At 40.9% G+C, this 52806-nt stretch overlaps 2 protein-coding genes and 1 long non-coding RNA gene across 3 annotated transcripts; 1 reads left to right on the top strand and 2 right to left on the bottom strand.

The window, feature by feature from the left end:
- Window positions 1–1959: 1959 nt before the first annotated feature.
- ANKRD1 (ankyrin repeat domain 1) lies at window positions 1960–10716 on the bottom strand. The gene is made up of 9 exons (XM_082054474.1): window positions 10587–10716; window positions 8810–8989; window positions 6826–6963; window positions 6628–6735; window positions 5869–5967; window positions 4650–4748; window positions 4407–4505; window positions 4143–4241; window positions 1960–2875 (listed from the first exon to the last, which is right to left on the bottom strand). The coding sequence occupies exons 1-9, from the start codon at window positions 10611–10613 to the stop codon at window positions 2765–2767; spliced, it is 960 nt and encodes a 319-aa protein (XP_081910600.1). The 5' UTR covers window positions 10614–10716; the 3' UTR covers window positions 1960–2764.
- Window positions 10717–12576: 1860 nt separating this feature from the next.
- Window positions 12577–27184, top strand: LOC309440043. The gene is made up of 3 exons (XR_014184107.1): window positions 12577–12650; window positions 13506–13607; window positions 26380–27184. It is a non-coding gene; the product is annotated as an uncharacterized lncRNA (long non-coding RNA).
- Window positions 27185–33462: 6278 nt separating this feature from the next.
- Window positions 33463–41116, bottom strand: LOC309440070 (uncharacterized protein). Its single transcript, XM_082053376.1, has 4 exons — window positions 40829–41116; window positions 34017–34181; window positions 33790–33885; window positions 33463–33705 (listed from the first exon to the last, which is right to left on the bottom strand). Exons 1-4 carry the CDS (start codon window positions 40888–40890, stop codon window positions 33660–33662), a joined length of 369 nt encoding a protein of 122 aa, XP_081909502.1. The 5' UTR covers window positions 40891–41116; the 3' UTR covers window positions 33463–33659.
- Between the last annotated feature and the right edge of the window lie 11690 nt (window positions 41117–52806).

Raw genomic sequence — 52806 nt, 5'->3', positions numbered from 1 at the left:
CACCTTGGCCTGGGCAGTCTCCACGTCACATCATTTTTACTGCATCATTTCCTTCTTTATGTCCTGGTATGGCAGTGTTGTCTATGAGAGTGTTCATTTTGCTGCCTCCTGCTTTTCTGTTTTCCTTCCTGTTGATGCCTCAGTAAATCTAATCTGGCTGCCAAAAAACCAATCATAACAGATTTATAATCGGCAGAGCATTTTCAGAACTCTTCCAAATGTTGACTGAAGTTTTGCTTTTGATTAGACCAATATAAAAATTATGTAAGCTGCTGTACTTGAGATACTCTTGAGGCAGCTTTACTGTGAATACTCCAGTTCTCTATTTGTGTCTGACAACAAGTTGAGAAGTGGAAGTGATAGCATGTAAAATATTGCAGAAATCTTGCAGTGGGTCATCTCTGAGCTCTGAGTAATCAGACTGAGCAGAATGGAGGAAGTTCTCAGTAGACTGATGGTTCTGTATAGTGCTGTTGTAATTCACGACAACATTCAACAAATAATGAAATTTTTCCTTTATGTTATTATTTTATTTGTTCACTTAGTGATTTGAGTCTGTTTTATTATAGATATTGGGATATTATACAGTAGTTTGTCATTTATGCACTTAGCTCCAAAGTAATGCTGTAACTAGAGAAGAAGCAGAAATGTGTTTGTCTGGTGCAATTTTCTGAATGACACATTATGTTGCCTTGGCCAGAGAATAACCTACCTTGAACAAGAGAGAAGTTGTTTGGTAGCTTGCACATGGAAAGCATATGGAGGCTTTTGAATGCTAGAGATCCTTCTTGTGACTTGTTTGACTTGATTTTAAAAATTTAATGTCTGCATCTCTGCCCTTTAAGTTGATGCAGTGCTTCAGAACTGATTGAAAAGTTTCTTCTGCCCTGATTTCCTGAGGCGCGTTGTTCTGGCCACTTTGGTGCCCGAACAATTGGGCTGCTTCTCGGTTAGGATGATAAACAAACTGAGTTATCCAGCACTGATGTCATTTCTGTTTCCTGCAAGGCATGCTCCCAGTGTCCAGGTAATTGTGCAGAAACAAGTAGTGAAGCAGTGGCTTGCAGAGAAGGGCAGCAAGCAGAACTGTCTCATAATTCTTATGGAGAAGAGTGTCCACAAATAAAGCTTATGGCTGGCAAGGTGACACTCGTGAATTACAGTGCTTGTGTGAGAAAAGACTAATCTGTCTAACGCTGTTGGCCTCAATCTAGGATAGCTGGCTGCAGCCAGCATAGACGTTTCTTCGGCTTGCTCCTCTGGTGTTTCTGTAAATTCACTTAGTCTCCAAATTTGGCACTCCAGTAACAACTAGTCATTGCTGCCCACTTCTGACCCTGCCTCGTTGCCCAGGACATTATTTTGGTCAGACAGCAAAGCCTGCTGGCTAGAAGCCAGCTGACACGGGTTGGTGAGGGTGTGTGAGAGCCTGTGGTGCATTTTGCAGGGAGGCCACACTGTGGGGAATTAGGATTTTAACTGAATGCAGCCTGTAACATCCCAGTGAAACTGGACACTGGTGTCCCTGCTGGCAGCGCTGTTAAGAGTGGTCTGATTCTGCTAAAGCAAAGAGAGAGGTGTCTGCCTTTCCTAGCAGGACTCAGTATCTTCATTGGCTTAGACAACTGAAGCTGTTTGATGTGCTCAACATAGTAAGTACTGCCTTGCTGAGAAACAGATTTTTAAATCAAACTCAGTAATGAAACTGTAACTTTGTTTTACTAGCTACCTAAGTTCTGTCTTTCTGCTTTTGTATATGTGTCTCCATTTAACACTATAAGTAAGAGATGGCATTTATCTAACAGGGGCAGGGAGGTCACTGAAGGGCTGGCTGCTCTAGGCAGTTGAGACTTTTTTTGGGTTTTTAAGAATTTTACAGAGGCCAAGATGTGAACTTTCTTTAGAGAGAGACAGAAGCACCCTGTGCATGCTCACTACTCCATAATCCACTCCACCAAGTAAAAAGAACCAGTCTGTTTATTTAATCTGAAATAGATCAGTACAAAATGTACAGAAAAAGCAGTACAAATTTACAAATATACATAATTTGCTTCAATTATCAGACTTCACAGTAGTCCATCTTAAAAAAATTCACATTCCTGATAGTCTCCTCTCACCTTCATAACATTGCACCTGAATCCCACAGTCCAAACAGCTACGTGGTGGTTGGAGCTCTGTCCTTGAGCTCTTTGTCAACCACAATTGCCAAACCCCATGTAAACCCCATTACTCAACTACTTCTTCAAATCCACTTGGCACCTCAGTACACTTTCATTGCTCTTCACGTATCACCACTCATTTAACATATTCTTTTAATAGTGAGAATTTGGCTGAGATGAGGCAACAGTTGCAAGTATTTGCTATTTAGAGCTATTAGAAGGCTTGAGGGAAGTTGCTAATGTAGTTGGAAACACTGCCATTTAAGACAAAAAGATTTATGTTGCTGGCAGAGATTGCATTAGGATGTAAAGCTCTATCAAAAAAGCTATGATAATACTGAGAATAATTAAAAATTACTTTTTAAATAAATAAATAATAAATAGTAATAAATAAAGTCATCTTAGGACCAGTGGAACTTTAACACTCAATCTGCCTTTTAAGGTAATTTCTTTGCATGTTTGTTTTGCAGTTTTCAGTGAAGGTACTTCAAATAATCCAGTACCATAAATATTTTCACTAAAAATACTATGTTCAGGACTATATTCCTCCAGATTCACTTGAAGCATTTAAAAGCAGCAAAAAGATAGCAGTCTGGTTTCTCGCTTCAGAGCTTGCCTAGATGGACACTCTTATAGGATTTGTCTTTCAGGCTGTTGAATATCTCTTTGGTGCCATTCTGCCACTGAAGAACAAGATCCATAGGGGTTTTCCCTTGCTGGTTAAAAAAGCAGAGGAAGCAAGAGTTAATTTCAGCCAGTGATTTCTGAGTCCTTTGTTCTTCCCTAGATATTTATACAGTGTATCTGTCTGTCTGATGTGAGACCCTTCTGCAGGCACAAGGTCAGACTCTCTTCTCCCTGACATCTGAGTCCTTTTGCTCTACAGGTCTAGTCCCAGTGCTGTTCAGACTCATGATGAAATCTCCCTGTGTTTCAGTGGTTCTAAGCCATATTAGCAAATAGTGTGACTAGCAGACCATGCAGGTGTTTCTTTTGATCTAGTTTAAACTGACGAGGAATACTTTTAGATGAAACCTCAATAAGGCACTCTTCTGTTTGATGGTGAATTCAGATAAGAGTTTGTACTGGTTTAATTAGGTTATAAACCACATGTAAATTAAACAGAAGCAACTTCTGTGTGCAGACAAAGCCTGAGAGAGTAAGTCTTTGGCCTTCAGGGCTGTGCTTTTCATAGTTTCCTTACCCTGGTGAGGGGTGATGCTGGGAGTGCCCTGCTTTGGAGAGTGTGGGCAGGGAGTAGGGAGTGCAAAGTCCTGCAGTGACTGGTTTCTTCCTTGCCCCCTTAAGTTTTGATTGATTGCCAATCAAAAGCATTGACTGGCATTGGTAAAGCCCACTGTCCATTCCACTGCTACTTGGTTTGGGAGAAAGGGTCTGCAATGTGCTGTGTTTTAACAAGTGGCTGCAGAGCTCCAGCAATGCATCTGCTGCTGCTGCAGTGGCTATGAGCAAAGAGTCAGGTGTGGGGCTTCTTAAATTGGAACTCCACTGAGCCAAGGGGATTTATTGCCCAACAGTCTGGTTAACAGCCAGTCATCCAGATGTAGTGCTTGGGCTCGCCCTCAGCTGCAGGCTTACCAGAAAGGAGATTTCTCTGACAAGTGAATGTCTTTGTTGTCTCAGTGGTGGTTGAATCCCAGGCATTGTGCAGAGAGCAAGTGTCTGTATGTTTTATCTTTTCAATAAATAGTATGTGTAATTAAAATAAACTGCAAAAAGATGTGATGTTTTAAGTTCCAGCTGATAGGTTCCGATTTTAGAAGAGGCATGGGTTTGTCCTCCCTGACCTCCCCCAAGTTACACTTTTGCTGTGTCAGCTCTGCGTTAATTAACTAAGAAGTCATCTAATTAAGTCTGTTCACAATAGCCTCTCCTGGCCTTGAAACCCATGAAACTGCTCTGAAGGGAAACATATTCTAAAATGTTTTGAATTACTGCTTTTTTGGTTTTGCTATTACTTACGCAGTTCTTCATAGTTAGATCAGCTCCATACAGAATCAGCAGCCTGATCATTTTGTAGCGGTTCAGCCTGACAGCATCATGCAGCGGTGTGTCGCCTTCCTGGGGGCAGGAGACATGGACCACAGTGTCAGTCCCACTGGCCCAGCGCCGCAGTGCAGACTCAACCGCGTAGCCAGGGATCATTACAGGTAAGTGGAACTGTCAAGGCAGAGAGCAGCTTGATGTTCCCTGATAGCTCACAGATAAGAAGTTGTTGGTACTCACTCTGTCTCTGGCATTGAGATCTGCTTCACAGGCGATGAGGTGCTCCCCACAGTCGTACTGACCCGTCCTCACAGCCACGTGCAAAGGGGTGCTGAGCAGCTGAGGGGCAGGAGGAGCAGGCAGTCAGTGGAATGGAACAGGTAGAGACCGCTTGAAGAACGGCCAACAAAAATTATCTACTTGGAGTAAGGGTCAGCTTTGCATCTACAATTTAAAAAGCTGCAAAGTCCCAGAAGAACATACCTTGTCTCTTGCATTTCTGTTTATTCCTTTGTCCAGTAGGAATTTCACAACATCCAGGTTCCCCCCTCGACAAGCCCAGTGCAGGGCTGTAGATTCAAGCTGCAGCAGGAGAAACAAAAGGAAAGTAATTTAATTCATCATTATATTTTTTTAAAGTTAAATCATTCTGATCAAATTTCTAAATTAATCCAAAATAATTTTCATGCAATTTAACCTAAAGCACTTCACTGTGATCACTGAGTTGCTTCTAGTAACAGCTTTTCTTATTTTGCCCTAATTTCTTTAGTACTGTGAGTTTCTCACTCTTCACACTCACTGCATATTTCTCTTAAAGACTGAGATCTTGGCAACACCGCTGTGAGAGAGGATGTGTTTTGTCTATTCTGTGAACATAGAAGTTATCATTAGCTGGGTATGTTGTTGTTTGTTTTTTTTTTTTTTTCTGGCTTGTATGTGCTAGTTAATATTTTTTATTTGATGCCTTTTGGCTTGTAAAATGCATAGAACATGGAGTTCAAGGGAAAGAACAGTTCTCTTTTTAAAAAATAAAAACTTATGTAGGTCCACAAAGTGAATTAGAATCCTTCTTCCCTCCAGGATTCACTTTCTCTCCACTCAGCTCTGCCAGGAGGGGTGGAATGCTCTACCTGTTGTTCCTCCTGTTTCTTACACTAGCCATGAGCACTGCTGGGTTAAGCAAGGGGGAGCAAGGCTGGCTGTTTCCAGCTGTTTAGCAGAGGGATAAATAGCTGGGAGTGGAGAAGCAACAAAACCAGCTGTAGAAGCAGTTGAACCTCAGCTACCTGTGTAGCCGGCATTCCAGAGGAGCCAGGGGTCTCTTCTGAGAGCAGCCTTGAAATCCTGGTGGAGAATGTACGCGTTATCCTGCGCCCTGGATACAGGCATGGGACAGTGGTATCTCCAACACCTGCCAGCAGGTTGGAGCAGCAGCCTGACCTCAGCTCCCTTTCCCTATGCTAGGAGATGTTTGTGGTAGTCTGCTGGCCAACATGTTCCTCCCTTTCCTGCATTTTCCACTTTGGCAAAAGGAGGCAGACACCCCCTCCTGAAACCTCTCCTCAAAAATGTCATTTTAAGGGTAAACTTACAAGACGTTGCAAGAGTCCTCTTCTATAAGAAGCACTTCTACAAGTGCTTCTCTTGGCATTTATGAAACAATGAGCAATTATTTTAAAGAAGTGTAAGTTGTTGTACATACCATGTCTTTCTGTTCAAGCTGGGCTCCAGCTTCCACCAACTTTTTCACCACCTCTAGATGTCCTTCAGAGCACGCCCTGTGCAATGCAGTGCGTTTGTACTGCAAATTGCAACAGTATGAAGTCAGATATTAAATGTGGCACAAAAAAAATTCTTTAAATCTTTTCTCCCCTCCTCCCTAGGATGATGGCAAATACATACTTTATGCTGGTTCATTTTCAAGAGCTAATACGATTGAGACCTGAAATCTGCTAAGTTTTAATAGCATCCTGTGAGATGAGAGCTGCCTACCCAGCATTTTAAAGGGTGTGAGAAATATCTGCAGTATGGCATTCAAATTTAAAATTATGCCTGTTGATTTCCACCATCCAACATGCTAGCTGCATTTTGTAAATGCTTATGCATTATGGAGGGGAGGGCAGGCAGCATTACTTTCTTTGTCGTTCTGCAGACAAATTTCTTGCCTGTTCATCTGTAGTGTTGGAAGACCACCTGCTACAGAAAATCAGGGTCTCCTGGTGACCAACAGTTTGCTTTTAAATATAAAGCTTCTTTCAAAGTAATATTACTTTGAAAAGTCCCAATGGCCCCATTATGACTGGAAAACTTAGTATACAAAACTTATGGTGTTTATTTACTCCCCCTACCCTTTTTTCTCCTCAAAAGTGTGGAAGCTACAAAACCTAGTAGTAAATGTTATTTTTGCTCTGTAATAACCTCTCATCTGTAGCAGGCCTTGTAGTAAGAAGGAAGATTGTACCTGATCACAGACATTTGGATCCCCTTTGTCTGACAGGTATTTTTCAATTACTTGCAGCTTATTCTCCAGTGCAGCTCTAAAGAATGTGGGTATATCCACTGGTCCTGTCTGATGGAAAGAAATACACAGAGCATAAATATGTGTGGCACAAAACCCCATCGATATTTTCCAAGAAGAAGGTACTTTGAAGTGACTTACAATAACTTCTGGTTCAGGTTCCTTTACAATGGGAGCTTTCACTTTCTTGCATTTTTTCTTCTTCTTCAACTGAATTATTTTTTCAAGATCCTCCAAGTTTTCAAGTTTTGACCTCTGCTCTAATTTCTTTTTCTTCAGCTGAAACAAATCAGGGAAGCCAGCAAGTTGAGCTGAGTGTGACCACCTCTCCCCTTTGGAGTGACAGGAGAGTGTGTGCTATTATTCAGCCAAACTCAGTTAAGACCAGATGAAATTTGAAGTAAGTTGTCTTCTTTTGAAAAAAAAAACAAAACAGCCTAGGGCTAATTGGCCATTAGAATAAGTTATTAAGTGTGTGAGAAATTCTACATCACTCATAGTTTTTCATACGCCATTGAACCTCTTCTTAGCTGCTGCTTCAGCTGTATGTTTTGGGATATATAGCATGAATTTTTGGTCTGTGTTAGGCCACAGGCCAGAACAGCACTGCAATCCTTTCTGGCCCAACAATTTAAGAAATCTCATGTGTATATTATAGGAGCTGGGAAGCCCCTGCACTTTTACTTGACTTCCACCAAATGTTTTTTCTTCAACCAGTTTTATGATGTAGCCCCTGATTTATTGCAACTTAATCCTCTTTGATGAAAAATATACCCTAAAGTGAAAAGCAAGTTTTATACCACTCTTAGCATTTCAGTCAGCAAAGGTTACGTTTTGGTAAGCTACAAAGAATGTCCCCAGTATCCTTGGAGGGGCAGTTCAATAAATGTTTAACACTTCTTGAAGCCTGCTTGTAAAAAGCATCCTTGCATGAAGTCAGCATGGGGCACTGGTAACATGAAGAGCAAATGTGTTGCCTGAACTGAGATCCCAGGTACCATGAGATGTCCTTGACTTCAGACAGGGGATTCACAAACAAGGGGTAACTCAGGGTGAATACAGATGTCAGATTATGTCCCACGGTATCATTAAGGGTAAATACATTAGTGAGACCCTGCCATATGGTATGCATTTTTTTTCAACTGAATTCTTAATCAGGTTATTTCCACATCTTCTTTTTATCATTCTCTGCATTTAGGGTTTGATCAATAGATCATTGACCTAATGGAAAATAATTATGTTGGCCAGGTGGACTGTGGATCAACTGGAAGCCCAACAAGCTTTTAGGACCCTGTTTTGGAGGAACTCAGAAAACTTCCATAGTGAGTAATGATGTCTCTGTTGAAGGTGAAGGTCAGTAGTGTTTATTTTAATACTTCTGAGGCTCACTTTCCCACCCTTCTTTTTTTCAGAACAAAGTCTTATGCCTCCTGCTAGTTAAACTTTTTCATTCCCCAAATGCTTTAAACTTTTAGGCCAGATGGTTGCTTATTCACCAAAGAATTTAAGATGTTACAGCTACTGTATTTTAGGGGGTGAAAAAAAAAAAAGTCGGTTCTTAGGGACAGTGAGAGTATTGTCATGCTCCAGGAATACAAAATGGTTCTTTTCTGTAGACCAGTATTACTTTCATTTGTAACTGTTTTTCTCAAATGTGCTAGTAAGTATAATGTATTGTTTTCATAAAAAGAGCACTTTCATGGTAGCTAAGGCTTCTGGCTTCAGAAATGCACTCTTACATCTTCCTTGGGGTAGTTATATTTGGTGGCAGTCATTAGCTGTGCAAGCTGAAGGAGACTTACTGGTTCTGATTGCTGCCCCCTTACCATCAGCTAACAGCAGGTGACTTTGGGCAGGAAGGAGCCCCTGGGGATTCGGTCAAACATTATGGGGGGAGTTTTGGGTTCTGCTTCACAGCATTACTGCCTGCACCCATAGGCTACAGGAGCCAGCAGATCTCCATGGCCTTCAATGGACTTTAGACCAACTTCCTCTGGTGGTAATCTCCCAAGAGTTTATCTAGCTCACCACGCATGTATTTCTAACTTAGGCAAAACTTCGGGGGCTGCAGCAGAAAGTGCACACAGGACGATAAAAAAACCAAGCACAAACCCCAAGAGCCTACCTCTGCTTCTATTTTTTTCTCCTTCTCGTAAGCCAGTTCACCTCGATTCAGTGAGTGTTCAGGGACGGTCTTTAGGTCCTCCTGCTTCTCTAATCTTACAGCAGCTTCATACTCTCCATTTTTGAAGTCCTCAGGGAGAAAACTGCTAGTCTCTTTATCATCCACCTTCTTCCCAGTCACCTGTAAAAGCAAACATGATATAATATAGGCAGCAGCAGCCAACCCTGGGAATATGGATTACCCAGGGGCTAATTACATGTCATTCCTGTCCTGCCCCAGGAGTGTGTGACAGACAGAGTGCAGACCTCATGCAGCCTGTGTCTGAATTAACTATGTATGCGAATGCCTAGAGCCATCTCACAGGCGGATCCTCTGCATCCACACAGCAACCCCCCTTGGATTCTCCAGGTCTTGGGTCAAGATCCTTGAAGCCAACTCATGATCTGACTCTCTCCTTGAGGCTAAGGTTCTGCTGTACTGACAAAAGTCAGTGAGTTGGGAAGAGCATATCTTTTCTTCGCTTGGGATTTTGTTGTTTGTTCACTCGCCTGCATGTGTGAGACCCATGGGAAGGCTGTAAAAGGTGGTGGTGGAAAGTCACCCTGACCAGCCACCAGCACCCTGCAAGTGTTGAGCAAGGGAACAGAGCAGGTAGAGTGGGAGGAGAGGCTTTCTCCCTTGAGACCTTACAGTTTTATTGAAACACATCCAAGGCAGTTAAATCAGGTTGCTGAGTAATTTCAAGGCTGGTTTTACTCATCATTGTCAGTACCAAAGTCCCCATTTATAGCATTCAGCAAAATAGCGTAAGGTAGTTCCTGTGCAGAAGCTGCATGATGCTGTGCAGTAGCAGAACTTTCAATAGCTTTTGGAAACATTTCTGAAGTTGGATTAAGTGTGTACAAAGAGAAAATATGTCAAATTTAGTAGAGGCTGTTGTGTATTTTGAGAGTGGTTCAGTAAATTAAAGTGTCCTAGACTGCCTTTCCATTCAATCACCTTGTAAAATTGTGTTTGTTATAGAGTTTAACACTAGAGAAACTGTCAGGGCCTTGCCAAATAATTTAAGGCAGCATTAACTAGTTAGGCTGTATGGCATTTGCATCTTAACAAAGCCATCAGGGAAGAAAAGTGGTTTCTGTATGATGTTCTAGTGTTTTACTGGATCATTCCCATTTTCCCAGTTTATTGATGAAATCAGGCATTCGTAGTCTGAACCCTACAGTGGAATGTTCCATGACTTGTGGTCTGGTTTAGACATTAATTTTCAGTGACTTGTTATGTCATGTACAGCAGGACATGTAGGAACTGTTAGTTTATTATTAGAAAAGAATACTTATTACTAAACTGTTAGTTTAGATTTGGAAAATGCTTAGGTTTCTCTGTATTGATACCTCCTCCCAGTTCCTTACTGGATTGGAATTACTCAGTGTGATCATGAAATTAATAGCTTCTAAAAAAAACCAACTAAAATCAAGGTCAAAGGAAAATACATAGCTAAATTTTGGTCAGTATCTTCTTCCTCATGAACTATGTTCTGATGCAAACTCCAAACAGCTATGTAGTTATATCAGTGGTGAGCCCACTTTCCAAGGAAAAGTTAAAGTGAGAATATAATAGGATAACATACAGTACATGTTTTACACCTAGAGCACAGCAGGGCTGGTAACCTGCTAAATCATCTTGATGGTCCACAAAGGTTTTCTCTCTCTGCCTGGTATAATGACAGTCTAGAAAGAAAAGTAATTTTGAATAAATTAAAGAAGGTTGTACCTACCAGGTCTTCTACTTTCATCATCATCATATTTGCTGGTGTTTGAAGGCTGCACTCCTGTATGGCTGAAACTCCCAAGTGCTGAAGCCAGCTCTGCAGGGACCACCACGCTGGCTTTGCTTATATATCTGTGGGAGAACTGTGCTTGAATGAGATAATCTTCCAACCTGGGAATCCAAGTATGGCCCCTGGCCCTGCCAGCTGAGAGGTGGGCTCACGCTCATTCCAGACATGTTAACAAGCCAGATCTGGTGTCGGGGCCGGGAGGAGGGCGTCAGCGGGGCGCGGAAGGGTGAGCCTCACAGTCTCACCACAGTATGTGAATCAGAATGAAATGTGAGCTCATCATTCCTTCAGCAATGACTGCAGGGCTCAGCAATGCGAGTCATTCGGTGTTCCCAGTGCCCACTAGGACAGCTGTGTGTTGATATAGCATTATAACTTCATCTTCTTTTTTTATTTATTTTTTTTTAACTGACATTCAGATGACTGTAAGACACTGGAAAGGGTAAGTGGCTTATGTATGATACTTGTACTAATATCTTCCTGATAAATGGATGGTGATCCCTTAAATCTCGGAAAGCCATTCTTTTCTTTGCTATTTATTCTTGGATGATAAGCAGTTTTAGGGGAAAGGATCTTCCTCATCATGATGACAGTCTTCTATATTTGTTGGAAGGAATTTTCTGAAGGGATTACTAAACCAGAATGATGTCTCTGGTGCTAAAAGGGCCTATGACATAGTAAGTTACAATCAGTGTAAGATCTCAAAATGGCAAGCTTTGCATTTTTCTGTGACTTTGTTAGTGATTATAAACAGAAAAATAAATTATGTCCTATAATGCCAAAAAAAAAGAGTAAAACTAACACTGTTTTCTCAGATAATATTTTCCTTTTGGGTCTGAAAGAACAGGGGCACGGAAGTGATTTGTTCCATTTTGGAGATAAGATGGGATACAGACAGATATATACAGATGATGCGTGTGTTTTGGCTAAAAGGTGTTAAGGGTCCTTTGGAAAAGCTTTTCTTATGCTGTGATTCAGAGTAGCCCGGAAGCAGGAGAATGAACACCAGCAGAAGACAATTTTGTGAAAGGAAGATGCACTCATCGTTACATTTATAGTGTGGATAAATGCCAAGAAAAATCATTTCTGTCAATCTGTGATGCTTGGGGCTCCTGTCTGGTGAGGTATAAGCCTGGATATAGGCAGCCAGGTCACCTGGCTGAAGTGAATACAACTGCTCAGGTGCTTCAAGTACAGCATGTACATAAATGCTTCACCAAATCAAGACCTAACTATCTTGAGTGTTGTTTATATCATTAGCATCATTAGCATGCTGCGTTCCTGTCACTGACCTTTCAAGGTGTCTCTGTTCTGAACTCTCTCCCAGTAATCTGAGTACATCCAAACTTGTTTTCTAGTGCCCATCATACCTATGCCCTCCCTTTCCCTGAAATGAAGCTGGACATCAGGTGGTTCCTTTACTACTCAGAATATATATGACATTACAGGATGAGCCCCAGAACTAAAATAGAGTATGTGGCAGCAAGAGAACCTTTCAGAACATTTTTTTCCAAACCTAAGTACAGCCAGGCTATCATTCCTCCAGAGTGGAATGTCCTGAATCACACTGCTCACCTTTTTTTCGCAGCAGTTTTGTACTCCTGCTATATGTCTCTTTGAGAGACATACAAGACTTAGGAGAGGCAGCTCAGTTTGGCTTTTTCTTGCTTAGAAATGTGCTAAAACAGCTTATCTTGTCTGTTTCATTCTGTGATACTTGTTTGGGAGATTGTCTTGAAATGCACAGTCCTAACAGTCCTAACCGCTGGTTTACTGGAAACAGATCACGGTGGAGAACTGGTGCGGGAAGAGAAATTTAGGGCTTGTTAGCAGTTTGCTTTAAGAACAAAAGGTTTTGCTTTAAGAACTGCAAACTACCTCCAGCCCCATTGTATTTGAAGCTTACTTTTGTTTTTTCTTTTCAGTCTGAAATATGAAACTGGCTCAGCAAAACCTAAAGTGAATGGTTTAAGTGGATAGATCTTTCTTTGCAAATTGCATGTAAGTCCAGAGCCCAGAGTATCTTTACAGTAAACCTCAGTGTTCTACGGGGAAGCACAAACCCACTTCTCTCATCATGAGTGCTACCAGAAACCCCCAGCTGCAGTCATTAATTATCTTTAAAATATCCTGTCCCTGATGACTCGAAGAATAATAAAGAACAGAAAAAAATCTTCCTTGATTATTCCAAGTTTCTGTGTAAAAATGGTGGCACACAGAAACCCACTTTAATCAAAGACTGGAGTCTAAATTAACCTCATAATAAATGTTTTTAAGCTAAAAGTCATGTAAACTAAGGTAGCACTATTGAAATAGTAGAAATGCACTGATTGGTATCAGGTAAGACTCTGAGCCGGATGCTTATTGCTATTGCTTAATATTGAAGGAGGAAGTAGTATAATGAGCTTGCAACCTTGTGCTGGACTGTAACCACTTAATCACCTTTCAACAAGTGATTTCTCGTTAAGGTGGAAATAGCAGATGGTCAGTGGGAGATGTGTAACTGGAATCTGAAAAACTCTTGCCGCTCCACAAAGGATAAGGGCAGAGCAATGATCTGCAAGGTGTAAGGCAATCAGATATTGTCACAAAAAAAACTTTACAGACAAAACCACAAAAAGGCAGTAGACTCAGCATGACAAAGAGAAAACTATATGGCACACCCTGTTCCCTGCTATCGGAAGAGAATTTGTCTGAGTAGTGTAAAGAATTTTTGTAATTAATATTTTAGAGAGGTTAATGGTAGAGTGAAAGCATTATGTGTGATACAGATTATATTGCCACCTCCTGTCAAGCGTATTACCATCATGTTTTCAATGCCGTCATTGCTGTACATGGCTATCTTACATTTTCCAGCATTCTGCCCTTGGCTGTGTCCTTGCATCTGAAGATGTTGCCCTTTGGAATGCCGCTGTGCCTGGCTGTCTCTGTCCATCTCCTGCTGCTAAATAAGCAAAGGTATGGAAAAAATCAGTTGCTGGGGAGTGGGTTTGCACCAAAAATGGTATTAATCCAGCAAACTATGTTCCATGTGTATGCAGTCAAGGAGAACTTCATACCCAAGGTACACCTCAGAAGCAGAAACCCATAGTTTACTCCAGCTGGATTAGTGAGCTGTTGGTGTGTTTAGCTTGTTTATTTCTCAGTATGTATGAGCATCCACCATGCTTTTTTAGGTGTTTGTTTTCCATAAAAGGCAGGAAACACTTTCATTTGTCTACCATACACTCCGTTATTATCCAAAAGCAGTTTGGATATAAGTTAACATTAATATGCAAATTATACCACTCACGCTCTGACTTTTTCAACATAGTGATACATATGTCTAGCTGCTTTTTCTAAAGTGATTGGGGAATTGCTACATCATCTGTTTAAAACAACTTGGAGACTTCTTATCATTGTATATTTTTGTGTACAAAGCTACTAAAGAGAGATGTATTCTTTCCTTAGGAAAGCAAATGAACAAACCTGAGAATCTAAAGTTAGTTTTAAGTACAAAATAAGAAGATGAAAAATTATTAAATTAAAGCATGGGGCTATAAATTCTGCTTCTTCAGATCTGTCGTTATGAAAGAAACAAGCGAGAGTCTAGCAGGTTGCTGGCCTGGCCAGCACAGTCAGTCCTCTGATGTCAAAAGCCAAGCCAGCAATGAGTCTATGGTTGCACCATGTACTGCAGGGCTTAAAAAACCCCTCCTCAAATGATGTTAGGGTTGGGGATTTCGAAAGGAAAGGAAAGGAAAGGAAAGGAAAGGAAAGGAAAGGAAAGGAAAGGAAAGGAAAGGAAAGGAAAGGAAAGGAAAGGAAAGGAAAGGAAAGGAAAGGAAAGGAAAGGAAAGGAAAGGAAAGGAAAGGAAAGGAAAGGAAAATTAAAAGACAAATTAAAAATAAATAATAATAAAATAACCCCCTGTGATTTTTTTTAATTTTTTTTTTTTAAACAAGGGATTTGAATTCATCTGAGGCCTTGAGCTTTATCATGATGGCATTTATATGACATGTGAATCTGGCTAATTCATCTTAGTGGGTTTCAGTCAACAAGCAAATGCAACAAAACACGCCAGAAGGGTTGTTATCTATGGTCAAATGTGTTTATCTACTGACTGCTTGGCTTTCCTAGTCAGCAATGCGGGTAAAGGTTCTGCTGCTCCAGCACACCTGTGTTGATGCTCTGTTCATGTAACCTTTGACTACATTTTTGTGTGGTCAAGGAAGTACGATATTCCCTCAGCTGCTGCAAAAAGGCTTTTCTGTATCAATATGGAGTTGTCTAAAAGGTTTCTGCCATTCATAAATACTTCAGAACACCTCCAAGTCAATCAAGAAAGGAAAAGTGCTTAAAGTAGAGAACTGCAGAAGTTATTATCCTTACAATAAGAGCATGCCTACAAATCTTGGTCACTTAAGTCATGATCCAACAGGTGCCTACGTCAGCCAGCTGCTCTGCAGTAAAGCGTAGCCAGTGCTTTTGATTGGCAGCAAGGGAGAATTCAGCTTCCCTCCAGAGAAGCTGTGACATTTTAAAACTTAATTCTTATTTTTAATTTCACACTGTCTAACTTAAAACCTTCAGTTATTGAATCTTGCTTTATCTTTTTCTGAAAGCTTCTAGGTGCTCCCTATCACCAGAGTACTGCAGTACCTTTTTGCTGTGTACTTGTAAGTGGATGCTATAGTTTTGGGAGATACAAACACCCCTCTGAAATGCTGCATAGCATGTGCAGGACTTTTCCTTGTTTATGCAGAAAAAATTCAGGTCCTAGCTGTCCTTGTCTCCATTTACATCGGAAAAGTAGCAGTTCAGGTGACACATGAGGACTCCACTGAGCAGCAGTGCCAGACTTCATGGGCTGAGGAGGGATGGTAACCTGCATCTGGCTGCTTCAATTTTGGGAATTCCACTCTGGAAAAGTAGCAAGTTTTGTGTGGGGCTGCTTACCAGCAGTGGCCAAATGTCATCCAACCATTGCTTTTCCCTGTAGCATTATATTACAGCACATGTTGAAGTGGTTATCTAACAGGATTCCCAAGTAGCTCTCCAGGCAGAATCAACCAAGTTACAGTCATAACAAGAGATAGCAGGGAGGACCTTGGGAGGCCATCTAGTCCAAGTTTCTGCTCAAAATAAGGTCAAACTTGAATTCAGGTAACATTCCTCAGAGCTTCATCCAGTCAGATCCTGAAAACCTCCGAGGATACAAATTTCATAACATCCCTGGCCATCCTGATACAATGCCTGGGTATCCTCATCGTGATTTTTTTTTTTTTTCCTTATATTCAGTTCAATTTATGATCATGTTTTCTCATTCTCTTCCTGTAAACCTCTGTAAAGAGCCTAACTAGCCTTTCTTGGTAACCTCCTTGTAGGCTGCTCTTAGTTTACCTGAAACCTTGTCTTCTCCAGGCTGAACAAGTCCAGTTCACCAGCCGTTTCTTACACAATAAATGCTGCAGTCCCTGACAATCTCGGGACTGATTTTACATCATTGTTTGGACACGTGATGAAAATACTAAACGATGATGTACCAGGAACTGATCCTTGTGGGAATCTGCTGGAAATAGTTCCCCTCGTTACTCTCACCACTTTGCGATCTGTCAGTGAGCCAGCTTTTAGTTCTTCCAAAGTGCATCCTTTTAATTCCATATAATGCATGCTTTTTAATCATACCAACATATGCCATGAGATGAAATGCTTTGTCAAGACCCAAGTAAACTGCATTAACATGAATGCTACTCTCAAACAGATCTTTCATCCTGTGGAAAGAGACTTGTTTAAAAAGATCTGCTTTGCATCCAGCCACATGGATTGGTGTTTGTTGCATGTAATGTGTCTGATTCTTTCTTGATAAAGCTTTTATTAACTCTTCCCCCTGTTTTCCTGGAACTGAATCAGGTCAGCCTGCCTGTTGTTCTCTTTCATCATTTTCAGCCATTCAAAATATCTTGGGAGCTAAGGAGAACAAAAAGGAGCTTCTCTGCTTGGCTGGCCTGTGAGATCTCTGGATGCAGCCTAAGCAGATGCTCTACCTCAGGGAGGTTCCTGCATCTTGTGAATAAAAGGGAGCACAGGAAATCAAGGAGAGAAAGAATCAGATGGATTTTGCTTAAAAATATGAGAATGTTTTCATTGTTTTTTGTAATCTCTTACCAACACAGTAGTATGTCCAACACTAGCATAATACATGTACTCAGGCACAGCAGCCTCTCACTTATTTATTGAAAACATATCCTCTATAACGTTAGAAACTAGGTTGAGGAGATTTTGAAAATCACTTACCTGGAAAAAAAACAACCGTTTTATGTGGGGTTTTTTTGGTAGTGGTGGTTTTGTTGTGTGGTGGCGTTTTTGGGGTTTTGTGTGTGTGTGTGTGTGTGTGTGTGTTGTTTTTTTTTTTCTTTGAATTCACATAGCAATTAAAATGTAAATGCATAAATCTAGTTCACATTAAATTTGCTGAACAGCTTTTTCACTCCCTTTCATGAGATGAGGTTTCATTGGCAGTGAGATATTATTGGATTTGTATCCGAGCTATTTTTAACAAATATCTCCTTTGATTGCCATAATACCAGGGAGGGTGGAAAAGCACTGGTGCAACTTTGGAATTACATTACATCATATTATGCTGGTCATCCTCATGGGGCTAGAGGGTAAATATTTCTGTGACTGCAAACACAGATTGAGAAATATTTTTTTTTTCTTTTTTTATCAATTTGTTACAGGTACAGTGCATATACTAAAAATGCAATTTGAGTTTAATTTTAGAGAAGAGAGTAATTAAAACAAAACCAAGCAAAAAAACCCCCAAACCCACCTTTTCCTCTAAAGTATCATAATCACAGGCAAATTTATGCCAAGTGATGAACCTGGAAAAAACCTTGTGCTCTTCTGTAACACAGAGACGTTTTACAGGAGTCTGTTATGACACTTTGCTGTGGGATTTCTGTATTCTGTTTTATTTCAGGAGAAAATGTAGGGAATGCTTGAAAAAGGAGGAAAGAGGAGTGAATAATCTAAATTGGTTTCTCTGGGCCTGCAAACTGCAATGTATTCATCTGCAGGCACTATGTTTAGTAAGTTGTTATTTCACAAGAGAAAATACCAAAAATTTTCCTCAGAGCTATTTGCACTTAGCAAAGGCATCTTCACACCAGAGCCAGTTGGATAAGGAGACCATGGGCTAGGCTCTTTCCCCAAAATATCTGTTGTTATCCAAATTAAAGAACTAGAAATGTGACTAGGCTGTGACTAGCCAGTTCTTGCTGTAGTAAGCTTGTCCATAACTCACCCTCTAAGAAATTTTCTATGAGCTTTGCTTTTTTTCCCAATCCTTTTTAGATCACCTGTATGGCAAAGCCAGTGTAGGGGTAGGCTGTTCTAACTGTAACAGGCAAGAAATGCCAATGAGAGCCTTTTTTTTCCTCCTCACAGGGCATCAAGGTTGAGGAATCAGGATAGCATTAATCCAAATGAAACACTGAGTTTCATGGTGAAGAAATGTAAAAACAGATACATATTTTCCTCTTTCTGATGGATACAAGAAAAACAATCAAGCAACAGGGAACACTGAAGGGCATTCTCATTTATCTATGCCCAGCTTTTCAGATAGCCAAGGATTCTCACTAGGTGACCGCAGGAGTGAATACATTCAGTGATGTTCCAGTCTGAACGGAATGAAGAGGCCGCTGCCTTTGCTGATGCTCTGATTCAGACCACTGCGTTCCCTTTATTTCAAGGAAGCGGCTGTTCAATTCTGTTGAGTAACCTTTTGCTTTTGTATCACATTGCATGACAAGGAGAGGAAAGGGCATTGCTTTCCCGCTTAGCAGCACAGGTTGGAGAACTGGTCTGGAGGATATAAGAAATCACCCAGACCTTTGACAAGAAACTGCAACTTGTGAAACAGCACAGTTTTAGCTAGTTATTTTGTTTTCTTCATACAGTCTGTCTACGATTCTTAGCTTTGGCAGAAAGTGGAAGAGAAATGCTGAAGCATTGCATGTTTGTCTAAATTCCACATGGTTCCCAGCTTTCCTGAAGTGAGGAGGTATAGCACATCTCAGACTGACATCAACTTTGTCTGATTTCTAGCCCAAATAGGTGTAGGAAAACATTTTGTCTCTTTTCCAGTGTTCTTGAGCCTTAATTGTCAAAGGTCAAACTCATGATTACAGTCAAATTCTTACAGTCTATCATGCTTGCTTGGCATGATAGACTGCTGAGTTTGTAGCCAGGTACAGATGAATTGTGGTTCTCCTTGCAATTTCTTCTCTTAGTAATTGAGCATAGAAATCAAAAGAAAAATATTCTGTCTGTCTTGAGAGGAAAAAAAATATTCACTTCAGAGGTATGTGACGTTTGTCACTTCTTATCAGAAATTCCTACCAGGTGACCCAGAGACCCGCAAAGATGGAAGATACAACAATTGTTGCTTTGATCAAAGGCCAATAAATGAGCAACAAGAGAAAAAATATATTTTGAAAAGGGCCATAATAAAGCACTGCCATGTGCTTTGAACATCTACCCAGCAATAGGAACATTATTGGTGTAAGCTATGTCCTACAGTGGTCATTTAATTTTTGCAGGCTACTGCCATGTGCAGCCTCTGTCCCAGAAGCACAAACAGAGTGACTTCAAACATTGAATTTGGGCTACCAGCTCTAGTAGAACTTGAAGACATGAATCCCAAGCACATGCACCCATGCTTCCTTCAGCTTAATGCCTCAGATTTCATGGAAAATTGTATAGGTTAGTGCTGATAAGGACAGAAATAATGTTGCTTTCACTAGGGATTTTTAAGGGACAAAGAGCACCACGATCTGTATCAACCATAAATTGCTGATGAGAGAATGAAAGCATTGTCTCATCAGAAATTAATGTTTGGCAGAATGAGGTCTCAGGGCATTACAGCATCATTCACAGGAACACATCTATCTATGAAACAGACCTCTAGCCTGTTGAACCAATCGAATTAATTCCAGGTAAAATACTAGAATGGTCAGTGCCAGTTGATTGAGAAAGTCAAGTCAACTACTAAATGCACTTTGCAAGTGCAAAGGACTTTCTACTTCTGATGTGCACAGCCAGGAACTAGTGGGAGAAAATGGCAGATTTTATCTTCGGATAGAAAATGTGTAGATGAAGCAATTCCTGGATATGAAATCATAAGGCTGTAGTGCCAGATTTGACTTTTACTCTCTGAACAATTTTTTCAGAAATGAAGAATAGTCATATGAGGATTATTTTTCCAAAGAAAGAATTTCTAGACAGCTGCAGCATTAAAATTCTGGAATTCAGAGAAGTCCTCTCCTTTCTACTCTGAAGTTAGCATCAAGCACCTGCAAATACTTCTACAGTCCCAGAGCTACTGAAGAACACGTTTGGTTGCCTGCTTTTCTGATGCTGAAAGGGAACAGTCAGAATGCATCTTCCCATGCTTAGCTGTAGATTAAAAAAAGAAAAGTAACCGTCACATTTCTTATACGATGATGGAAGTATATTCATGTTTGTAGTAACTTATGATTTTTACTACTCAATTTTCCACTGACTTTTCAAAGAACTACTTTTTTTTTACTGAGCTGCTGAAGCAGTAGCGTGCATGTGTTCATTATGGTCTAGGGCAAGCAACGGTTCTAGAAAACAGATGAAAGTAAATTTGATTTTGCTCTTCTTTATTACAAGTTGATAAGTACTTAGACAGCAATTCAAGGAAAGCAGCAGGCTTGCTGTCTGATTCTCTCTTCACCATTTTGCTGTAACCTGTCACCTAGTCTTTCGAAAACTGACACCACTATTCCCCTCTCCAAGCTTATGTCCCGTATCAGAACTCTTGGTTGCATGCAACGTGCATAGTGTTTATTTGGTGGCTGGTTGTAAAAGAATGAAGACATTGAAAAAGCTGCCTTTATCCCTGGGTGCCAGAAGCCATTCATAAATAAAACTAGAAAAAAACCATAATACTTTATAAGGGGTTAAAAAGTAGTTTATTTATTTTTTTAATTACAACTGTACATGTGAGAATGGCACTTGCTAATCTCTTATCAAAGCATTCTATTTTTCTTTGATCTAACTATAATTTATTGAGAGCAGTTGCCACGGGCATCTGTAATCTCGTTTGAAATCCCTCTATGCATTCCACTCTCTTCTGGGCTGGCATTTTTCCATCCAGCATGGTGAATGTATTCTCCCTTTTGTATGTGCATCTCTCATTTGTCTCTCTTGGAGTTACAGGCACTCACAAACACATGAATCATCTTTTCAAGGGTATGTTTTCTTTGTACTTTGTTTCACATGTTCATTAATTAATATGACTATTTGCTACTTGAGCAGATCTCAGCTGCCTATATTAATGGAGCCTTCAGAATATGGGGAAAAGATAAATATTTTCTTTCTTGTTATTGTTAAAGAATAACAGCAGGGACATGTGGTAGTGGCTTTCACAGAGTGACAGTGTTTCATTGACATCTATATCACATTCGTATTAAAAAAACCAAACAAACAACAAAACGACTATTAAAGGGAAAGTTTTGAACTTCAGACTAAGAGCTGGAAAATGGTGTAACCTCTGCTACCTGTAAATGCCAAGGCTGGGCAATTTTGAAGCAATCCCATAGTCATTCCATACTTGCAGTGAAGTGCCGGTCTTCCTTACGTTTTGCATTGATGGACTGTTGCATAGACTTGGCATAGGACACTCCAGTGAAATGCACACTTCTGAAAACTATCTAATACATTCAGAAACTAATGGACCCATTTCTTACTGAAAATAAAACCAAGCATAGTGGACTTAGCAATTGCATAGCTATCAGAAATCACAGGGGACTTAGGTGCCAGCTTGGAAACAGAATCAGATAACTTTGCAGGTTCATGACTTGAGTGCACTTCCATGTGCATAACAAGGTGACACCTGGGTGGAATCAGTCCATGTGGTGTCTATAGATATTTTTTTAAAGCATAAACCTATAAATACACAACCGAACAGATGAATAGTCAAGCAATTCTGTGACTAAGCTAAATTACTGCACCATGTTAATCTAGTAATGATGGGCATAGCTATCCCAAGGACACCAGTGTTAGGCAGACTGTTGTGTTGTTTTGGACTCTAACCTCTCCTTGCTTCTCTGGTCCCCACAGTGAGTCACCATACAAAGATGTGTGTGTTGTTTTTTCTTAAAGAAGCATTGCTATGCAGGAGTTTTTCTTATTTCACCCTTTCCATGGTAACATAAGTCTTTCCAGTGATATACAGGTGACTGGCAAACTATAAACCATAGATTTTGAAATCCAGTGAAGGCTCCTCACTGTCTCAGTGACAAGTTAGTGTTTACCCTTAAGAAGTTATTTTAAAGTGTTATGACATAGTGGCAGGAGAATCAATAAAAACTTCATAAAAATAGGCGGTGGTGTCCAGCTATTGTAAAAAAGAAGCATTTGAACTTCTGTTTCGTCTTTGGTGCTTTTATCTCACATGATTAGTCCCATTTCTCATCAGTGGTAAAGAGCGCTAGAGGCTCAGTCAAGGTTGGAACAGGTGACAATAGGTAACTCACCTTGTTGACCTGCTTTTCACTCAGGTGGCTTCTCTGTGGATGGCACTTACATCTGGCTTAGGATCACACCAGCAGTTTAAGAGCCAGAGGAAGAGGTATGCTTCCAGTCTCGCAGAAAGATCAGTTCTCATTGTGACTGCCTTTTTGGATTTAAAGGCCAAGTGCCACTCCACATATTCTGGATAATCAACTTCATCCTGTTCTTTCAGCACAGGCACTTGTTTGAGGAAGAACCAGGCCAATCAATGGGCATGACCAGTTGGCTTTTCCATACATATGAAAGCAGGCAATATGTCAGATGGCTATAAAGAAAATAGAGCTTGAGAAAATAGGCTAAGGTAGCAGATAAAAGATCCAACCTCAGCAGAAATAATCTTTTATCGGGAAAAATAATCATGATGAGTACTTTCTCTTATGCATGCAGTTTCTTTAAGCAGTTACTTCAGTGATCACAGCATTTCTTGGGGAATAATACAAACTTATGCTACATTCTGTTGACTTTTGATCTGAAAACATGCACTATTCATCATTAAATGATTACAGGATTACTTCCAGGCTGAATTCAAATCTGGATTCACATGCTCCCAAAAATTGCTAAGGAATAAAATCTATCTTGAGAGATGTTTGTCTTTTTAACAACTCCTGATAAAACTTTGTTTTTCTGTCAGGTGCCAGTTCCTTATTTTTTTGTAGTCTTCTTTTATAAGCCTACTTTCAGACAGACCATGACATGCTTCTCTTAGGGTTTGTTTATATGAGTTATTTAATATGCTGGAGGGGTTCCTTTTAGCAAATTTTCCCTGCATCTCTACTTGGAGTCCTGCAGTCCATCCCTTGGTGGGATCAGATTCAGTTCACATGCTGGGGTGCCCTGGAGACAGGTTCAACGCTGGTGCAGATGGAGGGTCTCCCAGCAGTCACCACACCAGCCATGGAGGCTATGAGCTTAAGACAGGCAGCCTTCTTGCTGGTAAAGGCACTGTGTAGTCATACAGCCCCAGAGCCATAGCACATTGCAGCATGTTGTACCCCAACCCTTCCCCATATTTGCTGAATGAAGTGGGCAGTGTCACTGCACCCAGAGAGGCCTCAAGGACACATAAGGATATGTGTCCTCTTTCAGGCTTGCCACTAACTGAGAGAGAAAGGTAGGGGAAAACCCACTCTGCTTTGTTTCTACGGTTATCATGAGTTTTGTGTTGCAAACCACAAATCATGTCCTTGTGCACAAGCCAGTAACAGAGGCAGATCGGTTCCTTGAAGAGCTGATGGCTTTGACCAGCTGGTGACAGACATTTGAAATACAGAATGCTCATCACAGCATAAGGATCTGCCAATTTCATCTTGACAGAAATAGCTACAAGCACAAATTACATAAATTCAATCTATGTATAGAGTCTGTGAAGTCTAAGTGAATTAATGGGTATAGGTTATTGAAACATAACAAGTCCTAATGAACTATTCACTGTGGAGAGAAGTGTTATCCCAGGCATAACCTGTGTTTTATTTTGCATTATTATGCTATAGATACTGCATGTCTAATGGCTTTAGACCTATTGGAAGAAGCTATAATTCTGTGCTTGTCAGAGTAGTCAAAAACATTTTGTTTAAAACTTACTTCAAATTCAGAATTTACAAACATATTTGATTGAATGTTTCAATTCACTTTAAGTTGTTGTGCTTCCAGCATTTCATTCAACTAAATAATTCAAAGTTTTTGGAAGGAACTGGTAAGTTTTACTCATGGATTATCTGTATTTCAGGATATTTTGTCTACTTCTCTTTCCAGGTAGTAAGCACTTCAGTTCATAACCTATGTGAGTTGAAGGTTATGGCCTAAAAAGTCTCCTGAGGTGTCCTAGATCAGTTTGAAGCTTCTCCCATAATCAACTCTTACCTTAAACTGGCTAAAAAACAGCTGGCTGAAGCTAATATGTCCAAAACAGAGATGATACTAACAGAAGAACCCCTTGGGCTATTCAATTGCTACATAAGAACACCATCAGTTAAAAGCAGAAATCACAAAATCAGAAATCAGTCTATAATGGTTTTTGAAAACCCAGTAACCACAAAATAGGTGCTACCTTCAGCATCTTTACGGAAGGTTGTGCCATATTTATTTTGAACTTGACCCTGGTTGCCCCAGTTCACTTAAAATGACAAACAACCATTTTAGCCTCTCTTTGACCAGCACACATCAAATTTATTTCACTTATGTCCTGCTGGCTGTGTGCTGTCAGCCAGTGAGGTGCTCATGAAGAACTGTCACACAAATCAGAGCATCCATAGAGAAGGCAATGCCAGATGCAATAAAATGACCACAAACATCACCATGTGGAAGTGCATGGGTTTTCTCTGTGTCAAGGCTTTTCACCTCTCTTTCAGGACAATATTTGTCCAAAGTCAAGTAAACACAAAAACTCAACCATAAGACTTCCCAGCTGACAGGAACCAGTTATTAATACCAGTTCTGCTCAGAAGAGAGAAATGGAAACAGCTTCTCTGAAAAATTCGTCAAGTGCTACTTGTTATAAGCATGGATGAGTTTCCAAAATCATCTCTTCCCAGCTTGCAGGAACAGTCATCTTTGATATTATTGCCAGGCTGAAATACTGTAGTGGACTCTTCGGGCTTAGCATACTTCCTACCTCATTAAGATGGCTTGAGCAAGAGGGATGTAAGGAAATAGCTGCTAATAGTATCATTTAAAAAAAATGACACGAGGAATTTATTAGTCATAATAGTCCCAAGTGAGAAAGTGGAGTAAATTAAGTGTTAGAAGCATCAATTAGAAGTGGACAAACTCAGCTACTTTGAGGAGCTGAACATGGAGCTGTGAGCACACTTCCCTGTCAGAGCACATGCACCACCACCTCTGCAGCTACACATTCGTGGAGCCACTAAGTCTGGGGAAAACACGTGAGGTCAGAAGCTTGCAGAGTTTGGGCTGAGGACTAATAACCTCAGCAGCTGCTGACTCTCCCTTCTACTCTGTCTGTACAGGGAATGCAAACCCTTCACACTAGTAACTATTCTCAGCTGCAGCTGCTAGGTATTCATAACAAACGTCTAATGGTTAAAATTGTGTGCTGTGGACAGTGTCATCTTTCATGTCACATAGGGACATTGTATAGTCTCCACTGCAGCTGGGACACTGAGCTGTCATCCTAACATCACCTGGAACTGTACCCCTAGACCAGGAACTGCTGCTACTGAGCAGTAAGTTCTGACCCCTCCTCATGCCTCCTTTGTATCAAGTTACCATTTTCTAACGTTATAGATATACCAGGTACCAGCCACTGTGTCTCACTGCAAGAGAGGAAGTGTAACCATATTAGCCCCATCTATGACTTTGCATTTAAATCAGGGTCACAGCAGGACAAGGGACATGCATGTCCTGTTCCAGAGTCCCTGCAAGACTGTGCTTCCTAAGGCAGCTTGCCTTTTGTACTGATGTTTGGGATCATCCAGTGAAAACACGAGGAGAATTTATTCTGCTGATGAATGAAGGGAACTGAGGTGCTGGTGACCAAAGTGAAGTTTCTGCTAGATTGCTTTGAAATGCCTTTCTTCAAGTAATCCTGAATCAGTCTTCTGGACAGAACATGCCTTTCTACTGACTAACACTGTAGAACTGATCTGAAAGAACATTTCCATGAATCAACCCATTTTCTGAGTTTTGAAATCTTACAAAAATCTGATTTTTGTTAAGAATCGTTTTGTTGAGATACACCGAGATGCCACAAACAGCCTGATGAGCAGCAAAGCACACAGAGAAACTGTTACAGTGTGTAGGGATGCCAGTGCAAACCAGTGACCAGAAAGTGCAGTGTATCCCACGCATTGGCTCTGTTAGGGACACACACTGTGCCAATTAATGTGTCCTTCTGCGCCTCATGGGGCCCAGAGCCTTCAGGTCACTTTAATCCAAACACAAGTGGGTGGCACTGTTGACCTGATCATGTATCATGTTCAGACACATCCTGGATATGCTGGACTTAGTGAAAATATTTGGAGCAACTCTGTTGTGTGCACAGCAACAGCTTGGCTGGGATTTCCTCACATTCAGCAGCCAAGTAATTGGGAGGGTTCCTCTTGATGTGGTAGGTTGCATATTGCCTCCCCAAATCAGTAGAATTGATATATCTGATAATCACATGTGATTTTTTTTATCTTTTTCCAGAGATTTGGACTCGTGGCCAAAGGTGCATACAGAAGAGAAGGAAACGTCATTTGCTTTCTTTTCTTCGTAACAGAAAAAACACTAGAGCCTTGTTCTGCTCCTGTGAAAGGACAGGATTCGTTATATTACATACTATCAACTTTTAAAAACTTCTGGGATTATTTTCAAATGACAAGAACAAACACAGGATTTCTTTCTTGTTTACAGGACAAATGATCCCCCAAATAAATCCAGCAACAAAGGGGAGTGGCAGTGAATAGCATTTGGTTTCACTAACAGTCTAGTCAGATGAAAATATCCTTCCTATATCTGTATCTCAGGGTGTGTTGCTGGTCGAGTGAAGCCAAGTTGCATAATGCTCAGCCAAGAGAGGACCAGTTTTGGTCTGATGTGTCAATGACGACATATACCAGATTGTATTTATGTGTATAGAATCAGTATAAAGAGGCACTGCAATGTTTGTTATCAAGTGGGGAAATGTCCTCATCCTGAAAACGCACTGAGATCCCTTGCTTGGTGCTGAGCCACCAGACTCCTCTGGGAGTTAATTGGAGCCAAGAGCTTTTGGTACCTGAGAGTGCACCCCATACAGAGGGTGATGTACAGGATCCTGCTTCTCAAATGCTGGCAAACCCTCCTTCTTCCTTGCAGTTTAATTCAAGAATTTGGCACTGGCAAGTATATTTTTTGTGTCCCTCATCTCCACACACATAAATTAAGGTGCAGCTGTTACTGAGAGGTGAGAGGTACAAGTCCTTTTTGGTTAATTTTTCCGTAGCTGAATGAACTTTTTCTGATGCAAAGCAGAAAAACAGTGTCTGTCCCCAGGGAAAACGAAAAGTTATCACAACTTTGAGGCAGCAATGTCTTTTCCCCACTTTCTGATGCTCTTCTTAGATGTGCATCCTCTCTTCATGTACTAATTTAATCTTTCATTTCGTTAATAAGCAGTCCCTGCAAAGGTTAAAGTTTCTTAGCATTTGCAAGAATTTTGTCTTTGAGTTTGACTAGGGTTTTGGCCTGGGTTTCCATTGTTGAAGAAATGATCTTAGAAAACTACTGGAGTCACTCTATAACTTAATTACTCTGGATTTCTAAATTCACACCTTTTACAGAAAAGTATTAAGTATTTTTATGGAGTGTTTTAGCTCCAACTGATCCTCCAAATTGGATGCCAACAAAGAAGCAGTATACACAAAATGATGCATCTGAGAAGGAAGAAATAACCCTAATGACTTAGCAAATTCAGGAACTTGTTCAGAGTTTAAATTTATACAGGATCTGAAGTTTTTCCTTTCACGAACATGAGAAGAATCCTTCCCAGTCTCTCTGTCGGTGGCATTGTGTCTGCATTTTTGAATATCATAAACAGATAGTACCAAATCCATTCACAATTACATTTCTTAAATTTACACTCACAACATGACTCATCATGAATACCATTATACTAAAAATAAAATGAACGGTGATTAAGTAAAATAAATGCAAAGGTATACATTGCTCTTTGCTATTCCTCTACTATTTGTTTGCTGTTTCTTTTACACCCTTTCTAACAAGACCGTGGAAGTGAATCTCTAATCCATAAATTCTAATCTCTGATACCATATTCTAGCATACTAGGATATTAATGAAATAAAACCCTTTAGTTTCTAATGTCATTTGTATTCTCCAAGTCCCACCCACATATTTGGAAGCCTTTGAGGCATTATATCTGTGTTCATAACATGACACAAAAGACATCTATCCACAAAGCTGCAGAATTGTGTGATATTAATTTACATAAGGTAGGTACTTATAAATCACAAAATACTTCCCTATGTCAGTGTGATTTGATGTAATTTATTCACATTCATACTGTATCTTGGAATTGGAATTGGAAAAACTGGTATTTGCATGTTATTGCTTTTTCATTAAATGGTGTAACAGTTTATTAGAATACTAGAAAGGTATTGATTGAGCCTGAATGCAGCTGGTTTTAACCAGAAGGATAACATAAGAATGCCTATTACAGCTCATGGACAGTTAGAATTACAACAAAGTTTATTAAAAAAATCATTAACTGTATCCTTTTGCTTCAAATCCCAGCCATCCCTGCCTTCTGCTAACAAGCTGTGCTGGGCTAGCAGGTGTTTCTGCTAAGGACCACTAACCAGCTAACCACCTGGCAGGTAGCTAATAAGAGAGGAGAGGGAGAGGGTTTAGCCCAGCCCTGCCCCAGACGGGAAAGCAAGCTGGAGTAGAGCAGCTTTGGGTGGCAACAGCCTTCTTTCTAGTCCTGAACTGAAGTAAGTGCTGCCTCTATTTTGGACTGTGGCTGAGGGAGATCTGCTTGCCTTGTTTACAGTAATATGCTGCACTCTATTTACTGTGCTTGTGTTTAATTGTCATGTACAATGGTGTCTCAAAGGAATTGTGTTTTGAGACTATTGTCTGTGTGATCTGAGATCTTATGTAGATTATGAGATTTTGTTTGGATTCTGTTCTTCAATTAGTTGCCTTTCCCCAGGGTTACTGACCAAAAAAAAAAAAAAAAAAAAAAAAGTTGGGTGTAAACTTCCCTAACTTCTCTGAAGCTGTAACTCTAAGTTTGCTATGCTTTAAGAGTTCACTCATGTCTAGGAGAGAAGATAATTAAGAAGAGAGAGTGGTTATGACACCTCTGTTTCTTGTGGAGCAAGAGATGTGAATAGAAACTTCCTGTTTGTGTGATGGATCACTTCTCCAGGAGCAGTTCTTTCAGTAGGGGGGAGGAAAAAATTACGTTAGCTTTTTTGATGAAACTGCTTTTCTCTGCTGCGGTCTTCTAGTTCCTCAAAAACAAACAAAAACCCCACAAACCTGAACCCTCAGATGGTCCCTCTATTATTTCTCAAAAAAAACCCCAAACAAACAAAACTAAACAGAAAATAAATCCACAAACAAACACCAAAAACAAAGTAAACAAACCAACCTTGCCCCTCTTAAAAAGCTACTATAAACCTGAGCACTTAATATTCTTTGTTCCCTCTGTGATCCCAGGTCTCCCCCAAGCCTGCAGGAGGGATATAGGACACTGAACTAGGAAACCACCAAGGCACAGGGGTTGCTGCGAGACATACTACTTATTGCAGTACATCTATGAAAAGTACTGCCAAGTATTTCAGTGCAGGGCAAAAGAAATGTGTGTGGGGTGTTCTTGTTTATTCTGAAAGCTGGAATGTCCCCACAAACTCCCACACATGGAGATGCTTGTGTCTGGCTGGAGTGGGGCGTGGGGGAGCTCTGCAACTGTCTGCATGTGGCCTCTCCTCCAGGGGCTCCATCTCTGCTGATGGTAAAGGGTCAATGAGTCCTGGAGGCAACAGGTTTCTCTGTTTATGTTACATTGTGAGAGGGCAGAGGTTGTTACTGAAAAGTAGCTGCTAGCATCAAATTGTGTTTTAACAGAGACTGCTCCAGTATCCACCTTGATACTTATCCTTAGGTTTCAGTGAGTGTGAAAACAGTGTTTAAAAGAGTTGCCAAACACGGCAGATATAAAGGAGCTTGATTTTTGTGGGTGTGTTTCCCTTTTGGCCTTGCTGCTTCATGAGAGGCAGATGGCTCTCCAGGCAGCTCTGCAGTTTCTGGCTCTCTGTAGCCAGCAGCAGGTCCTTATCAAAAGCCTAATTTTATTGCTGACCTTTCTGAGTGGCTACAGGTCTACAGATAGGGCAGGATGCTGTCTGCCTTGCATCCATGATGACTTTCTTTTTCCCCCTCAAATATTTAAAAATGTCATGAATGATGCTTTGTACCTCCTGGGCCTGAATCTTCTCCCTTTTGTGGCACCTGGAGCAGGTGAGCTGGATGAGTAAATCAAGCTTGGCTGCAGTTCTCAGCCAGAGCCTTCCTGTGACTATCAAGTACTGCTAATACCCTGCTAATTCTCTCCAGAGCTCCTTGTTACAGGTGCTCTCATTATAGACACTAATTCTTCCTTCTTCTTGTCCCCCAGCAGCAACGAGGCTGCAGACGAATAATGCACAGCAAATAGTTTGACTCATGCACACCTTTAGCCTCTGTTCTCAGCAATGAGACCTGCATTTGCACATCGGCTTACAGAGGAATGATTTCCATAGCAACAGCAAGGATATGTGGGATAGTATGAATACTGCCTCAGAGAGCATATAAAGCACCTTCTTAAGAAATAACTGGCTACACAAGCTCTGAAAAATCACAATTGGCTGTGTGGAGGAAGTGTTGTGTAATGTTTCGGGGGTGGGGAGTGGAGGGTGGAAAAAAACCTTATATTCATGTTTTGTTTTAGACAATGCCACTTAAAAAAAACCAAATTCCTGCATTTAGGAATTGATGACTTCTGCTTTGTTTATGTAAACTGCTAGTGAATGTAGACAGTATGGAAAGATCTGTGGTGACCATTTCTTCAGCAGCACAGTGAACTAATACACTTTGTGAAGATCTAGAGGGGAGTTACCTGAGGGGAGCATCAAGGTGGGAGAATGACAGATCAGTTGATTGTGGTGGAGTGGAAGCTGGATCAGCTTGTAGTCTCTTAAATAATAGGTTTTACAGTTATTACTGGGGCTGGATTTTTTGCTTTCAAAAGACAGAGAGGCAATGTTCTAGTACTTGGGGATGCTGAGGAATAAGACAGGAAATATGCATGAAGGAATGGAAAACATTTAATTCTTGGTTACATGTGTTTGTGTCTCCTCCCCTTGTTGCTGTTGCCATCCTGCTTCTTTCTGTGCTGTTTTTTTTGTTGGGGGTCTAGAGTATTTGGACATCCTCACCAGGCTTCTCTGGGGAAGATGGGCAAAAAGGCCTGTTGGCTTCTGTAGGTTCAGGTGTGTTACCATTTCAGGAGGTTTGGCCCTTTCCTTCTTGGTCCTTTGAGCTCCTGGTTGATGGGTGCCTGGGCACACATCTGCAGTGAGCTCTGCAGTGCCAGCAGTGGTTACCTGGAAACATATGGCTGTGTCTTTCTGAATGGCAGGTGAGTGGGAGGAATTGCTGCAGCTCATTATAGGTGGAATGAATAAAAGTAACAATGCTGGTTTAATTGCTTCCTTAGTAAGGCGACACCTCATCAACTCAGTGTGCTGCACTGCAGCACAAGTATCTTAAAAATAAGCAGTTTTGGAAGGGGAAGATGTTTTCATTTTTCAGATATTTGATTTAATCTGTTAAACTTAATATTTGGGACAGATAAAGTAATTAGAAGTCTTGAATCCTGTGCTTGGGCTGGATGCTGCAAAAGAGATCTCTCCATATGCTATGGAATTACTGCACATTCATCACACACACACAAAAAAAATCTAGATGAGTTTGCACAGCCTGTATTCCTGGACTTTTTACTAGTTTTGATAAATGGTTACTGTCCCTGATAGGTTTTATTTGATGACTTATACAACCATCCAATTTTTTTCTTCCCCACCCTATTAGCCTCAGAGGTTGAGTCTTGTCATTTTTGTGTTTGCTTGCAAAGTTAGCAGCAAGAGTGAGAGATTTAGGAAAACTGAGCGAGGGAGGTAAAAGATAACATGCCTGGTTTTGTCTGTTTTGTACTCTTGATAGTGAGAAGGCCTGTGTGGGGACAGTGACAACTGGATGGCTCTGTGTGTCTATAAAGCAACAGCTGGAGGAGTAGCTGGGCCCTCGTATTTGCCAATTCTCTTTGGAAATACATGTACTCCAGCTCTGGCACTTGTGCTGTGTAGGGATCCTAAACCTGTGTCTTCAGAGGGGAGCAAAGAGCAGCACTGTGGGATCTCTGCAGGCAGTGAGACAGGGGATGGCAAGCTCTGCCTGTAGAGATTGATAACTGTGGGTTATCCCACAGCATCTGCTGCTGTGGAGTTTAGATCTCGGGAACAAAGCAAGGTTTTTTCTTTTAATGAGTATCATGTACTCTCAGTTTATGCTTTAATAGGATTAAACAGTCTCAGTATGGCCTTGGCAGGGTTGCATGTATCCCAGGGTAGGAAAGTCTAGACGGTCTACCCCAGGCATCATCACCCCCTTGATGCTGGCATGTGAGGATTGTGACTCGGAAGGCACCTTGGCAAGTGTGGTGTGCCTGAATCCAGCCCTAACATAGACTGCCTTAGACTGATATGTGGTTGTCCTGTAAGCATGTATTCACCCACTAACTTGAATTAAAAACAAGCAAAAGATAAGCTAGAATACTGCATGCACTCATGCAAGCATTGTAGTGAGGGATGCACTTTTCTCTGAAGAAAACTGGACAGGAACCATTAGGAGTTCAATGCCATATCCCTCAGCAGGAATCTTTCCCTCCTCATCTCTCTGCGGGAATCTTTCCCTCCTTCCTCTTTTGTCATCTTCTGTTCTCTTTTCTATATATGACCTGGTCATAGAGAGACATGTAATGTCTAACACAGTGTGACCATCTGAGGTGGTCCTTGTCTATAGAGCTGCTTATTCCAGGCTGATCTGTTACAAAGTAAAGGAGGCTGAGAGTCTAAACAAGGGTGGGGTGACAGCCAGGGCTAGACTGGTGTAAGCAGCAAGCTTCATGCTGGGAGCAGTGGGTCTCATAGTGAGGCAAGAGTGCCTTCTCCTCACTCTTTCTTCTCTGCAAAGAAAGTACACCTTTTTTTTCATTTACTCTGATATCCCACCAGCTATGTCTACTCGGCTAGTATATCAGATTTCCTGGCAGGTCTGAGAGGTGGAAGCTGTGGATCCATGTTTTGGTGCCTGCTTAGCAAACATTGCAGAGGAAGAGTGCATGCAGTTCCAGGATGGAGCTCTCCTCTTACTGGTACCTCTGAAGGCAGCTCTGTGGAAGCAAGTTCCAACCAAAATCAATTACTTTAGAAGACCAGTGGTGGAAGCTGTTTTGTTTTATCCCACGCATCCATTTTCTTCATGGAAATGCAATTTGTCTGTGTCAAGGCTATAAAATACCTATTTTCCTGAAATGAATATATTAATCTTGACTACGTCAGATGGCATTGTCACAAATGCTGAACAGAGAACAAAAAGGCAACAGTAGCTTGTAATGAAATTCTTTTTATTGAAGCAGTAAAGATCCACATGATCTTCCACCTACCCTTTAAGATAGTAATAAGTGACTCAGCTTGGCAGCACTGGTAACAAGTGGTAGATGGCTTTAGAGATTTTTGTTAGAGGAAAGACACACATTAAATACAGCCTTGGATTGATCAGGCATTGGCTCCTGAAATAAGCGTGGGGAGGAGGATCTGCCTTTACTGCTCCAAGGCTCATGCTAAACATGCATTGTGAAAAGAAAGCATCCTCTGCAGCTGACACTACCGCGCTCTGCCGTCTTCTTGGGGAGGCATATGTAAAGTGGAGCTGAACAAGCAAACAGGAAAATGTTCAGAGTCTTGCCAGAGGCTGAAGCTATGGCAGAAAGGGGAAGATGGGGCTCTCTGTTACCTTAACTGCCTGCTTCTCACAGGTGTTTCTAAGTCAAAAATCACTGCTTTGATGTCTTGCAATGGAAAGCTCTGTAGCAGAGTGGGATGTTGAACTCTGTCATGAAAAGTCAAATCAGGAAATAGAGACCCCCTTGTCCCGCTTTCATTCAGCTACTTCTCTATCATAATCTCCAAACATTGCATATCCATATGAGGTCTATAAGAATTATTTGGTGATGTACTTACCTAAAATAAGCAGGCAGAAAGCTGTTTACAAAGCACTGGAGTGGATGGAGCAAAATGAGCAGGGGATTGAACTGGAAGCACTTATGAAACAGGCAAGCAAGTCCCGTGCTTCCATCATGTACCTCCCATGAGAGTACAAAGTGGGGGAGAAATGAATTCGACAACCTGCAAAAATAACAATGTAACTGGTCAGGGATGCCTGTGAATAATGAGGGTAAGAAATATCTGCAGAGGAAGACATCAAATGCTGCTCTGGGGGCTTTTCCTGTGCAGGCTGGTAGAAAATCCCACCAGCTGATGTACTCTGCTCTGAGGAAGCTGATTTGACAGACCAGCATGGCCCGTTGAAATGAGACTTTCTGCCTGACTGCAGCCCTTTGAGGTCTGACTTCCTGAAGGAGAACCACTGGCCTACACAGAAACCTCTATCATGTGTAGCATCTTTGGTAGCTCCCTTGGATGGAAGCTCAGTTCTGTGGTCCTGGTGGGACTCCATTGAAATCATCACCTGCTTTCAGGATCTGGGGAGTGAAGAGAGGTCGGAGAAACCCTAGTGGCTCCACATGAAACTTAATAGCCAGGACAAGAGGAAGAGAGGGAAGGGGTTCTGTTTTGCTTTTACTTAAGTAAATTTGCCTAGATGCTCTGGGGAAGGGAATATCTGTTGGTGCAACTGGTTGTACATCTTGGAGCTCTGAAAATAGTGTATTGGTGGTCTCACTTCTGAAAAGGGGTAGCTAAGGGGTTATGGGACTGATTCTCAGTGGTCTGTGCCTTCTGTAGGTACTTGCCTATTGGGTACACCTACTGGGCATACTCATCTCATGGCAACATGGTGGTGGTATTCCTCTTTTTGTTTCCCTACCAGAAACTGAATTTTTACTTTTCAAACAGTCTTTTAATCCATCCTCAGCTTTGACCACTGAGTGAATAAACCTCTTCTTTCATCTTTGACAGGGCCTACACAGCTTTGGCTTTAGGCCAGGAAATTCTGCAGGTCCATACTCCAAGCAATACAGTATTGCTTGGTAGTTTAATTTTCTGCCACTGTAGGTTGTGCCTGCAGACCTCTGGAGTTCAGATTCAATCATCTGCAGGGAGATCCCTTAAAGGGTATCTTAGAAGAGCAGAGTAGAGCTAGTGCCCTGTGGTGCTGCTGTGTGAAGTAGAAAGATGTTAGGGATGGCTTTGGGAGGGGGGAATCAGTTCAGTTTAATTTGAAAACACTTTGGCAAGTGAAAATCCTATTATTAGCTCAATGCAGGGAAATGATGCTGAAAGCTGAGGAGTTGAGGGGAGAAAGGGATTTTATCTGTTGTGCTGAAAATGCTCTTGTCTCTCAGTGCTGTTGGGAAGCAGGTGAGATCTGCTGGTGTTTGCTTCCTAGGGCAGAAAAATTGAAGTTCTGCCCCTGCTGGGCTCTGGAGTTTCTCAGGAGAGAAGAGCATGGGCAGGAGGACCCTGCATCCCAGCCAGCAGTGAAAGAGGGAGAACTTCTGTTAATAGCCCACTGGAGAAAATGGCTCAGGTTTTCCCAGAGCAGCACCAAACTGTAACAGAGCTTGATTAGCAGCCTCTGGGGTTGAGAAGTTATTCAACCTTGTCATCTGATACAGCAGCAACCCTATTAAATGGACCTGTTGTTGTGAATAAAATATCTCAATGCACTGCATAGCAAGTGAGACCTCTCCAACACCAGCTGAGAGTGGGAGTGATCCTCTTGCTGCACCAGCACTTACCTACTGATGCTTCTGTAAGCTTCTGCAGACCCTCATTTGTAGTGTGCAAAACTCATAGTATAATAGTTTCTCTCTGTGCTTCAGAAGTTGAATGGGGCTCATGTTCTGTGATGAGTACAGATGCAGATACCCTTTAAGAACAAAATAAGGGTATGTCTGCTTCATGCAGCAGAGTGCGCAGCTAATGCCTCCACACCCACATGCTCAGTTATCACTGATTATGCTGTGGACTTCACAGAGGGCAGCTCTGTGCACCATGACTGTTCCTCTGGACTCCAAAAGCAGTGGAGCTATCAGGAGGGCTGCAAGCAGCACACTGGCTGATCTGAGTGCTGCCCTGCATGGATGTTGCTTCTGTTGTGAAACTCACCTGGTTCTGTGCATCTGCATTGTCCCACAGCACTGGAGGCAGCAGCAGAGCTGGTGCAGAGGTAGCTCCTGTGTCTTTGCCACAGAGCAGCTATGCCTGTAGCACCTTTAGCAATAGCACTGGATAGGAATTTCTGTCTTGGACTCTTTCAGTTAACTTATTGTCTGCACTGGCATTCTGGTGAATTTTTAGCCAAGCCTCCAGGTCTCCTATGGTCAGTAAGTGCACTTTCACATGCAAGTTTGCAAAGGAGGTGAATCTTTCATGGGACAGTCTCCAAGATGGTGAAACATATTCTTCTGCAAACTAGTAATCACTGCAGCTTTCAACAAAAATCCCAATAACAGGGCACATATCTTCCAACATATAACACAAATGTATAGCAGTATGTATGTATGTTTTGGGGGAGTTGGGGAGGCTACAAAAACAAGGCACTCTACTACATGTCTTGCAGGGGGGAGATGAGAATAAACAGCATGTGACAGACCTTAGCTGTGTTTTCTAATGCCAGCCTGAAAGGTGCTCAGCTGATTAGTTGGGTGTAGGAACCTAGACAGAAGAGCACTGAAGAGATTGCCATGGATCAATGTGCTTTGGTTACCAGAGCATTAAGCGGCCTGGGTCAGTCCTCTTAAATGAAATTTGAAAAAGTACGTAACAGTCAATCCAGCTCTGAAATTGTTCTTGGAAGTTAAATGAGACTTCTCAGGGCTGTCTTGATCTTCTTGGATGGGCATGGAGAGGTTCTGGATTAAGGGTGTCAGCTGTACAAAGCGTATGTCCAAGCATTACCTTGGGATGAGCAATGTGGTTTGCTATGTGGTGGTGTTTCCTGAAAGAAAGCACTTGCCCATACTTTTTGAAATTAGGTTTGAGTGTGGTAAAAGAGGAAAAAGTGAAGAGAGAACTTCACTGTGAAGACTCTAATAACTGTCAAAAATGGGAGGGGGGGGAAGAAGAGAAATGTCACAGTAGCTATCAGAGAAGTTACCTTTCTACTCATGATTTAAAAACTGTGGTTTAGGTTGCCCTCAACCTGTTTGTAAGACATAGTGATTCGTCATCTTAAGGATGAGTCATTTGAAACAGTGAACAACTGGCTATGAAAATATTTAACTTCAGACTCTTCATCACAAATTTGACCTGTTCCTATTTCTTTAGTGAGAACACTTTGTCCTGTGCCTTCTGCTCTTTAATCTCATGATGTTACAGGGGTTTTGATAACCTGGCATAGACCAGATGTGATAGGTAGGGGAAACAGGAACAGCATTAGAGCTGTTCTCTGTGGATGGTAGAGATATGGTAGGAAAGGGGTGAATTTGTGCAAACTAGCTCACAAAGGATTAGTGGGGAAGTGGCAGTTGTAAGGTACCTCAAAATTAATTTTAAGAAAACTATAAGCAACTGCTTGGGCTGAGATATTCCATGCTGATATCTGCCTTGGGACAAACTTTCCTGGGAATTTTTCTCATTTTCAATAGGCAGGCTTCAGATTTTAGAGGATACAGAGACTTGCAATGTGGAAAATATTCTGGCAATTTGTTCTAGTAGAAAATTATTTGCAATTATTTGTCTTGTATCAGAGACATCCCATAATGAACCAAATTTGTACCTTTATACTTGCCATATAACAAGCATAGGAAAAGAGACGTTCAGAGTTATGATGGAAAATAAGTGTGATGCACAGCTACTTAGTACTCTGAAAGATCACATTGTCAGGGTGAAATCCTTCTCACAGCATTGCTTTGGTCTGGATGCCTGCAGTCTTTCTGTGGCTGACTGGGAACAAGTAATGGTTAGCTTCAGTTTACATATGTCCCATAATTCCAGGTTATGTCTTCTGAGCTTAAGTCAGTATACACCTGGACAGATCTCATTGCTTTAGTTTCAGCTTATGCAGCAGGCTGTACTTATGTGACAGCCTGACTCCTTCAATTCAGTCAAGTGTTAACTGTTGCTAACTATATAGCAGCCAACATCAGGATCAAGTGTGGATTATGGACTCCCCCCTCTTTGCCTCCAACAGTAATTGTTAGTGATCTTTTAATTAAGCTTTTTTTTCTGTTATTATGTGAATAAGCTGTGGATAAAAATTGTGACATTTATAAGAGTGATGATAAACTTTTATTATCCCAAGTTGTTGGCCTATGAGTAAGATGGGATAAAAATTCTTGTCCAACCTTTGAAGTACTGCAAGACCAATCCTGGCATTTTCTGTTGCAGTAAAAGCCAGCCCCATTTGTTTTCAGGTAAAATGAAAAGTAATTTTTGTGGTAATGACATGGAGCTATCAAAATGCTCAATTCAAGGCAGACAGGAGCTTGGGAATCACCTTTAGTCAAAAGGAAGGAGTGAGAGGTCATGTAAGGTCATAAAATCTTCACAAAAATGATGTGCAGGCTGCTCTTATTATTTTGATGATCTTTTTTTCTTTAAGACAACTTTATCATTAATGTAAATATAAGTGTTACTCATTGGCTTTTCCTACTCCTTGTTTTCTTGTTTCTTTAACATGAAAGAAAAGGTGCTGCAGTTTCTCTCCTTCTATTCCAAAGAATTTCTCATTTTCTTCTGCTCTCATTTTATTATAAAATTCTGAGGCCAAGCCTTCCCTGAAGACTCTAGTTTTCCAATAACTCTGGGTTCATGCAACAGAACCTTATTCTCCTCCTTGTGCCTCTGTTGATTATGCTTTAGGTTCTGCTGCTGCATATGTGGCAATTTCACTTTGAATGCTTTTTGTTTTCCCCTCTGTCCGCAGTAAATTTCATTTAGTACCCTTCCAGCTATTCATCCCTCTCACAGAGGCTTTCTGCAGAGCAGAGACCTCCTCCTGCTGGAGGGAGCTGCCCTGCCAGCCTGCAGCTGCTGAAAGATGCCTGGAAAGTGGAGCCTCCACCTGCACGCCTGGTGCCAAAGTCCTTTAATGTCATTGAGAGAAGAACTGATAACGATTTTTGTTTTATATCTGCTCTCCATATAAAAATATTGATTCACTAAAACAGATTAATCTCATTTTCATGGAAACTTACTCTTCCTTAAATTCTTGCCCCTAGCAGAATCAAAGGCAGAGCAGCAAGTAGCTACCGATTAGGACATTTTTCCCTGCCCAGAGAGAAGCAGGTTCAAAGCTCTTGTCAGAATAGGACATGGTAAGGTTGTGAACTCAGGTGAGTTCTTGAGTCACTGAATTATTCCAGGATTGAAATTTTATGCCCGTTTATCAAGAAGTTTCCTCTATTCCTTCACTCTTCAGGGATTTATATAATGAAATGGAGGATTTTTATTTTTTTTTTCCATAAAACTCCTTTAAACTTACACTGAGTTTCTATTTTTGAATTGTGTATTTGATTTGTCATGTCTGGAAGTTTGCTTAGGGAGCTCTCAGTTGGTACTTGTTAAATCTGTTTGTAGATTGCTAAATCCTATTGTATAAGAACACACTCCTGTAGCCAGGGGCTGTACGAATACCTGGATAAATGCTTATGTGGTTAAATTGCTTCTAATAGTTTTGCTTTTCTGTGCAAACAGCAGTTGCTTTCCTGACAAGGAAAAGTATTGCAATAAACATAAAATGCAAAAATATGAACAACAGAAAGTACTTCTATCAATTAAATACCTCTAAAGAAATAAGACAAGAAATGTAAAGAATTTAGTGTTATTTACATGTGATGTTTGGCATTCATTCTTTGTTTAAATGTTGATATGAGATTCCAACCAGTACAGATAACTGATGCATGCTTGGCTATATGCTGAGGTGGTATACTCTGAAGTGATTCCTTCTTAGGGAAGGAACTGAGATGTTTCCAGCTGGGGTTATTCCTTCCATAAACTAAAATGCATGCTTTGCTGAAGTAATTAAATCTCATTTGACTGCTGTTATTACTCCCTGGACTCTGCCCTTTTCTTCCCTGTAAACATGCTTTTCCTGTGATATCTCAATCCTCTGCTGCCCAATTCATTAACACAGCTACAGCCACATAAAGTCCCAGACTGTTGAATTTACTTTAGCTTGAACCTGCTGCTCATAATAACCATGCCCTCCTTCAGAAATAACACTTAGTTGACAGGTGGGTAAGTTCCTCAAACAAGGCCTTGGGCATTGCAACAGGAATTTTTTGGCTGAGTCTTCCAGGTACTAAAGTAATAAAAATAAATAAATGCATCTTAACATGGTGATCTGCATGTTGTTTTGGCATTCAACCCTTCCAGTAAAGTCAACAAGTAAAGCCTAAAATTATAGATGCAAACTTGTTCTAGTGGATTTGTGCTGATGACCTCTGCTTATTTTTCTTATGTAGTTGTTTGGTGATGTGCAAAAGGATGAGAGGAAAGGGCTTACCCTTTAGCAAGTGAAGTAATTGTCTTATAGTGCACTAAGGATAGTCACTGCAATGGTGTCAATAACAATAATACTAATGCAGCTATCTGCAGGCAACACTGACCTCCAAGCAAGCATCAGGATTGTGTTATCATTAGCTCCCCTGAATTCTAGTTACTGGGATGCTGAGAAGGCAGTTTCCTCTGCCTTCTACATGTCACAGTAGTAAAATAAAGGCTGCCAGAAGAAAACTACTGATTTGTGCCAGGCACTCCATCATGGAGTGATAAAGCAGGAAAGTCGAGCCATAGGAGTTCTAGTTTGTCATGGAAGGACCGTAGCTCTGCCTAGCTTCATCTGCTCTGGGAGTATGAGTACTTACATGTTTGCAGGATCAGGGCCCATGCTGACAGCAAAGATGCAGAGTTTCTCTTCCATTTCCATGTAAGACAAAACTTCACATGTGGTATCTGTAGCTATTTGAAGGAGAAAGTCCTTATGCTAACAAAACAATAGTTGCTGCTTTTCCTATGTTGTCCTTATAAAAAATTTTAGTGTTCTCCAATGCCATTTCCATGTTTCATTCTGTGTTTTCATTCCAATACTCTTCCTCCTGCACCCTTTGTGACAGGTGTGTAAACTTCTTATTCAGTAGTTCAGAATAATCAGGTAGATCTCAAATTTATAAACAAGTTGCGGGGCATAAAACGGAACAGAAGCTGGGAGTGCAAGCAGGGCAGCACAGGAGGAGAACTGGAACTGAAGCTCACAGCATCCCCTTCCCTTAAATAGGGCAACCAGTACTGGCTGGAGGGGAGAACTTCACTTAATACCCAACAGCAATTCCCTAAAAATAACATGGCTGTAAACTCATTCTAAAGTACATTGCGGCATTGCAGGCTGGTGTTGACACCCCCTGAAACTGAAGCAAGAGGGAAGATGCAAAGCAGCCTTCTGTGACCAGTCATTTTACTTCTAAAACTCCCTACTATGTAAATTCAGGTCTACATTGTTCGTGTTTGTTTGTTTTTTTTTTTTTTTTTTAATGCAGCGAGCCTAGGGTCTACACTTAATGCCAGGAATAGTCACCAAAACAGTGGCTCTTAAATTTCAGATTTCAGAATCTGGTTAGAAAACAAATACTAAAGCTGTAATCATGAGCAGTTTTATTGGGAAAGATGATGCGAAGTGTTGTTTGTGACAGCTGGGAGTTCATATGTTGGTAATATCTAATATAAAATATAGTTTGTGTTGTCATGTGTCTCTTTTATCATGTTTCAACTTGAAGGAAAAAGTGAAAGGAGGAGAAAAGTGATACTTCAGGTAACTTCTTAAATCAATTTACAGCAGTCCAGCTGACAAGTCCTTCTTCCCTAACCTCTGAAACCAAAGCCCAAGGTTGCAGAGGGAAATGGAATGCATTCAAACCATGCTAAGGTGAGCAGAAATCAGGAAAGCTGCCACCTCAAAATAACAAAATAAAGTAATGGTCAGACCAGTGTTCTTTTAGATCTGAGATTTGTATTCAAGACCAAATTTCTTTGATTATTCTGCACAATTCAACACTAGGTGCACAAGTGAACATATTTTATAACAGGTAAAAATAGAAACAGAAGAGTTGATTTATCCATTCCAAGGGCTGATTTTTTTTTAAGATTTTCATATAGTCACTGCACTTAGTTGCTGTTGCACCAACAGCCAAAGGTAAACTTTTATTTATTGGTGCTAATTATTGCATCTGTTTACTGCTGGCAACAAAAACATGACACAGGATTAGGGTCAGAAGACAGAAGCTGCAATAAAATTATCAATTCAACAGGTGTTATTTATGTAGAATTATTGTTATCAAATATTTGCTAGTCCCACAGGTTGGAGTAAGAAAAGTGTCTGAATCAGCTGTTAAAAGCACCTTCTCTGTTTTCCAAAGTCAGAATAATTATCACTTCACTCATCCTAACCTAATTTGCAGCAAGAAACATTGGTAATGCATGACTACACCAGCACCACTTCTTCTCATGATGACTGATAAATTTCATGGTCTCCAAACGTCTTTTTAATGTTAACAGCTTTTGCTATTCCAAACTTGGTTTTGTAGCCTTATATTGGAACAAGTGCATGTTTTTTACAAGTAGACTTCAATAAGGTAGCGAGGCAAAAATTCACACAAACCAACAATTTTTGGAGTTATTAAATCAGCACCTTAATTCTGAAAGAACAGACTTTCAAGGATATAGGGCTTCATACAGTTCCTTGATAAGAATTGTTTCTGCCAATAAGATCTGGGTTGTGGAAACAATGAGTTACCTCTCCCTTTTGACCAACTACCTTAAAACAAACAAACAAAAACACACACACACAAGGTGTCAATATTACTTGGAAAGTTGTTCTTTTCTATTGTTGAGAAATGATTACTCAAACATTCAACTTTAATTCAGCTCTACAAATGTCATAGGCACTGGAGGAATACCTGGCCTCCTGAAGGTCCATGCAGCTGAAATAGGTTCTACAGCTAGGGTAACTTAAAGGATAACTTAAATCTGCATTCTTAAATTGTATGTTGAGGTGGGTTTTCCCTTTAATCAATGCAGTTTCTCCTATAGTTAAGCCTACGAAATGCTCACCTTTGAGCAGAGGCAAAAACCTCTTCAGAGCCAAGGGAATGGGTTGCAATTAGAGCTGCCTAAATAAGCAGGGGCTTTTGGATCAGTGGCTAAGCTAGGATATCCAAGAAATATATGTTTGGTTAACTCAAAATGAAATTCGCTTGGATTTGTTTTCTCAGTAAAATAAGGAAGAGATCTCCTTACCTGTTGACTGTTTCACTTGACTCAAAAGCAAAGAGTTTGCTTTTCTTTGGCATTTCTTTGGCAATTTTCAAAACGTTAGCTAAATGTCAAAGTATTTTCACTTTCCTGTTTTCCCTTCTGTGGTCACTGTTGCATCCTAAACCTGGACTGAATTCATGAAGGCTTTTTCTACCAACTTCCTCTTCCCAAGGAGAAATTTCTCAACAAAATATTTACTGAAGTGGATTTATAATTTCAACTCCACCTTCAGCTGGAAAACTCCAGTGAGAAGTAGGTCTTGTGGCCTTTGAACATGTTAGGCATTGAAATATCTGTCCAAAGGATGATCAATTCAAACAACCTCCAGTGACCCCACTTGTCATCTAGATGTTTCTCTTTCTGTGTTAAGAGCCTGATCCATGAGAGGCTCTGATGTCCCTTGGGTAAGGCTGGGATTATTGAGCTGATGTAGCTGCCTGGGGTCCTGCTGCGTAAGGTGCTGCCTGGTTGTGAGGATAAAGCTGGTCCCTGCCACAGGGCAGTGTAATTGTCTTTTGGGGTGTGCAAATAGATGGTGAGGGAGACAAGCAGCCAGGCCCCCCAAGATGGTGGGCAGCAACTACTGCATGCGGGGCAAAGACAACCACATTCAGGTGCCAAACAGCTGTTAGCTGTGTGTTCCTGCTAAAGCAGAAGAGCTGGTCAGGAAGGATTAAAAAGTGGATGAAGAGCTCTGTAAACACTGGCAAAACCATCTCTGGAGTGTGTGAGGCAGGATGGTAGGGATAGAAATGCCTGTTTGAAAGTTTCAGTGGGCAATGAAGGCTGACAGTGTTCTTCTGCTAAGGGCAGGACAGCATATTGCCCTGCTGCTCTACACCCTTTATGCCCATAGCTGTAGCTGATCAAGCCATTCTGTTGTGTAAGAAAACTGAACAAAAGCTGCAGGTTAGATGAGGAAAAATAAAAAGTTACATGCAGCATTGGTGCTGACTGTGGTCCAGAATGAGCTTTCCCATGTGTATGGGGCCCTGGTAGATGGGAGAGGTCAGAAATTCAAACCACCTCCTTTCTGCCAGTGTATTAGGAGGACTGAACAAAGAGATGCTAGTCAAATAAATTGGATTCCTTTGTGGTTTGAATGTGCATCCATTCTGGATCCGGGGTATAGTGGGATCAAGCATATTGAGCCTTATTCTGTATTTTTTTTCTCTGTTTCTGGCTGGAGATGTGGCTCAGGTACTGGGTTTGGGACAAATTGGGGTTGCCTGAAGCTTTTGTGCACAGGAATTCAAGTCAGAATTTCGTTTAGTTTTTATACAGTGGCAGAGTGGTGTTTTGTATCTTGTGGAAGTGCACAGCCTCAGTCCCCAGCTTTCACATCTGTGAAACCCTTAAAGCATTCCCAGCTCACTTGCTATGTGCTCCCTACAGCGCTCTTCTCATAGAGCTTTTAGGACAAGAGAGAACTGTATGTGTGTGTGAGTTCATGCATATGTAGGTTTTAGTGGTGAAAAAGGCTGTATACTTTAACCAGAGCTGACTTATTTAACAACAAGGCTTTACGCATTCATTGGTGTGGCTGCTGAATTTGTAAACTGAGTGATTAAATAATTCTTCTTGTATTCTGAAAATTACTCTGAAACAAGATAATGTGAGAAAACTACATATTTCTTTCAATGTTGAATTGTAGATGTGGAGGATTTGACTAAATAGATTCATTAAAATACTTAATTTTTAGCCTTGCCAATTCAGGAGGAAAGTTAAAATCGCAACTTGGGCTCACACAGAATTTTATAGTCAGGAATACTATGAATTATATTATCCTATATGCATATTTTAGCACTTATAAAAGAAGGTAAAGCAGAAAGAGGAAACTTTTGAACAGATTTTCCATTTTGCAAAGCCCAGAAAGAAAATATTTCCATGAGGGTTTCCTTTTTGTTTACACTTTTAACGTTCTAAAATGCACTCAGTACTATAGGAAAGGCCCCTCAGCAGAGACTTACCATTGATGTCAAAGGGAGTCCAATGCTAGTCTGCCATATGGAACCCTTGCAAAGCAAGGTGGATAGTCAGAGAAAATAACTCTTAACTTCATTTTTCCCATAACTTAAACTGTCATCAGCTCTGTCCTTAGGTTACCTGCTCACAGCATATCCAGCTGCATGCCAAGCTGTGATCTCCTGTGCCTGCTCTGTTCTGCTTGGGAATCTGTCCTGTCCCCACGGTGTTCCTGACCCACCAGACCCGAAACACAGCCTCTTCCTTCACCTTTGACCCCTTCTCCTTTGCTCACTCACATTGAGAACACCTGTAACACAAGTTTAGCCAAGCACTCTGAACTGTGCTGAACTGCATGATATATTTTAAAATTCAGGTCTCTGAGCCCACAGTTTAGAGTTCTAAACCCATGGTGCATACCTTATCTCTTGTTAGACCAGCTTTTATCTTCATAGCTCCCTAATTTTATGAAATAGTCCCTTGGCTCCTCTTATTAGAGCATTGCATTATAAATGACTGTCAACCAATCTATTTTCCTTTCTACTTGGCAGTAGGAGACAAAATTAAAATTGCTTTGCACTGGTGGGAGACAAGGGAGTTCCAAGGCTGAGGATGACACAAGATGCATTCTCTGCTGTAGGCAGCAGAAAAAAAAAAAGTGTATTTTTAGACTATTAATAAAGTTACAGCCTCAAAGAAAGAGATGCTATGGAAGCGCTAACTGTAATAACAAGGGGAGGGTGGGGTGTTTTGTTCCACCACCTATTTAAAGGAAGAAAAACCTGGCAACCAACAACTATAGTGAGCTACTTATCTCAGAAAAGGATGCAAGAACTATAGTCAAAGGTCAGTGAGATGTTATCAGCTTTTCTTTGTGACCACAAAAGTGCCTCGTGGTATACATTTTTCTTCACAGGGAGGCAAGACAGATGACTCTAGTATCATGAGGATCAGCCTGATAAATCACCACTGTTTTCCCTTTAGGGAACTACAGGCGAAAGGTCCTTTGGAGACAAGTTGATAGCAAGATCCTGTAAGTGCATGAGGTCTCCTGGACAGTTGCCACCCTGCCCAATAGGAAGGCGCTCTGTTTCATGGCCCTGGCTGTGGAAGAGGAGGCAGAAATCATGGAGAAACATGCAGAAAATGTCTCTAAACTTAACCATTAATATGCTTACATCAAATGGAAATAACATGTTAATATTGCCAATCAACTACATCAGGTTTTACTTAATTTGTGGCCTGGTTTGGTAACACAATACTTACTAAAATGCACTACCCTCATTAGAAGAAAGGAAAGGTTTGTTGTACAAAAGAGCAATTAGATTACTTATGCCCTCAATGTCAAGAGTTTTTGAAATCAAACCAATAACTGTATAATTCATGAGGCTTGTTTTTCTTCCATGTGTAATTACTTATACAGAAAACCACCACAAAATGAACTGTGATTTACCTTTGAGGAGCCTTTAGCTCCTCAGCTGTGGATTAAAGGTATAAATTAGGCCTTAGCCATTTAAAACAAAAAAGGCAAAACAAACCTGAGATAGAAGGGATCCCAGGGAATCTTAGACCATTCTTCCTCCACAAAGTAGGAGAGACTACATTTTTAAACCCTACTGATGATATGCTTGCTGGTGCTCTCTCTCTCTCTCTTCCGCTCCTCTTGGAAACCCCTGGTGATGGATATCCCATGTGTCTAGTGAACCTACTGCAGAGCTTTACTAAAAGGATTATTTCTGCCCCCTTGAGCTGTAAGTTGCCAGTTCTTCTGGGACATTTTGAGATGGATAAACACCTTTCTGTCTAGTATGCTTGCAGCATAGTGATGAGACACAACCTTGATGATGTTACCAGCACTCTAAACAGTCCACACAATATGGGTTTATTTAGCTGGAGAAAAGGAAACATAAAAATCAAACCCAGATAGAGGAACCCTGCAGTTGAGGTACATCTTGAGAAAAACACCAGAGCTATTACCTTAGACTATTTCCTGTTGAGACTGTGGAGGGCTTCCCTCCTGGTTTTAGTGGCAGAATTATAAAATTTGATTCAGCTATTGACTTTTATGGCAGCTCAGTCTGACAAAGCTAAAAAAAAAAACAGCTCATACATTGAGTGCTCAATGATCACAAAGAAGTAAATCATGTGGAGGATGCCTGTTCAGTCATGTAACTCCATGTCGGATTTTGCCTCCTGGGAAGGAAATAAAGGAGTCCTAGTGATGCCAAAAGTAACTAGTGATACATTCTGATGATCAAAAGACAACTGAAGAAGCTTTGGGCCAGATCTAATGCAGCTACAGTGCTCTAAGGCAATTGGTTTATGTCAGTCTACATTAGCAGAGGGTTTTCATCCTCCATGTTCAGGTGACACCATGGTGGAAAAGCACTTCCAGATGAAAGTGCTTCTTTTTTTCCCCTTTCCTCCCCATCCACTCTTAAACAGTAAAAAGAAGGAAATGGCAATATTACCTGGCTTTTTCTTACCCAGAATTCAAGGTGCATAAACAAGTGCCTTTTTACTGTCCCTATGATGCATAGCTCTGGCATTTGCTGATGTGTTAGCCTAACTAGAGAACATGTTCCTACTGAAATGCTCCTGCCCTCCTGGCCATTCGCATTACAAATGCTCACTGAGACTGGGCTGATGTGCAGTGTTGCAGCAGGGAGCTGAGGGTTTGGGTCAGAGACAAAAATAAGAAGGTAGGTTAATCTTTTCAGATAGATGCAATATGCTGTATAGCTTCCCAAATCTGAACACCCAGGTGGAGCCATGCAGATGCTGAGAAAGAAAACAGTAAGACACTGCAGATATGTAACCATGCTCGCTATTACAGTGGAGAAAAGTCATGTCTGAGCGTTATCAGAGGTGCAATTACTGAATGGCTAAATGCAAAGTGACTTTGCTGCCTTGAAGTCTTACGGAGGAAAAAACTCTCTCCTGTTGGTTTCCTCAGTCTATGTCCTAGTTATGCGAACTCTGTGCTAGAGGTCGGGATTTGAGCCAGCGTTTTGCAACTCCAGAAATCAAAGACTTGGCACTTTGACTCATTTGCAAGTACTGTATAATGAGCTTTGAGAATTCCTCTTTAGTCTGTGTTTGCTCTCATAAGGAGTTCTGTAGTCCGTGTATATTAGGGCAGCATAAATGACAGATGAGTCAAAGCCTTTTTCAGTCTCTTTTCTTTTGAACCTGAAAAAGAATTGTCTAACTTGACTGTCTGTGCTCTCCTGAAATTAATTAGAGCTTTACTTCCACTACTTTTAGTCTCAGTGAAAATTTGTTTCTTACTCATCATGATGACAGTTAAGTTTCTTGAACAATATTGATCAGCAAGTTCAGCACTTTCTGCTTCCCCCAAAAAATTCAAAGGTGAGAGTTTGGGTTCCTTCCCAACCATTTCCAGAGTCTAGGAAGGTAACTAAAATCCTGAAGCTAGCAGAAAAATCTGCACAGAACTCTGATTCAGCCTTGTTGAGTGAGGAAGAAACACATCCACTAAGCTGAAGACTACAAAACCGAGACACATCATAAGCAAAGTATGCTTCAAGGCTCTCTTTATGAGCCTTCCAGCTGTGTGGGATAGACATGGATAGGGTTTTGTTCTCATCTGCCTTATTTTGAAAACTTTTTCTAAATTTTGAGGTGCATTTCAGACATCAGTTTTGATCTGGTCAGACATTAGATCTGATATTGTTCTAATTCCATGTGGAGTCAGCAGGAGCTTCAAGTCATGAAGTGACCATAAACCAGACTCACCAGAGTGACCAGTTGTGATGGAAAAGATAATGGTCCTCCCAGGGAAGGGAATGAGGTGACTTCTTGGGACTCAGAAAAGTAGCTTTGCTAGAAGGCTTCTAGTGTGACAGCAACACATCACTTCTCCAGTGCTTAAGTTACCCTTGCTCCACGGGGAGGATATTTCCTTACTCTGCAGGATATTATCTGAGATACCTGGCAAGTAAACGACCTTGTGAATGCTGACTCTTGCAACTGACTAAGGTTACCCTTCTCTCTAGTGTAACTGTAATTCCAGGTCTCTGGTGTGGTAACAACATTTTCTGGCCTAACCTCAAAATCAGGGCCAAAGTGCCAGACTTGAAATCTTAGTAAGAAGCGATGGTGTGACTGTGTGCCTGCGTACAGTTCTAGCACTGTAGCTGCACCCCACCTTGATATTCCTGTAGATGGCAGTAGTATGTGTTCTGAACATGGGACATCTCCAAAAGTGATGCCGTTTGCCTTATGAAAAATGGTGAAGTTACAGCTCTTGCAGCAATGAGAAATACTTTCTTGGAGCTCTCCTTTAGGACTTGCAGCAAATCATGTGACTGCTGAACACCAACCAAAACAGCCCCTTCCTGAAGTTCCTTCCAAAAGGAAAGTAGGAACTCTGATAGGAGCAAGGGCTGTCTGAAAGGTGAGGAGTGAGAACAAAACCTGAGCAAGATATGTGGGCCAGTAAAATGCAGGCTGCTTCTTGCTAGGCCATTGTTCAATATTAGCTATCTCTGAGTAGTGGGAGAAGTCACACAAAGAAGTGCCTCTTCATGTCCAATTTCTTTAACAATTGACAAACTAAAGACAAACACAGGCTACCAGAAGTTGTGCTGGTTGTAATGCTAAATACCAACAGCTTCCTAGGAGGATTTTTGGTACAGCTAAACAAGAGCAGGGGGGAAGTGCAAGGCTGTTGTTGCTATCCTTTTGTGTGTTTGTATATACACATAGTACTTTTAATTTGTATATAACAGCATATGTATAATTTCTGGGACAACATTTGGGCTTTAAATTGGACAAACTTTTTTAGATTTGAGTTTGTTCACTGGATGGATCTTCACAAAGAGCCAGCCCCACTGTTAAAGAGCTCATCAGTTCTGCCTGACAATCTCAGCTTTTGGTGAAAGCAGCTGGAATTAATATTGTCATCTTACCTGATGTGACTCCAGTTTAAAATGAAATAATTGATTGAAAGGTTAATTTCTTAAAATTAGAAATTAGATTCTGCTGTTTCAAAATCTAGTTGCATACCTGGTCAGTTTTGATGATATACCCCTGCTGGTGATCATTTAGAATGAAATAGATCTTATAGTAAGTATTTGAGTCCTCTATTCCTGCAGAAATCTTGCTTTGTGTGGTTGCTGTCTCTCTTGCATATCACCCTCTTAGGTCCCTTATAGTAATCAGCATAAACTATACTTTCTACCACATGTCTTTTAAAATGCCTTTTGTTATGAAGGCAAACTCAAGAGTAGCACTTGATGGAGATGATACTGTCAGCTCTGCTGTATAATGGAGGAGAAAAATGGGGAAAGGAAGGATTTGAATCTTGACTTCTTATTGCTGAACGGAAACAGAAACATTTTGGGGGAAGAAAGACTTTCTGGAGACCTTGAGCTAGAAGTTAGCCCTTTGCACTATGAAGTGTTTAAGCTGTAAAGTATAAATGGAGACTCTTTTTATTTTTAAAAGCTAAGTGGATTTATATCCTCCCATCTCAAAAGAGACCCTAGTGCCAAATCTGCACATTTGATTGTAGAATAATGGTAGAAAACCACTTGTATGTGAACTTAAGATATGATCACAAGGGGGAGGTGGGGAATGTAGCAAGTCTATCTAGAGCATACTCTCCTCTAGCAAGAAAACAAGATAAATCCTGAGCATAGATGCTTAATAGCTCATATTAAGAAAAAAAGGTGAAAATTCCAATCAGTACTCATCTGAATCCTCAAAGCTGCACATGACAAAGAAATTTACCCTATTTAGATCTCATAAAAATCTTTTCACTTCCCACCAGGAAAAAATGTGATTCTGATCATCAGTGGCCTCTATTAAATTTTAGTTTTGTGCTATCATATTTGTCATTTTATGAGCTGGTGCTCAGTGCAGAAATAGAAATATTAATGCATGCTGATGCTTGTATTGGATCTAGCATACAAAGGAGCAGTTCAAGAGGTAGAGGTATCTGGCAGGCTGCCATTTAGAGATGAAAAAATAATTCAAATGTGATAAGAAAGTTACAAATAACCTGTATATGAGAGCAGTAAAATCCTTGTCTTCCTTAATACCTTGCTATTTCTGGGTTACTCCAAGTCCACTGAGTGTATTTTGAAAAATGTACATGCTTAGTTGAATGAAAGTTTGTTTTTTAACTGTAGTGTAATTGCCAGAAATGAATTGAGCTCCTTGGTGGGGATGGACTGAAATAACTTCAGCTGCTCAGGTTTCAGAATTGTCTGGTTACTTCTGGGCTTCCATGTAACTGATGCAAAACATAGATAATGGGCTGGGCTGGGGGCAAGGAGGGGTGAAGGTTATTCATAGATCAGTTCTGAATGTGTGTTTATTTGTACTCTTGGCAGTTATAGCAGTCACTGCTGCTTGCTAGGGATTTTGTTTCCCTGGGAGAGGAGGAGGCCATCAGAAAAACAAACTCACTGCCACTGGTACAGCTTGTCTGCTAAGAAGACAAAGCGAGATTGTTCTGAGAAATGATGCCTTTATAACAAGCACTTATGTTACTCCTGAAACTTGGCACTTCACTAACTCTTCTCTGAACAAACTTCACAACCAGCTATTTACACATACCTGGACAGCTGGTGAGAAAAATTTTACTGTTAACTAACAGGAAAAAACAAGACTCCAAATATGTTTGTTAGAGGAGGTCTGTATTCCCTGTAAGGTAGTGTTTAATTAAAAAATAAGAATTAAAAAAAAAAAAAAAAAAAAAACACAAAAAAAAAAAACAAAAAAAAAAAAAAACCAAAAAAAAAAAACCACCCACCCACCACATAAATAAGCTTTGACTTGAATTTAACCAGCATATATTGCAAGGAGCAAACTTCAAGAGAATTAAAAATTAGTATGAGATGGCAGCTAATTCAAAAGCAAGGAAAGGGTAGAAAAATGTAATGCCATCCTTTAAGTGACAACACAGATTGCTTAACTTCTGGTTCTATAGTCTCTTATCCCAGTATCAAATCTAATCTATCTACCAACTTAAGTATTCACAAATGCACTACCTCCTGTTTACTAAGCTGCACTGGTGTTCAGCACAGTCTCTGTAAACTGAGCCCCTCGAGCTGTGCTGCATCCAGGTGAATGATGCCTGTGCACCACAGGCAGTCAGGTCAGCAGCTGCAGTGAGAAAAGCTGTGACAGCTGGCAGGGATGGGTTCCACAGCTGAACACTTATTTACCTTGAGCATCACTCAACTAAGCTCACTTCAGTGGAAACAACAGTGAGCTTTTTTCAGTCTATGCAAAATCCTGACATGTAGACAAATTCCAAGTGTCACCCTTTCTGCAGATCTATAGTAGCTTGGATCACGCTGCTTGGTGCTGCTGTTCCAGTGCAGGGATGATGGAGCAGATGCCGGGTGCTTTGAATGCTCTTTGCCAGTGTTCTGCTGTTCCACACCATGGTGGTGGTTGAGAAGGAGGTGAAGAAATGGGGTGGAGAGAACCAGTCAAGAACTACAGCTAGGAGGAAAGACAAAGGAAAGGATGGGAGGTGCGTGTAAAGCTGAGAGAGGACTACAAGTATTGCTGTAATGCCATGATTAGCATT

This window comes from Streptopelia decaocto (assembly GCF_964273445.1).
Source record: "Streptopelia decaocto genome assembly, chromosome: 5".
In the NCBI taxonomy this organism is placed as follows: Eukaryota; Metazoa; Chordata; class Aves; order Columbiformes; family Columbidae; genus Streptopelia; species Streptopelia decaocto.
The sequence above is the reverse complement of the archived record's forward strand: the minus strand, read 5'-3'. Positions and strand labels throughout refer to the sequence as shown.

Bases quoted from the DNA above. Each gene is read 5' to 3' on its own strand.
- LOC309440070 (XM_082053376.1), bottom strand. From the start codon at position 40,890: ATGGAAATGGAAGAGAAACTCTGCATCTTTGCTGTCAGCATGGGCCCT. The intron at 34,182-40,828 runs GTAAGTACTCAT...TTATTTTTGCAG, and splicing joins GGCCCTGATCCTGCAAACAT to GTTGTCGAATTCATTTCTCC. The intron at 33,886-34,016 runs GTAAGTACATCA...TTTTCATGACAG, and splicing joins TTTCTGCCTGCTTATTTTAG to AGTTCAACATCCCACTCTGC.
- ANKRD1 (XM_082054474.1), bottom strand. From the start codon at position 10,613: ATGATGATGATGAAAGTAGAAGACCTG. The intron at 6,736-6,825 runs GTAAGTCACTTC...TCTTTCCATCAG, and splicing joins AACCTGAACCAGAAGTTATT to ACAGGACCAGTGGATATACC. The intron at 4,749-5,868 runs GTATGTACAACA...CTCCTGCTGCAG, and splicing joins AGCTTGAACAGAAAGACATG to CTTGAATCTACAGCCCTGCA.